Consider the following 72,089-nt stretch of genomic DNA (forward strand, 5'->3'; position numbering starts at 1 on the left):
AAACACTTGGCTACCGAAATTTTGGCAGCATTTCCTCTGTACATACACCATCCTCAACATTCAACATAGCCAAATTCTCAACCAACACAATCCGCGAATTCAAATCCGGCCAAACTATTAACATAATCAACAATCGCACTAGCAATTCACATATTTCATCCAAGATGCATGATTTCAATTTATTACTTTCTTCAAAACCTTCCGACTTCAATGAACACGATAGCAACCTTATAGTATATATTCCAACGACATCATACCAATATCATTACATACTATCCATGCAAGAACATTATTCTTCAATATACATAATCTTCCAATTACCAATACTTTACCAAACTTATCAAGTCTTTACTTGCAATATGCAATCTACAACACAACAACTAAAACACTAAATATAACTTGCTCATTATTCTTCAACAATTCAACACATATACACGACTACATATGCCATATACACGGCTCCAACATGCATACACCACTACAATCTCTCCAAACTCATTCAACTTCCATTTTCCACATATCATTCACAACAATAACAACCAAACATTAATTAAAATAATTGAAGCATGACTCCTACACACACACACACACACACACACACACACACACACACACACACACACACACACACATATATATATATGCACGGCCATATACTATATTCCTCTCCTTCATGAATTTCATTCATTTTAGCATACTACAACACATATAAACCATGTATAACACATAAAACAAGATTGAAATTCACCTTTCTTCTTCAACTCCTCACTTGCCTATCTCTTGGCAACTTGTATGATTTTGAATCTTTCTTGCTCCAACAACAACTCTACCTTGTTAAGCACCCTTTGCTTGGTAGGAAATGATTTTTAAGAGAATTTTTATCAAATTTCCTTGGAATTTCTACTCTTGGCCGAAAGGCCTCCAAGGTTTTCTCCTTCTTTTCTTTCTTTGGTTTTCTTGAAGTTTCTAGACAACTATGTGATAAAGATGACTTAGTCATCTATTTAATTCACACAATACAATTCACTTTGGGCCTAGCCCATAAGCATGGCCGGTTGGGCCTCTCTTTTATTTAAAAAAATTATTTCAAGCCCATTTTGTATTCTTGGCTAGTTCTAATAATTTATGAAACATTTTTCCGACTTCTAAATTTGCCCCTTCGTCTTTCTCCATATTTCCACTTCTAGACTTTTCATAGGCAACTCATGTGCCAAACAAAATAAAATGTGGCCTTGCTTGTCGTCTTCCCGCGATTGTCTTGAATTATTCGATTGCACGAAAATGCGGGATATAACAATACCCCTCCCCCTCACCCCCCCCCCCTCCCCACCCCACACACAACAACCAAGAAGCTTCCCTTTTTTGCTTCCTTGATGACTCGAACCCACAACCTTTGGGTTGATGGTGAAGGCTGTTTAACCTCTGAGCAACCCCCCTCTTGTCAAGCTCTCCATGCTTAGTAAAATTATTGAGAGACAATTTCAGCCATTTTTTTGTTGCATCCTCTTTTAAAAAACCAACACACAATCTATAAAATTTAGCATATTATAGCAGACAACTCAGTATTTTTATCAGGTCATTAAATTAATAATCATCATAAAAATTTACCTATAATTGTCTTGTTAGTGAGTTGATTGTATAAAAATTTACATGTCATTTGCACTTTACCCCTATTTTGTGCTCGTCTTTAATTTTTGCCCCTCAAAATAAATAACGTTTTTGGCACAAGTTCAATTTTGAAGATCAAAGAGCAGCCCATTTGAAGGAAAACCGTGCAATTTCTTCCAAATTGACACCGTCAATCATAGAACCCTGATTAATTGTCCAATAACTAAGTAGCATTGTTTGGTGCACTTCAAGAAAATGATAGATGGGACCTTTTCTTGAGTGCCCAGCTTGACTGAGAGCCACAGCTTTGAGTTAAGACATGAAGTCACTTTTGACATTTAACAAAACCTTTCTATATGGAATATTGTGCTCTCTGATTCCATCTCTTGTGCAGTTTCGTCGCTCTCCGTTGATATTCCCCCAAGGAAGTTTCGGGTAAATACTTATCTGTACGCAACATCAAAATCATATAAATTTATTTTTAAATAAGTGATTTAATGAGGTGAAATGCATGTTAATTAATCATGATTAATTATTAGTAAAAGTTGATGTACAAACACATATTCCCTCTGTCGCAAAAAGACTGTCTTAGTTTGACTGGTACGAACTTTAGGAAATAAAAAATGACTTTTGAAATGTGTAGTTCAAAACAAGCTTTAAATATTTGTGTGGCTGTAGATCATCTCATAAAGTTAAATTGTTTCTAAATATAAAAATATGTTAATTTTTTTTGAGAAAAATTAATAAAAAAAAGATAATTTTTTTAAGACGGAGGGAGTATCATACAGTTATTCGCTTGATGGAAACACCGGAATCCAAGTTTTTACCGGACATACATGCAACTTGACTTCTCTGTTAGTAAAGAATGTACAGTTGGACCAATATCGTTGGTCGAGTTGGTTTTAGGATTAAAAGTATATCAACAATATAGTGAAACTGAATAACAATTATGAGTGTGTTTGGTACGATGGAAAATGTTATCCACATAAAATATATTCTTTGAAAATTTTCACAAAATATATGTTTCAAGAAAATTATTGGTTTTCTTATTTATTTCTAATGCTTGGTAAGTACGTAGAAAATATTATCGCGAAAGCATTTATATATCATCTATTCAGACACTATGGGGATGAGGGCGTAAGGGTGTGGGGGTTGGTTGGGTTAGGACCGTCTCAACAAGATTGGGGCCTGAAGTCAAACTTCAAAAAGAGGCCCTAATTATTATTTTTTTTTAAAAAGAAAGATCGTCATATATATTTTTATTTAAAGTCTACTTTTCTAGCTTTTTTAGATGCGAAGTCATTAATTACTGTTTTATAATCGTCAAGAACAATGCAAAGTTGTTAACAATTTTTCCAAATCAATTTTCTAAAAAATAAAAATAAAAAATCAACTGACAATATAGCTAATCAATCACGTGACTAAAAAAAAATTCTTATCTCTTTTTTTTTTTAATATAAAAATTGTGTACTCTCTCTGTCTCAATTTATGTGACACGATTCGGATTTCGAGAGTCAAAATTCTTTATATTTATTGCCAATTCGAAAATACAATTTTTAAGTTTTTTGAATAATAATTTACATATTTAGAAATTACATAATAGTATTATAAGTCACATATTTTTTGAAACAAATTAACCATAAAATTTAATAAAAAATGGGGCCCCAAAAGTTTGGGGGTCCAAAGCTGTCGCCTTAGTGGCTTTGCCATTGGGCCGGCCCTGGGTTGGGTGGAGGCTATAGAGGATGGGGGTGGAGGTCGGGTGTATGACTGTATGTTGGAGTGGGGTCATTTGCCCGATTGGCCTTCAAAGTTACTGGTCTTTAATTTTTGCCCCTCAAATTGGTGGTCTTTAATTTTTTCCCTTTGCTAAACATTCCTTAGTTTTGGGTTCGAACCCCCGCTCAGTCAATTTTTTTTAAAAAAAATCACAAGGCAGAGTTTTGCATGCGCAACTCTTCCTTGCGAATCCAAACCTCTGCCTTGTGAAATTCCTTCATTTGTTTTTACTGAACTGGGGTTTGAACTCAGAACCTAGGGGTATTAGGCGAAGACAAAAATTAAAGATCACCACATTTGAGGGGCAAAAATTAAAGATCAGTGCCTTTGAAGGGTGATCCGCACAAAAAAAAAAAAATGGTTGGAGAGTGGGGAAGAGACAATTAGCATCCAATGCTACTCACGGAACTTGTTTTCCCTACTTCCATTAGGGGAGTCATTTTTCTCATTTTTTAAAAAACTTATTTTCCTAAAAAAAATGTTTTCCAAATTTTTGACCAATCAAACATGAAAAAATTGAAAACTATTTTCCGGAAACTTTTTTCCTAAATAACAAATTACCAATCACGCCCTAAGCAATTACATAGAATAAAATCATGAAATATATACGGTCACGTCATAAAAGTAGTATATCCAACGCCTACAACCATTCTAGATCCAATCTATAGGCTATAGTTGCAGGGCTTTAGCACATCATGCAACTATAGGTGCGTTTTAGAGTGTATTTAGCAATTTTATTTTATGTGAACATGATATTTTGATAGCGCAGTGATTGCTTGTTGGATTAATTTCGCGCACGGTCATTATAATTGTACTTTACTTGTTGTATCAGTAAAGTCATAACTGTATTTTGCTCTAATTAAAGTCACTGAATTTAAACTTTTGTATCAGTAAAATCTCAAAACTTTTTTTTGTCTTATAAAAATTATTGAACTATTCCTGTGTTAGTTATGTAGAAAGTAAAATCCCGAATAGATATATCCGGACACGGGAATGTTACTAAATTTGACATGAAATTCACATAGTACTATCTTTTCTATAGCAGAGAGATACTGCCTGGATTTACCATAAAAAGTGCTAGTTAGTTCGCTAGTCTATTAGCTTGTCCACCTCTTAAACTCTACCTATAAATACTTCATTAAGCGGTCGTTTGGTGCATGACCAAAATTATCCCGGGGCTATAATTCCGGGACTAATTTATCTCATATCTTGGGACTATTTTATACCATTTAGAAGATGGTATAAAATAGTCTCAGAATAAGTGGTATAAGAAGGTATATCCCAACTTATACCTTCTACCAAACGACCCCTAAGGGTATAGCAAAATATATGAATTTTCCACCATAATCTATGATGGCTAGGATTTACAAAGATAAATTTTGCATCTCCAAGAGGATATATAAGTTGTGGAAACCAAGGAATTCATTCATCTTGTGATAATTCCTGCCGACAGGTGACACATGTCATGGTTGCTGTAGATCCACTTCCGCTAAAGAGAAACCTATAAAGCTCCTAAACTAGTGTTTTCGATTCAATACACTACGATATGCAAATAGGAAAAGAAAACTAACTTTTTGACATTTGTTCAATGATTCATAACTAGGGTCAGTCATGAGAAAATTAGTAAGATCGTCTCATACACTGTTGTTGATAACATCTTTTAATTAGCGCTGTTATTAATGTGGTGCTGTATATTGTGAACTTCGACATATATGATGGAATTGAGATAAAACGGATCATCTTTTCTTGGCATCAGGTATAGCAACTTTTTGCAGCAGTGATTTTTACTGTTGAAAAAAGTTTTTTTGCCATGGTGAAGAAGGCTGTTCAATTAAATAAGTGGAGAAGACTAACGGACCGGGAACGGGGGTTGTATATTTGGGTTTATTTTTAATTTAAATTGGGAGAAGAATATTCCACGTAGGAAAATAAAGGTGAAGACAAGGGGATTTAACGATCGAAGGGTAACGAAGGGCTATAACTTATTTATGAGAGTACAAGGGCAAATCTAAAGCTTTGCCGTTATTTTTACTGAATCCGTAGCTATAGGTGGTTGGACTTGGGATCCAGAACCCCTCAAGTTTCTGTTTTATAGCTACAAGGATTAAATAGCTGGTAATTATCATTGCAACCACCAAGGCAAAATTAGAGAAGTGCCACAGTGGACTCATAAAGATGAGATTGAGACTCGGAGAAATAAACATAGAATCCGTGCCAAAGATTTTGTGGTCACAAAGGAAAACTGCAACTTGAAACTGACAAAGATGCTTCAGTTGAATTGGAATTGAGCACATGGAGAAACAAGCTGAATGGATATTTATCTGATATTGGCACTAGTATTGAATAGATATATTTGAATTAGTGGTACAATTTCAGGGGCAAAATCAGATTCTAGCCCCTAGGAAGCTACTTGGATTCTTACAAAATAAACCAGTTTCTCTTCATGAGTAGGAGTTCAACGTCACGGCAACGAAATATTTCATATTTTACTTCAAATTTAAGTTACACAGAGAGATATTTCAATCTAAGACAGCAAAAACATTTACAGTCTATTACCAATTAATCAGATACTCTTTGTTTTTCAAATTTGAAGACATAATATTACCAATTAATCAGATACATATGGTGGCACCATTAAGATTTCACTTTTGCAAATATAACTATATATACCACTAATAGGTGAACAAGTAGTTCAAAGAAAGAATCATCAAAGAAAAGCAAAATGGATGTTTAGGTAACATGCTACCTCAGAGGAGCACTCTATTGACAAGAACAACACAGCAAAGACACAGATGTGGACACCCCCACTTACCCCTGTTTCATGGACAATACTTGCGAGGCTTTAAATTGCCGACGAAATATTAAAAAGCTTATTTCCTGCGGAAACTTCAAATTAACACGTGATTAATGATGTTTATCGTTAGAACAAACAAGCTAAGGTTGGTAACCTGTCAAACGAAACACTAGCTAGTTAATTACCTCAAGTGGTATGAGACAATACATTACTCTGAACAAAAGGCCCAGAACCAAAGGGCTGGAGATATGAACGGACAAGGTACAGTCTTATAGTTACAAGTTCCTACTACTTCAATGCATATAAAAATAAACAACTAAATAAAGATTGGTAATTTCCTGGGGTGTAATCCCTTCAAAGCTTGGAATATGGCATCCTTGAGAACTATCAAAAGCACAAAATACACGTTGGTCTTTTGCATATTATTTTACCTTTAAAATATCTCATGCCCTTACATCAAATCATCAGCAAGCCAAATGGGGAGGTGGTTGGACTGGTGATGAAGAACCCTTCATGTTTGTTTACTACATGTGGATCGAGGACAGCAGTGAGTAGCTGGGATTCATCAGGATAATTTATTTTTGATAAGATATATTGGATTCATCGGGATAATGTCACGACCCAACCCCGTAGGCCGTGACTAGTGCCCGATCTGGGCACCCGAACCCATCTATCAAATATTATCTCAAATTCTATTAACTCATTCTAGTATATGGCGGAAGCCGACAAGGCTTTATTTCAAATTTAGGTAATTTCCAGAAAAATTTCGGCAGAGTTTCCTTTGTTTTACGGACTATCCAATATACCCTGCACGCAGAAAATACCAACAAAAGCCACACAGGGCTAACCAAGCAATATATAAACATATGCGGACCGGCCGCCTCGGCGTATAGGATCGCCCAAACAACATATGCGGACCGGCCGCCTCGGCGTATGGGATCGCCCAAACGACATGTACATACATCCATACAGAAAGACCCTAACCCGCAAACATGTCCACAGACCTCTAAACAGAGCGACAGAATCATATGACGGGACAGGGTCCCGCCGTACCTATGAACGAATATATACAAATGCACTAATAAATATATATACCAAAAGTATAAGCTTCGAAAAGAGAGGAGCACTCCGAATAGCAGAAAGGGTGTCCTAAACAGGTGGATCACCAGGCTGTGCGTCTGTACCTGCGGGCATGAAACGCAGCCCCCGGAGAAGGGGGTCAGTACGAAATATGTACTGAGTATGCAAAGCAGAAGGTACAGAAATAAATCTGAACAATAATCGAATTAGATATATAGAAAGTAATACATATAAAAAAAATATCAAAATGTTTATTTCCAAAGTATAAATTATGCATAGGGCACAGGAAAATGTGGTCGCCCGCCTGTCGATGGCGCCACAACACAGCATAACACCAGAAAGTTTCAAATCTCCGAATCCCCGTCACACATCACAACACAGCATAACGCCATACACAGCATAACACCAAATATATGTGGAACCCGACCCTCTTTTGCGAGTAGCTCGGTGAACCATAAACACAGCATAACACCGGAGTATATCAAAGTGCGCACGACAACAGAACCGGCCCGGGAACCGGCAAAAGATATAACAGAACGCACGAATAGAGTCGTGAGTAGTCATATGCATAAAATCAATATCATAAATTCAAACATAAGCAAAATGATCATATTTGAAAATCGAAATAATAATCTTAACAAATTCTTTCAAACGCTCCCGAATTTCATAAAGGGAAGCCGCGGGACCCACGGACGGAAATTTACCCAAGTCGGGCCCGCTTATGGAAAACATACTCGTTATACGTAATGCAAACTTTTATTAAAATATATTGGAGCAATCCGAGCACTTATGTGAAAGATATGACATTCGGAAATTTCGAAGTTCTTTAAAGTGAAACCTTTTTGCGCAAAGTTCGGAAAGCGATTATTTCAAATACATAAAGGTTCATATTTCATCAAATCATACATAAGAGTGCCAAGGAACATATACGGATCATAACATGCTCGGATTTCGAATTTAGAATTTCCTTAAGGCTTATAATTTAGCCTATACAAACTAAGGCATGCCAAAAGAAAGAAGGTTGCCTTACATACCTCGTACGCACTCCAAGATGGCCAATCTTAAGTAAATATCCAATCTACGCCTCAGGCTCCCCAAGGTCTACAAATATGCCAACGAATACCAAACATCAGCTAAGGGCACTTAAGCCATTCTTCCCAACTAACCATTAAATTCTACAGAAAATTCGACAGCATTTCCCCTGTAAATGCTACCATCCCCGAGAATTCCACTCGGCTATATCATCAACAATAAATCCGAGAATTTAACTCGGCCAAAACATCAACAACCATACCAACAATATCAACAACCATACCAATAACATCAATAATCAATTCAAAACACATTCTAACATTAGTAACCTTCCTTTCAACATAATTCATCAACACTCATTTCAATTACAAATTTTCAAGTCGATATCGGCACTTGCATATTCACTACCAATTCAAGACCATTCAAGTGCAATTCAAAAGCATTTTGTACCATTCTACAAAATACACAAAAAAAATCCCACCAAAACTATAATTCACCTGAAACCACCAACCTTCGACACAAAATTCACAACACACTTTTCATCTTCCAATTTCATCACTACAACCACAATTTGCATCTTAACAATTCCATTTTCATAATTACATAAAAACCATTTATCCGATTTCCCGCAATTAATTTCGTAGTTCCCATCTAACAATTTAGCTATACCGGGATGAATTTAAATATACTTAGGGGAGAATAAATCTTACCTTATATGCCAAGAAATGATCTTCTTCCGCTTTACTTTCCTTCGAAGAAAGCCCAAATTTAATAACGCGATAAAATAAAAACAACGATATCAAAGCGGTGAACGAAACTCGGATATTGTTCCTGAGAAATAGTAGAATTTGCTTCCTAAAAATAATAATTATGTTGCTACTATCATGAACTGCTCGTTGATGTAGCTAAGAGGAAATGACTGTTTGTTGCAAAAATATGCCTTTAGATAGCATTATACAGTGAGACAAGTAAAATGGCTAATTGCCTTTACACGTGCCAAACATATGGAATCCCCTTAATATTCATCTTGTCTACAACCTTACGTGTCCTTGAGTGTGGACATATTGTTGTCCATTTGTGAACCGAACATGTGGAGTATGTCCACATTAATGATTATTCAATAAACCCAATTAATTGTTTTACTTCCACTACAATTCTAACATTTGGTCAATCACACACATAATTAATTTTTTGATCTCAGTTCACTTAAATAATAATCATTTTTAACACACTTCACATACTCATGTGGTATAATCCTAGTCCATAGCCTCTTTATATCTAAACAAATATTATTCTCAACCACCGTCGTCATACTTGTTAAGGCCTAAATTATATCGGGACTTCTTTCTTTATATACAAGGCCTTTTTGCACAAGATTTTTTTTCAATTCCAATTATATCACTTTTGGTCCTAAATTTTCCTAAGTGTTTAATGTCAACAATTTTCATGCACAACTTATCTCTCAAAATAAAATCAAAGGCCAAAAGTCCCGACTTCAAATCCCGGAATGGTCTTGGCCTTAAATTATCATAGTTAATCCGGGTTGTCCCAATGTATAAAAATACGGGACGTAACAGATAATTATGACCAACAAGACAGTTAAAGTTTGTGCAAATTGAAACAGGAAAAAAGAGAAGTGCCACAAAGGACATGTAAAGATGAGACTAAGTTTTTTGCAAGTGAAACATTTTCAACATGGTATTGTGCCTGAGATTCTGCGCTCTCAAACACGAATTGAAACTTTAAACTGACAAAGATGCTTAAGTAACCTGGAGTAGAGCCTGTGGAAAACTTGAATGAAGTGACGTGAATGTATATTTATCTGATTCTAGTGCTATTTTAAGGGAATTGAGACTCTAGTCACTAGGAAGCTACTAGGATTCATAAGATGAACCAATTCCCTTCATAAGCCTCAACTTCCACTTGGTGGCAGATGTGATCGAGCCTTTCCAAGAAGATATCTCTGGAGAAAAAAACAAAGTTCTACTTGGTCTATCAAGCTGGGATCATCATAACGTTATAACATTAACCATCTCGAAGATTAGTCCCACGGCAAGAATGCTCTGTAATGCAGTCCTAAAGGTCTGTTTTTGGATTTCAACTTTAAAGTATTCAAAGTTCTACATCATGTGGATCGCAAAAGCTATTAATGTTGAAAAAAGCTCTGATCTTGCTAAACCTTGGAAAGATGACATCTAGAGAAGCATGAGTAGGAACTCAACATCATGGAAAAAACTTCAAGCACCCAAGGTCTCAAGTTTGCCAGCAGACGCAAAAATAAATTCCCATCTGCCCAGGCCTTGGTGGACAGAGCCACCCACTATCTGTGTTGGTGGAAGGCTAGGTGCCCCTGAAATTAGTCGAGGTGCGCAAGCTAGCCCGGACACTACAATTATCAACAAAAGAAGAAGCTTCAATATTAAACAAATAGGATCATTGTTGCCTTAGCGGACACCCTTCAATTAAGGTACAAGACAATAGATATCTCGATGCAAGACTCAGCAAAAACATCAACTATCTATTATTAAGTTCTCAAATACTCTTTAATCTTCAAACTTGAATTGTTAATGATCCCATCACTAGGTCAGCAAATACGAATATTATTTTTCCGAGTGTTCAAGCCTATGAATTATCAGGTTCATAGCACATATCACTTTCCTAACAACAGGAAATTCCTGTTTTTTATTGATAACGTGACAGCATAATGACTTCACTTTGAATGAGCATATATCACCAACAGGTAAACAAGTACAACAACAACAAAAAAAAAAAAAAAAAAAAAAAAGGAATCATCATGGTAAAAAGATGAACCGTTACATAGAATGGATGTTGAGGTTCCATATTACCGCAGAGGAGCACTCGATTGACAAGGACAACACAGCAAACACATAGATGTGGACACCCACATTTGCCCCTCTTCATGGAGAACCCGTATGAGTCTTTTAATTGCTGATGAGACACTAAAAGCCCCAACTATACTGGAATCTATTCTGTTCCCGTGGAAACTTCAATATACTGCAAACACATGGTCGACTATGTTTATGGCTCCTCATACTTCCAAAGAACAAGCTGAGGATGGTAAACAAGGAAAAGAACATATGATACTTCGACAATATGGTATAGCCAATATGATACTTCGACAGAAAGCCCAGAAATAAATGCTAGCCTTTAAGATGATTCAGATATGAATGAATAATACGCCACCAAACTTGACAAGAGTGCACAAGGTTCGAAATTGTCACAAGCTTCTAAATATCCTACCGCATCAATTCTTATAAAATAAACTAAATAAAGATTGATGATTGTGTGGTCATATAAACCCTTTGAAGCTTTGACTATGACATGCTTGAGAACCATCAACAGCACAGAGCAGGTCTTCTATTTTCTATATACAAAAGAGAGGTGAAAAACTCAAGTAACACACTACTGCATTGATAAATATCTCTTTATAGACTCACATTCACCCTTCAACATACACCTTTGTTTAACAAAGGTAATATGCTTGCATAGTCATCGAGCACTCCACAAAAGACTTGAATCTGGAACTGATCCAATAGTTCCATCTTCTAATCAACATACTAATGCTTCCGTTATATTATACATCTGTCGTTCCAAAATCTCTCTCTACGTAAAAAGTTCTTCCAAGTATGCAAATCTGTACTAAACTAATACAAGCAACACATAAACTATTAGTTAGACTATATGAGAAAAATCTAAGGCATGTGAACCCTTGTTGGCTTATTCTTGTTCTCCATCACCTACTACATTAACTTAAACCTAACTGCTGTAAATCTATTTCAGCATCCTAACCGCTGTAAATCTATTTCAGCATTTACTCTGAACCTTCCAACTTTATATACTTCCAAAAAAAAAAAAAAAAAAAAAAAAACAACAACAACAACAAAGCTTACTAGAAAAAACTATCAATTAGCTAAAAGTAGGACATGCTGAGTAGCAACACCATAAGCCTATAAGCCATATCAACGATGCACGATTTGTTGGAAACTGTGTTAACAGTCACAAGGTCATTAAGAATTCGACTTAAAAAAAAAATAGCAGTTCTCAATTTCACAAAATTATCAAGTCTATATTGCTTTACATATTATATATATATATATGAGAGAGAGAGAGAGAGAGAAATGAATAAAATCTGATATGAGAAATTTCAGAATGAAATCAAAACTGAAAGATAATGATTCTAACTGAGATGCATGGTCTACTGCAAAGCTAAACTAGTATATATATATATATATGAGAGAGAGAGAGAGAGAGAGAGAGAGAGAGAGAGAGAGAGAGAGAAATGAATAAAATCTGATATGAGAAATTTCAGAATGAAATCAAGAATGAAAGATAATGATTCTAACTGAGATGCATGCTCTACTGCAAAGCTAAACTAGTGTATTTTAAGAAAAATACCCAAAACCAGATTCATACTCCAATATTTATCCACATTAACACATGCAACATGGAAATTTCCATCCACATTGCAGAGATAACGAAACCAAAAACTTGAACCAATTATGTGTGTGTACACGCATCCGCATGTCTTTGCGACTGTTGAATGTATATTAATGCCTCTTTTCTTTTTACCCTTTTTTGCAAATGTTCCCTTGCTCGAGCAATAAAAAGGTATATGAATCTCATGTCAAAAAAGAGTGTAAAGCTATTGCACCTCCTACAACTACGTCCATTTTGATCAAGAAATGCAACCAATTTCATGGCTTTCCAAAGGTGAGTTCGCGTGCCGTGAAAGTGATACTTGTTCTGTCGAAAAGACCCTTTTATCCCTTCTTCAGACAACAAATGCACATAATAGTTACAAGAACTATAAAGAGATATCATTGATAACTATGTTAGTCAGCTACATCAGCACGTTATGAAGTATATGGACAGTACTATACAGAGGGTTAATTGGTCAGACTAGATTTGCTTCCTGCCAAACATTATTTCTCTCCTTTCTAGTCCAAATCACTGTATGATACTTCCTCTTCTGGCAATTCAAACTCATCAATCTCTTTAAAATGCTCTCGCCAGTAGTTGACAAAATCTTGTGGCAAGGACTCTTCAACGGCAGGTTTCTTCTTTGTGCACCTCCTCTGCAAAAGCATTTTATTAATTAGCCACCAAAATGGTAGATTTATGATATGAGAGATCGAACAGCATTCACACCACAAGTAGATATCAGCAATATTATAAAAAAATTACTACTAGATTTAAACATCAACCGCACAGTTTTCGGTATCTTGCTGAGTCATATTATATTACATATTCCCCAAATATTAGGTTTACATGGTTGGCGAAGGAAAATCAGGTCAGGGGGTCACCCGTGCTTACTAATGGGACCTCTTAGAAAGAAATGTTTCAGAATGTTAACTGAACATCATATCATGAATGTCTCTCGCAGTTAACCTACAATATCTTTCACAAGCTAATTGTGCAAAGATATGAATGAAACAAAATTTAGCACATTATCTCCTGTAGCTCTGAAACTGAACCTAAAAACAGAAAGAACACTGTCAATACCCATTAGCAGTGGATGTGCTTGAGATCTCACCAGCAATGAGAATGATGTATAAAAAAGGCCAGTCAAAATACTTTTCATTAGAGATCAGTAGAAAAATGATTGTCGACAAACCTTCTTACGCTTTCCACTAGGATCCGTCATTGATCCTGATGGTTTAATATCACCAGCTCCACTGAATTCAGTCCTACATAGAAGAAACAAAAATCAAGAGAGCATCAGCATTGACTATTTAGGCTGTCACGTTTCACATTTATAAGGTTTTTATTCCATGCTAAACATAAACACCCCAATTTTAGATAAGCCGCAGAAAAGAAAAGGGGGCCAGGGGAAGTTATTGCCAGTGTGCATGCTGCAGAACTATCTTACATATTAAGCACCAGCGGAGCCTTTGAAACGCCCAACTTATTAAAGATTATGCCACGCAGGTAGATAAAGAAATAAATATTAGCTTGAATTCACTGCCAAGACAGAGAAATTTTCAGCCAGACTCAAGCTAGAAGAAGGATAGACAGCCTTGGAGAAGTGCAAGTGACAATTTTTCAGAGTTAAAACTGGAGGTACGACTAATTGACCAATGCATACTCCATGTTAGGAGCATGAAAAGTTCAAATCAACTAGCAAAATATATTTGGTACAAGATATCAGCAAATGACACCATCACAACAAGGTTCATATCTCATTTGACTAGCCTCGGGGAAAAGGAAAAAAGACTGATATTACAAGAAAAAGGAAAAAAAACCACTCCTCAAGATTACATGCATGTAGAGGAAGACATGAATTAGAAAAACAGCGAAAGAGAGAGAGGCACCTCTTAGTTCTCGTCCTTGGCAAAGTGGGGCAACTAAAAACTGAAGCATCTGCCGTCCCTTTTCCCCTTGTTTTCTTTAAAGATGAGCAACTCCGAGTCAAAACACCAAATTTTTCTTCTGCTGCTTTGTCTTTTTTTGACAATGAGTCTTCTGCTGCTTTTTCATCTGAAGGAAAGTGCTCATGAGAAATTGCCTGAGCTTTGTCTTTTACCTTCTGAGGAGATGAAGACATGAAAGGCTCATGAATACCTTTCGTCCTCTTATTTCCTGAAACTGGGGTAGACAGAATAACTACTCCTTTCCCCTTATCTTTCTTGGTCTCAGGAGATAAGCTACTGGAAGGCTCAGCAATTGCTTTCCCTTTATCCTGCATAATCATAGGAGGCAGTGAAAGACAAGGCTCATCAATCTCTTTCTCTTTGTCTTTTTTGTTTTCATTATTGGAAGTGAAGGGCCGAGCAGTAGCTTCTAAGTTAGACTTCTTTGCAGTCTGCCTGCGATTGTTAACTACAGCTTTATTTGCCGAAACGGGGGTAGACAGAATAACTACTCCTTTCCCCTTATCTTCCTTAGTCGCAGGAGGAAAGCTACTGAAGGGCTCCGCAATTGCTTTCCCTTTATCCTTCATAACTGTAGGAGGCAGTGAAAGGAAAGGCGCATCAATCTCCTTCCTTTTGTCTTTTTTATTTTCATGACTGGGAGTGAAGGGCAGAGCAGTAGCTTCTAAATTGGACTTCTTTGCAGCCTGCCTTCGATTGTTAACTACAGCTTCACTACCCCTGCCAGCTTGAGTAACAAACAAGAGAAAAATTAGACAGGTTTAACCTAAGAATGCCAACAAATAGAGACATTAAAAGATCAGCAAAACCACAGCATAGTAGCACAATTCCCTGAATTTAGCATTTCAATACTGGAAAGAGATAATTTTCACGTTACCAAATAAGAAGCCAAGCTTATAGAGCAAACGAGGAACCAAACAAATCAATGTTAACTATTACATAAGTTGTTTCTGTTCAAATGGCAGGAACGTGTTTGCAATTTGCTTCCCAACATAAAACTCAATTTGCTAGGGGTCGGCATCTTCAGATCATGTTTCGTGATATATATAAAGCTTCCTTTTATATATCACACTATGACCACTAAGGCATGCGTTTAATCTAACACAACCTCCTCCTTTATCTAGACTTCGGACGGACTATATGAATCTTTACATGTGCATAGTTAGAACTTTCTTTCTTTCTGAAAATGCGTATAGTTATAAGTTATCATGATTACTTTAAACTAAAGACTTTAAAAGGTTCTTAACAGTTAAATTTTTTAGAAAGATTGATGAAATCTGTGTTTCACAAGTTTGGTTGGATTTAAGACAACTATTGCAACTAAAATTTTAAACAAGAAAAGGTTAATAATCTGGTTCATGACCTTTGGCATTCGGAATCCTCACTGTAGTTTTTCCCAAAGTGGTGGAACTAGTTATCCATTAAGAAAATGCTAACGGAAAGGAGCCAAGAGCCTAAAACCAATTTATTTTCCATAATCAATTTCTTCATTCCGAATATATAATTTAACACTATCCATTATAATCGTCATAAACATAAACCAGGACCCACGAAAACAACGAGTCAAGAAGATCAGATAGCAAGGAGGAACATTCAGTAGTTGCTTGTAAGCAATATATTTATTCCAACATACCCAATGTAATCTCACAAGTGGGGTCTGGGGAGGGTAGAACGTACGCAGACCTTACCCCTACCTCGTGGAGGTAGAGAGACTGTTTCCGAAAGACCCACTGCTCAAGGGCAGCAAATCAAAGTAGTTATGAAAAAGGAAATACGGCATTGGAAAAACATGACAACTAATAAGGAAAGCAGTACCGAGCATTAAGAGAAAAGAAAAGTAACATCAATGAAATAGGGCAATAACCGAAATGGAAGCAATTCCCTACGTCATAATTCACCGCGCCTTAACGTCAAAGAGGGTAAAATAAACTCAAACTATGAAAACAAACTGGAATATGCAAATGCATATAAATAGAGATATAGAGGAGGGGAACACCACCATTTATACACTTTTGTGCAAGGTTGATACATTATGTATAATGCTCCCCCACCCCCTATATTATATAATCTGAAAATATGGCTACGTGGCGTGATATTTTATGTTGGCCAGTATATTTTTGAAAATTACAATCCATCATAATCCTCATAAAACATAAACCAGAACCCACGAAAACAATGAGTCAATAAGATGAGATAGCAAGGAAACTGTTCACTAGCTGCTTGTAAGTAATATATTTATTCCCTACGATGATAATTCATCGCGACTTAATGTCAAAGAGGGTAAAATAAAGGGAAATTTTCAAAAAATATACAGCCCAACATACATTGTTACGCCACATAGCCATATATACAACATTATACCTAGGGGAAAGCATTATACATAACGTATCAACCTTGCTTATAAAAGGCGTTTATACACACACATGGGCTAAACTGGGTACAAATTCAAAACATGGGCTACATGGCGTAAATATTTTCTTTGAGTAGACATAGAGCGTAATTTTCCCATAATTCACCGCAACAAAATGTCAAAGAGGGTAAAAGAAACTCAAAAAGCAATATGCAAATAAGCATACATATATTCAGAGATAATAGAGGAGGGGAATAGAATCATACTAGGGTTTTGAACAGAGTTGAAACTGGAAGAAGCGACACTTGTTTCAGAGTTTACCCTGTTTGGGGAATTGATATTGTAATTGTAATTGGGTTTTGAGGTATTATTAGAAATTGGGGCTTTCCGAATAACATTTCGAGGTTTCGAAGAAGATGCTGAGGAACAAAGTTTACGGAGAGTGGAAGTTGGTATAAGATTGAAATTGGAGAGGTCTGATAATGGTTGTCTCTTCTTTTGAGTAGCCATGGATTTCGAGGCGTTGTTTGGGTTATTATTATTCCTTTGACTAGCCATGGATTCAAATTTTCTGTTTTATAACTGAAAGTTAAAAGAGTGTTGAAGAAGCTTAACAATCACTTGGCTGGCGGGAAGATTTTCGGAAAATAATCAGGACAAAGATGCGTTTGCTAGAGACGTCTTTTGGACCAACGATGGTTGCATTTGGTATGGTCGGCTCACTCGAGCCCCTTCTTAGTTGTTCAACCTTTTGGCCCTTTTGGTTCACAAATAAATTATTAATAATGTCGAGATTAATTATGCAGGGATCGTAAATGAGTTTATTTTTTATGAAATGTTTGATTTGTTGCATTAAAAGGGTCAAATTTATTCCTCTACTCTGCGAACAGGATCCTTTATTATACTTCTTGTATATAAAAATATTGTTGTCGATATTTAAGTAGCTTAAATATACTCCTCCTTTGTTAAGATTATCTAAGGTATCTGACACTGCTAGTTTGATGAGGTGAACATCACGTGACATGACACCTAACACTCAACCTATTTTACCCCTCCCTCCACTTTTTTCATCACTAGTACCTACTATTTTACCTCTATTTTTGTAACGTAAATATCTTGGCAAATTCAAGAAAATGATGTGCAAAATTTTCTCTAAGTTAAAAATCCAACTGTGCCTTGTTTAATCTTTATTATGCCTAGTTTTAGAATACATAAGAAAGTCTATCATTCTATTGGAATGCAAACTATGATATTAGATAATTATACTTTTGTCAATTAAAAGTTGATAGATTAGTGGCTTTAATTGCCTTTGTTAGGCATATAGTTCCCCACCATGTTAGTGCTTTCCGTCGTAAGCCATGATTTCTATGATGCATTTAATATATGTTGAGCTCACGTGTCTTTCTTTCTTTACTGTCATTTTAACAATTATTGTTCGGTGAGTAAATGAATTGCAATTTATATCTACAGATACAAGTCATTTTTAAGCTGTGGCTATTCAATATAATTTTAAAAAAAAAATCTTGAAAATTCAAACTTACAGGATAGTCTTTTAAAAAGTGAGGGCGCGAGATAAGGCATTTTATTTATTACAGGGCGAGGCATAAACCTGAGACGCTAAGCATGTTTACCCCCGATAGTAAGCAACAATTAAATTTGTAAGTGGTGAATATGATATGTGGATGGACTTAATCTTTTGTGATATGAGATTCTATCGAATATATATATATATATATGATGTATATTAGTAAGTAATAGCAAATATTATTAAGTAATAACAATAGAAATTAGAGAGGAAGAGTTAGCGAATGCAGCGAATTGGTCAAGCCCGGAGAAGTTTCTTATAACCGAGCCAAAATACTTGCGGAAATATTTGTGTCACTTTAGAGAGTAATAGAGAGCGAAGAAATAGCAAGCAAGACAGCAAGACCACAAGTACAAACGTTTTCTTACATAGAGGACTGGGCTTCAACATCCATAAGGACGGCTTGCCACAAACCTGGCTTCAACATCCCGAAGGACGACTTGCCAAACTAGTCGAACAGTAAATCGGATCATAGATGTAAGAGTTTTTCCTACAATAGGGCTGGCTTCAACATCTCTAAAGACGGTTTGCCAAGCTACTCAACTCGGAAAAACTTTCACACTACTACAGATTTAGCTGTTATAACTTCGGAAAACTTTTGTACTTGCAGCAAATTAACTTGCTCAATATTTCCTAACCCTATACTAAATTAAGGACCATCCTTTCCATGCATTCCAAAGAGAAGAACAAGAGAAATTTAGAAAGCACTCATATTATTGATATCACAAGATTTACAAGAAGATTATTTGATGGTCTTCCAAGTACTACCTAGCCTCCTTTATACAGGAGTTGGAAGACTACTACAAGCCAAACTTATATTACAAGTGGGTCCCATAAACATGTGGGGAGCCCTAATAAAACAAGAAGAACATAAGCCTAATCATGACGAAGCATGTGCTAGCACTTGAAAGCATGTGAAAAACCTAAATATATACATGGAAAAATCATGTGACGGCATGTGCAAGCGGGGTACACTTTTGTCCTTGTTAGGTAGCATGTGCAAGCTTGTGAATGGCATGTGAAAGTGGGGTTGAGAATATAAAATTATAGGAAAATTTGTTGTGATATGGGTAGTAAACTTTTGTGGGTAATTTATAGAGGTAAGTAAAGGTAAGTGGTGAAAATGTTGCATGTGTCATCAAGCATCATCCGATGGTGCAGTGTTTGATGGTGTTAATGGCGGGGTTGTGTATCCGTCATCTATCCACCATTCGACTCCATGTTTTTTCTTGAATATTTTTTTGTTTTCCAAGCTTCTTTTTAGCAACCTCGTGTAATAACATTTCCTGCTGGATGGCCCCGTTATCTTGCAATCTATTTTTTGTGAATCCTGAGAGGGAAGACTCAATCTTATCATTGTGATGGCTTGAGTGACTTCATCCCTGATTACTTCATATGGTACTTGGTACTCCTTTGCTGCTTGTCAGGCTCTTTCCTAGTGGAGATGATTATCAGTGTAATTCCAACGAGCACTCCTTCAGCCATATCTCCTTTGGGATGCACTTATTTTGCTGGAAAATAATTCTTTGTGCTTCACTGTACTCATCTTCTAAGGACAAAATGGAAACGGGGAATTCCCACCAGAGTAAAATACTTGGCTGAGCATGGATCTTCCCCTCAATAATCTTTATCAGCCGATGTAGCATGAATATTTTCACTGCGTAGGAGTCTTGGAAGCATTGAACCCAATATCTTCGTGGTTTGAACTATTGTAGAAACTTCCTAAGAGTAGGTTCAATCTGGTCAAAATGCCGGAACATGTCGCACTTGAATTCCATAAAGATATGATACTGGTGACACAAATACCAGAAAAACCATAATAGCTCCTGTGGAAAATCGTTGTGTAGTGGTATGAATACATGACAGAATGGGTATTCGGTATTGACTCCAAACGACTTAAGGATGGATCCTCCATATTTTTTGAAGACTTGAAGCTCATAGAAAGTCCTTCTCTCTGTAAGAATGGATTGATCAAACGGGTCCACAAACTGGTTGAAGAATTTCAGTGGATAATCTGCCATCCTGGATGGACCGACTCCTGGTGTACTCGTCAGCATGAAAATTTGGCTAGTTAGCTTCTTCTTGTGCTTGAATCTCTTTGAAAATTCATCTGGCTTGGATAGAAAATCCGCTAGGATATTATCCTTCCCCTTGAGGTGCTTCACTTGGAATTTGTAAGGGGAGAACCATTGTGCCCATTTGAGAATCTGCGGATTTGGAATAATCTTTTGATTTATCTGGATCCTTCATATCCATTTCTATCAGGAATTCCGTGTGAATTAAAAAGAAATTGAACTTTTTAATTCTGTTCTTCACGGCAAGAATTTCCTTGAAGGTGGAATGATAGTGTTGTTCAGCATCTTTGAACTTTCCACTGGCATATCCGCATATCTTCCGCTGGCCATCTTTTTCTTCAAAAAGTACCGCGCTCCAATATTCGTTGCTGGCATCAGTCTGCAATATATTCTTGCCATCGGAGGGGATATGGAGGGCTTTGACTTCTCTGGATATTTCTTTATTTTTTGAACTGCTTCATCTTGTTCCTTCCCCCAAGCTGGAGGATTTTTCTTGAGCATTTTTGTAAGTGGAGAAATATATGTAAAGACATTAGGGATAAAATCTCTAACATAATTAATCACACCTAAAAATTGTTGGAGCCGCTTTGTTGAGAAGTTGGGGTCTAGAAACTTGAGCAACTCTTGACAAATGTGCGGCCTCGGGCTGTATGCACCATGGACAAAGTGCATTCCTAGAAAATCAATCTTCCTTTTGACAAGAACCATCTTTTTTGCTGAGAGTATGATTCCATTTTCCTTCACCAGATCATGAAACTCATGGAGCAAGTTGAGGTGTGCTTCCACAGTATCACTAAATAATAATATGTCATCAATGTAAACTAGTGATGTGTGAAGGATGGGTTGAAATATCTTTGTCATGGCTTTTTGGAACAGAGAGGGTGCAGTTTTTAACTCAAATGGCATTACCTTCCATTGAAAATAGTGATCGGGTATGCAGAAGCCTGTTTTTGCTCTTTCTTTAGGGTGTATTCCCAATTGGCAAAACCAAGATTTAAGGTCAAACTTGGAAAAGTATTTATCTTTGGCTAAGTGTGAGAAAAGGGTTAGTTTATTTGGGATTGAGAATTTATCATCTCGGAGGAAATGGTTAAGAGGTTGATAGTTTATGATTAATCTGAGTTTACCTCTTGTTTGTTCTGCCCGTTTTTTGTCATAGAACGCTTCACACGCCCATTGCGAATCAGATGGCTCAGTCAGTCCAAACTCCAAGAGCTCTTCGTATTCCTTTTTTGCAAGCTGGAGATGTTTCGGATTCATGCCAGGGTGGCTTGCCTTTGTTGGATTAATGCTTTCATTTTTCTTGAAAGGGAGTTTAATGAAAAACTCTTCATTCATCCATAACGGATTTTTTCTTTTCTTCAGAAACTCCTTGTGAGAATCTGCACATGAATGCTCCACTAGTTGTTGTTCGATTTCCTTGATCTGTTCTTCATCTGCTATCTAAAATAACCGTGAAACTTCTGTGTATGGCTTAAATTATTTTTTGAACGTTATTCCATTGGCTTTGATATGGAGCTGATCCCTAAGTTTCTTGTAGATGTCAAATCCAACAATGAGATCTTTCCCTGGGACATCAATCCAATCAGCTTAGTTCTAAACTTCAACCCTGGGAAGAATTCAATTGTGATTGAATGCTTTGTGATGATTGTGGTGGTTAGGACTCCAGTCCTAGCAGTGTTGAAATCTTTGAAATGTGGAATCCATTGATCCTCCGGAAGGACAGCTGGGTTCATCAGTGAACATGCCGCTCTAGTGTCCATAAAAGCAATAACCTGGATTGGTTTATCCCATTTGGATGGATAGACTTTAAGCTGGACCTGCGGGATTACCATGATGCAGTTGATATCTTCTTGAGCCTTTCCCTCTGGTTATGAAATCTAGTAATATTCATCTCTATATTCTTCGTACACATCCATGGAAAAGAGGGTCTTCTCTGTGGGTTCGTCCTCTAACGAGAGAACATATTCAAGAGCGTCATCTTCACCCAGATGGATACCAATGTAGTCTTCTATTTCCGTAAGAAGCTTGATCGACCTTCTGGATTAGGGACATTTTTTTACATAATGCCCAATCTTGTTACAGATGAAACATATGTCATTTTTTCAAAAATTGCCCGGGCTTCTTCTTCTTAAATATTTTGTTCGCCTTCGAAACCTTGATCTTTCACCTGAAGGCTTTGGCCATTTGAACCGCTTGAATCTACTTCGTCGTTGAGGGACATGGCACGAACAACTTGACCCAGTGACTAGATTGGACCTACTACATGCCTTATCAAGAGCTGGATTGTTTTGTATGATTTGCTTCAGAACGTTCCTTTTTGTGCAAATATCATCCAGTCCTAGAAAGATTGCTTGTCTGATATAACCGAGCTGTGGGATCGTTATAGACTGGAACGTTTCTTCAATGATCGTTATGGTTTGGTTTCCTAGCATCTTTGGAAGTGATGAAACAAAGGCTTGTTTTAGGCTAGTTTCTCCGCCTAAATCAAAAAATATTTTCACCATCTTCTGGAAGTGGATATCAATGACATTTCTGTCAAACGATACACATTTCATTTCAAAGAACTGTCTCCTCAATTTTTCTTGTCTTTGGCCAGTGTCTCCACAGAACACTTCATGTAGGATTCTGATGTTGAAGGAAAAATCTTGGGATATAAGGAACATATTTTTTTCTTGTATCCCAAGTGAATTCCACAAGTATCTGAGAATTCCGGAGAACCTTGAGGTGAATTCTGGCAGGATCATATATTTTTCTCATTCTACTAGATTTTTTATCACCATCCAAGTAAAGAAATCTTGGATCCTTTGAGGGCATTTTGAAACTTTGATGTCATCCAGAGTGAAGGTATGGAATCCAGTTCCGATAAATTTTGGTGTTGGTTCTGGTCTCCTTTCTGGAATTGGCTCATCTGTCATTCCGTCAGGATCATTGTCTACTTCAGATTTTTCTAGTTCTCTTGGTTGATTCATGAATATTGGTGGATTGTCTTCTTCAGAAGTGTCTAGCGAGCCCTCACTTGGCTCACTGTACGATTCATCCGTAGAATCACTATGAATCTTCATGTCACACCCCAGTCCTGATAGGGCATGATGGGCACCCGACCTTTTACTTAGAGCCGAGCGAACCCGCTGGTTCTCGTTATATTCATAATCTCACTGGACTCTTAAACCACGAAATGAAATGCATAATGAAAGCTTTTCAAAAACATTCTTTTCGTCTTTCTCAAATCAAGTAAAATCTGTAATCATATGAAATTTGTAACATAATGCATAATGATACATCGGCTTGCAGAGCTGGTTGCACTTTGGCCCAGTTGGTCGTAAAGTAAAATACGGACCGTAAAGTAGTATACGGCCCGTAAACCACCATGTCGTATTCCAACTCACAAAACTTCAACTTTCTGTCAAATGTTCAAATGGTTAAATACGACTTGGAATACGGACAGTAAATTGAAATACGGCCCGTAAACTGCGATCGTAAATCGCCATGATCCTCAGCTTACCTTTCTGGTTTTGATATGCTTAAATACGACCACGATATACGGCCCGTAAACTGGAATACGGACCGTAAATTGGGTTTACGATCACTGTGCATTTCAGTCACTGTTCATTCCGGATTAGATTTTAAGTCATTAAAAGGAGATCTAACCTCATTCCATTCATTTCAACTCCACGATATTTCTCTCAAGAAGCCTCTAGAATACTCTCTACTCTTCATCACAAGAAAACCAAAGGAAATTAGTGATCAACTATATGAAACCCACGAAATCAAGTGTAAGAATCACACTAAAGTTCATTCTTCTCAAGAAAGCCTAAAGGAAGTAAAGTAGGGTTTTGGTGCTAAAGGAGTAATTCCATTCAAGGCTTGTTCAACCATCATCTAAGGTAAGTTTCATGACTAAAACATGTTTTTTAAGGTATTGGAAGTTTAAGGTACTTGAATTGTAAAAAGACATAGGAAATGGGTCATTTGTGGGTGAATAGTGTCATGGTTGGATAGTAGTTGGGTTGGATTATGAATGATGGAGTGGTGTGATTATGAATACGTTATAAATGACATTTAGGCCATGAAATAAGTATTAGATATGAGGAGACGCGATAGTAAGCTCTAACCATAAATGTGGAGAAATTGAAGAAAAATGGTGGATTGTGGTCAATGTATATAAATGATGATTGATGATTGTTGATTGCGATATTGTGAATGTTGTTGTGAGCGTGTGGGAGTTGATATAGAATGTGGGAAAAGTAGTATAACCAAAGGAAGTGTCGCCCAATTTTCCCTAGAAATAGTAGTGTGTTCTTATAGTCGATTAACTAACGTAAATGCGAATTCTCTTGTGAAGGTAGAAACGTGATATCGAAGGAGAACAAGCAAACGATAGCTTAGTTAAACGTCAAAGGTATGTGAGGCTAGTCCCTTCTTTCTAATGGCATGAATCTCATAGCATAATTTTTCTTCCTCTTCATGAGTTCCTATATTCCGGAAAGCTAAAAGCCTATATCTATGAATGGTAATTTAAGATAAGAGATATGATATGATGATCCTAAAATGGCATGATGTTATTTATTGCTCACACTCACCTTATATGTTAGTTCCTCGAAGGTGAGGCAGACTGTCAATAATTGCTCTATAATGAAATCGGGGGATCACGACCTTACGTCACCCCGATAAAGTGAAGTTGTTCATAAGCCTTATGCATGTATTATGATAAGTATGTTACGATAAGCATATTATGATGAGCATGTATGATGATGATACAACACCGCGCCTAGTTGGCCGAGCAGTCACCGCCGAGGCGGGCAGCTACATGATACACCATGGCCAAATGGCATGGGCAGACACCACTAGTGGGCGACATGAGATGATACCCCGGAAGCGGGAGGCCTGGACACAGGCTAATGCTATGATTATCACACCGATCCGATATGGACGGGCAACTTATACATTACTACACCGCACCTATATGGGCGGGCAGCTTATACGTTATGCATACATGATATGATGACGAGTATGAGTAAGACAGCATGACTTAATTCACTTACTCATGACAGTCAGATACATCATAGGCACCTCCAGGACAATGGGGTGATTTCAGTCAGCTAACAGCCTCTAAGAATCTGGAGCAAGATCTCCTCCCTGTCTACCTGTGGGCATGAACATAGCGTCCAAAGAAAACGGACGTCAGTACGAATATTGTACTGAGTATGTAAGGCAGGAATTAAATAAACAAACATAATAGGAAGATCATGAGTCGAGAGGAAAAGGTATAACCTGCACAAGTGTCATAGGGAATCACATTACTTACATATATCACATTTTATATAATCATGGTATACATGTCATCACATCATATAAATCATCTCATCATAGTCCTCATCGTTAACTCGCGTCCGGGTAACCATCATATGCCGCCCACTAGTGGTGATCATGCCTGGCCCTCTAGGCTCGGTGTAACATCGCAGCCCGCCTTAGCGGTGACATGCCCGGCCATCGTGGCGCGGTGGAATTATATCATCACAAAATCAATCATAGCACATCACTCTTACACATCTCATACCATAGCATCATGTTATCATTTCTTGGTATTCCATGCATCCCATAGTCGTATTACAAGTTAGCATTATTTATCATCTTATTGTCATAGCATACATTAGCATTAGGAGCATACATTAGGATTTAAGGCAACCACACTATGTCGGGGTGATGTACGGTCGTGAACCCCCGATTGTGTTATAGACATTTCATGGGTATCATGCCTCGCCTTGAAGGAAATAAGGCATAAATCGAGTGGTAACAATAATAACATCATTAGCATTGTAGGAACATCGTGCCACAATTTCTTGAATCTCTATACTCTAGCTCATTGTCATTATTATCATGCTTATAGGTGATTCGATATATAGAAGGACTCATAAGCTTCATGTTATAGAAGGATTATGGAAAACTTGAAGGATTCATGCCTTTTGAAAGAAGAGTTAAGCCTCACATACCTTTCTCGTTTAAGCAATCTAGCGTTGGCTTATTCTCCTTCAATATCACGTCTCTACCTTCAAAAGAGGATTCATACTAATGTTAGTTAATCAACTATAAGAATGCACTACTATTTCTAGAGACAATTTGGCAGCACTTCCTCTGTTTATACTACTTTTCCCATATTCCATATCAACTCCCAACTCCCAACACCACAACAATAACTACAATATAGCAATCAACAATCATCATTCATATACAATGACCATGATCCACCATTTCTCATCATTTTTACCACCTTTATGGTTTTGGGTTCGCTATCGTATTTTCTCATGTATCACACTTATCTCAAGGTATACATGTCATTTATAACGCATTCATACTTACAACACACTAACATTCATGATTCAATTTAACTACCATTCACTCATGGCACTATCACTCATTTATGACCCATTTGCTATGCTTTACTACAATTCAGGTATCTTAACCTTCCAATGCCTTAAAAAACATGAAATGGTCATGAAACTTACCTTGGATGATGGTGGAACAAGCCTTGAGTGGAGTCTCTACTCTAGCACCAAAACCCTACTTTACCTCTTTTGGTTTTCTTTGAGGAAGATGAACTTGAGCTAGGTATCACACTCTTGTTTTCATGAATTTGGCATTGTTGATCTTGATTTTCCCTTGATTCTCTTGAATTCTTGTGGATGAATTGTTTTGGAGTATTCTAGAGAATTCTTGAATTGTGAAGATGAGAAATGAAATGAAATGAGCTTGGGGTCCCTTATACTTAACTTAAAAATCTGATTTTTGTGAACAGTAGTCGGGATGCACAATGGCCGTAAACCCAGTTTACGGGCCGTATTCTAGTTTACGGTCCGTCCTCCACGACCGTATTTAAGCATATCAGAAACAGAAAGGTTTGTTATAGGCCATGGTGGTTTACGGTCGTAGTTTACGGGCCGTATTTCGATTTACGATCTGTATTCTGAGTCGTATTTAACCATTTCAACATTTGACAGAAATATGAAGTTTTGATAGTTAGAGGACGATGGCACTTTACAGTCCTTAAATCACTTTACGGGCTGTATTGTGTTTTACGACCACTGGGTCGCAATGCAAATCTGCAACCTTCGCGTTTTCAAAACTCATTGGTAGTCATTCCCTTCTTAGTAAAACATTGTACACTCATACTCTTCGTTGGTCTATTCATTATATGCTCACGAAAAATTTTCCGAGTTGTCACAGTTAGGTTGTTGCTTATGCTTCTAGACAGTTAAAGAAGCAAGAGAAGAATTATTCAACCCATGATCTTGAGCTAACGGCAGTGATTCATGCTTTGAAAATATGGAGGCACTACTTATACGGTGCCCGTGTTGATATTTATACTGATCATAAGAGTGTCCAGTACATCTTTAAGCAGAAGGACTTGAACTTACGTCAAAGGCGATGGCTAAAGTTGCTAAAGGATTATGATATGGATATTCTGTACCATCCTAGAAAAACTAATGTAGTAGCCGATGCTCTTAGTTGTAAATCCATGGGTAGCTTGTCATATGTGCCACCAGAGAAAAGAGAAATGGCCTGTGAAGTTCATCAATTAGCTAGCCTCGGAGTTCGATTGATAGATTTAGGTGATGCAGGGGTTACTGTTCAAGACACAGCGGTGTCATCTTTGGTAGTAGAGATGAAGGAGCGTCAGTATGAGGATTCTGTTTTAGTTCATTATCGAGATACAACACCTCAGAAGAAAAAGACACCCTTTGTGAATACGGGAGACGGAGTACTCTGATATAGAGGTAGATAGTGCGTCCCTAATTGTCACGACCCAGCTAGGGGCCGCGACGGGTACCCGGGGCTAGCCACCGAGCACCATTCGCTCTACTACTCATCTTACTCGCTCAAGGCCCCATTTATCAACTTTATACATGAATTATAGGAAAAACACATTTTAGATAGAAATATAAATGCTTTATATACATTTTCCTCTCGGCCATAAAAATAATATACACATATAATAACATCTTGTGAGACCATCTAACCCACATTGCGTATCTACGAGCCTCTACTGACAGACTGTATATATATAGACAGAACAAGACTCCGTCGTGCCCAAAATATTCATATATACCCAAAAGAGGAATCATAAGCACCTCCGAACAATGGAGTGCTCTCAATCAGCTGGCAGCTACTAAGGATCTGGATCAAGCTCACCTCCCTGTCTACCTGTGGGCATGAACACAGCGTCCAAAGAAAACGGACGTCAGTAAGAATATTATACTGAGTATGAGAGGCATAAACAATGAAGAAAGGCAACAATAATATAATGAGAACATAAATATGGAACAGCTGGATCTGAATGACCATCATAAGAGGAGTAATGCATGCTATCTTACTCATACTCATCATCATATCACATATGCATAATATGTAAGCTGCCCGTCCATGTCGGAACGGTGTAATAATCAATAACATTAGCCCGCGTCCAGGCCTCCCGCGTCCGGGGTACCATCTCATGCCGTCCACTAGTGGTGTCTGCCCGTGCCAACTGGCCATGGTGTATCGTATAGCTGCCCGCTTTCGCGGTGACTACCCGGCCAACTAGGCCCGGTGTGATGCAATCATGACATTCTCATCATAAAATACTTATAATAATATGCTTATCAAAATATACTTGTCATCATACATGCATAAAGACTCTAGCACCACTACATTCTATCGAGGTGACGTAAGGTCGTGAACCCTCGATTCCATTATGGACAAATATAAGCATTCTACCTCACCTTGAAAGGATTAGTATATATGGTGAGTGTATACAAGGAACAACATCATTTACTTTATAAGAACGTCATATCATATCTCTTAACTCATATAGCTATTCATGATCTTAGGCTCTTGGCTTTCCGGGATATAGGAGAATCATGGAAAGGGAGAAGAATCGTATTATGGGATTCATGCCATAGAAAGAAAAGGACTAGCCTCACATACCTTTGTCGCTTAGTTGATCTATCGTTCACTTGATCCCGTTCAATATCACGTTGCTACCTTCACGAGAGAATGCACATTACGTTAGTTAACCGACTATAGGAACGCATCGTTATTTCTAGGACAATTTGAGCTGCATTTCCTTTGTTCATACTACTTTTCCCGTGTCCAATCTCAATTCCCAAACTCTCACAACAACACTCACAATATTGTAATCAACAGTCGTCATTTATATACATTGAGCAACATCCACCATTTTTCTCCAAATTTCCACATTCATGGGTTCTAGCTTATTATCTTGTTTTCTCATACCACACACCCATTTCATGGTCTACACATCATTTATAACATCTTTATACTCACAACACATCAACATTCATGATTCAATCCCACTATCATTCAATTATAACACTATTCACATTTTATGACCCATTTATTACACCCTCTCATAATCCAAGTGTTTCATCATATAAATACTTTAGTCATCATGGAAAAGTCATCAAACGTACCTTAGAGGTTGGTGGAACAAGCCTGGAGTGAAGCCTCTCCTCTTTCACCAAAACCCTACTTCACTTCCTTTGGGATCTCTTGGTTTGGATGAACTTCACTTGAGTTTCATAGACTTTGATTCATGACTTTGATGTTGTTGATCTTAGTTTCCCTTGGTCCTTCTTGTAGATGAAGTGTTTGGAGAATTCTCTAGAATGCTCTTGAGTTGTGTAGATGAGAAAATGAAATAAAATGAGGCTTGGGTCCCTTTTAATAACTCAAAGTCTGATTTTTAATGATCAACAGTCGGGGTGTACAGTGGTCGTGAACCACAGTTTACGGGCCGTATACTGGTTTACGGTCCGTCCTTCATGGTCGTATTTAAGCATATCAAAAACAGAAGGGTTGGCTGTCATCAGGGTGATTTACGATCGAGGTTTACGAGCCGTATTTCGATTTACGGTCCGTATTCTAGGTCGTGTTTTACCATTTCAACATTTAGCAGAAAGTTGAATTTCTTGGAGTGTTGGAGGACGATCGCACTTTACGGTCCGTAAATCACTTTACGGGCCGTATTGTGCTTTACGACCACTGGACTGAAATGAATTTCTGCAACTTTCTTATTTCTAAAAATTCATGAATCGTCATTCTCTACTTAGTAAAACACCGCACACTCATACCCTTCATTGATCTATTCATTATAAACTCACGGAAAATTTTCCGAGGTGTAACACTCTTCCCCCCTTTTGGAACATTCGTCCTCGAATGTTAAAACACTCGGGATTCTACAATAATTTTGCCAGAGTTTTCCATGTAATTTGGCGCTACCAACCTGTCACAACAACCTATAATATCATCGCCTCACAGGGCTACATCATAATACCAACATATCTATGGCCACACACGACCAAAAGCATAAAAATAAAGCATACATACCTTATCTCGTCGACGTCTCAGCTTGAATCTCCTCCGGGGGTTGGAATAAATGCGGATATTTGGCTTGCATATTCTCCTCTGCTCCCCAAGTCATTTCTTCCCGACTATTGTTTCGCCATAGAACCTTGCTTGAAGCAACCTATTTGTTCCGAAGTCTTCGCACCTGTCTATCTAAAATAGCAACCGGCACTTCTTCATATGTCAATTTTTCTGTCACTTGAACGTCATCAACCAGAAATATTCTTGTTGGGTGTGCAATGCACTTGCGGAGCATCGATACGTGAAAACTTGGGTGCACTGACTCAAGCTCTGAAGGAAAGTCCAATTCGTAGGCTATACGACCCACCTTACGGATAATTTTATAAGGTCCAATATATCGTGGGCTCAACTTCCCCTTTTTACCGAATCTCATTACCCCTTTCATTGGCGATACTTTCAAGAATACCCAATCATTGACCTGAAATTCCAAGTCTCGTCGGCGGTTGCCCACATAGGACTTTTGATGGCTTTGGGCTGTCAATAATCGATCTCGTATCACCTTGACTTTCTCCACTACTTATTAAATCAATTCGGGGCCTATTAGTTGTACTTCTCCCGTCTCAAACCATCCAATCAGGGATCTGCATTTCCTCCTATATAAATCTTTATACGGAGCCATTTGAATACTGGAATGGTAGCTATTATTATAGGCAAACTCAACCAGGGGTAAGTGATCATCCCAACTACTACCAAAATCTAATATGCAGGCCCTTAACATATCCTCCAAAGTTTGAATAGTGCGTTCGGCTTGTACATCGGTCTGTGGATGAAATGCCGTGCTAAGCTTAACTTGAGTACCTAGACCCTCTTGAAAAGACTTCCAGAACTTAGCTGTAAATTGGGCTCCTCTGTCTGTAATAATGGCTAATGGAATTTCGTGAAGTCGCACAATTTCTTTCAAGTACAACCTAGCATAATCTTCCGCTGAATATGTGGTTCTAACTGGGAGAAAATGAGCTGCTTTTGTGAGTCTGTCCACGATCACTCATATAGAATCATATTTCCCCCGTGAACGGGGTAATCCTACAATAAAATCCATATTAATGATTTTCCACTTCGACGTAGGGATTTCCATTGCTTGCAATAAGCCCCCTGGCTTGTGATGTTCTGCTTTCACTTGCTGGCAATTTAAGCATTGGGCTACAAATTCTGCTATGTCTCGTTTCATGCCATCCCACCAATATAGCAGTCTGAGATCATGATACATCTTGGATGCACCTGGATGAATAGAGTACCGAGAATAGTGTGCTTCCTCTAGAATCCGTTGGCGTAATTCCGCTACATCCGGCACACATAGCCTGCCTCGATATCTAAGGACCCCATCTATGGAAACTTCAAATGATGACTCCTCTTTTTCACGGGAGGCATCCCTGTAATGACACATTTGTGGATCTTCATACTGCCGTTCTTTCACTTCTATATTCAAAGGTGAAACTGTGGGATCATTGATGCTAATTCATGCATCACCCGAATCCATTACATGTACTCCAAGATTAGCTAGTTCGTGGAGATCATGAACAATTTCCTTCTTTTCCGGAGGGATTTCACATAGACTGCCCATTGATCGGCGGCTGAGCGCGTCGGCTACTACGTTTGCTTTTCCGAGATGGTACAAAATATTTACGTCATAGTCTTTCAACAATTCTAACCACCGCCTCTGCCGCAGGTTCAACTCTTTCTGCTTAAAAATATATTGGAGGCTTTTGTGATCCGTATAGATATGAACATCCACACCATACAAATAATGTCTCCATATCTTCAACGCATGAATAACCGCAGCACACTTATTTCACTTGATCCCGACGGGTACCCGGGGCTAGCCACCGAGCACCATTCGCTCTACTACTCATCTTACTCGCTCAAGGCCCCATTTATCAACTTTATACATGAATTATAGGAAAAACACATTTTAGATAGAAATATAAATGCTTTATATACATTTTCCTCTCGACCATAAAAATAATATACACATATAATAACATCTTGTGAGACCATCTAACCCACATTGCGTATCTACGAGCCTCTACTGACAGACTGTATATATATAGACGGAACAAGACTCCGTCGTGCCCAAAATATTCATATATACCCAAAAGAGGAATCATAAGCACCTCCGAACAATGGAGTGCTCTCAATCAGCTGGTCGCTATTAAGGATCTGGATCAAGCTCACCTCCCTGTCTACCTGTGGGCATGAACACAACGTCCAAAGAAAACGGACGTCAGTACGAATATTGTACTGAGTATGAGAGGCATAAAGAATGAATAAAGGCAACAATAATATAATGAGAACATCAATATGGAACATCTGGATCTGAATGACCATCATAAGAGGAGTAATGCATGCTATCTTACTCATACTCATCATCATATCACATATGCATAATATGTAAGCTGCCCGTCCATGTCGGAACGGTGTAATAATCAATAACATTAGCCCGCGTCCAGGCCTCCCGGGTCCGGGGTATCATCTCATGCTGCCCACTATTGGTGTCTGCCCATGCCAACTGGCCATGGTGTATCGTATAGCTGCCCGCTTTCACGGTGACTGCCCGGCCAACTAGGCCCGGTATGATGCAATCATGACATGCTCATCATAAAATATATAATAATATGCTTATCAAAATATACTTGTCATCATACATGCATAAAGACTCTAGCACCACTGCATTCTATCGAGGTGACGTAAGGTCGTGAACCCTCGATTCCATTATGGACATATATAAGCATTCTGCCTCACCTTGAAAGGATTAGTATATAAGGTGAGTGTATACAAGGAACAACATCATTTACTTTATAAGAACGTCATATCATATCTCTTGACTCATATAGCTATTCATGATCTTAGGCTGTTGGCTTTCCCGGATATAGGAGAATCATGGAAAGGGAGATGAATCGTATTATGGGATTCATGCCATAGAATGAAAAGGACTAGCCTCACATACCTTTGTCGCTTATTTGAGCTATCGTTCACTTGATCCCCTTCAATATCACGTTGCTACCTTCACGAGAGAATGCACATTACGTTAGTTAACCGACTATAGGAACGCATCATTATTTCTAGGAAAATTTGAGCAACATTTCCTTTGTTCGTACTACTTTTCCCGTGTCCAATTTCAATTCCCAAACTCTCACAACAACACTCACAATATTGTAATCAACAGTCGTCATTTATATACATTGAGCAAAATCCACCATTTTTCTCCAAATTTCCACATTCATGGGTTCTAGCTTATTATCATGTTTTCTCATACCACACACCCATTTCATGGTCTACACGTCATTTATAACATATTTATACTCACAACACATCAACATTCATGATTCAATCCTACTATCATTCAATTATAACACTATTCACATTTTATGACCCATTTATTACACCCTCTGATAATCCAAGTGTTTCATCATATAAATGCTTTACTCATCATGGAAAAGTCATCAAACTTACCTTAGTGGTTGGTGGAACAAGCCTGGAGTGAAGCCTCTCCTCTTTCACCAAAACCCTACTTCACTTCCTTTGGGATCTCTTGGTTTGGATGAACTTCACTTGAGTTTCATAGACTTTGATTCATGAATTTGATGTTGTTGATCTTACTTTCCCTTGGTCCTTCTTGTAGATGAAGTGTTTGGAGAATTCTCTAGAAAGCTCTTGAGTTGTGTAGATGAGAAAATGAAATAAAATGAGGCTTGGGTCCCTTTTAATAACTCAAAGTCTAATTTTTAATGATCAACAGTTGGGGTGTGCAGTGGTCGTGAACCACAGTTTACGGGCCGTATACTGGCTTACGGTCCTCCTTCATGGCCGTATTTAAGCATATCAAAAACAGAAGGGTTGGCTGTCATCATGGTGATTTACGATTGCGGTTTACGGGACGTATTTCGATTTACGGTCCATATTCTGGGTCGTGTTTTACCATTTCAACATTTAACAGAATGTTGAATTTCTTGGAGTGTTGGGGGACGATCGCACTTTGCGGTCCGTAAAACACTTTACGGGCCGTATTGTGCTTTACGACCACTGGACAGAAATGAATTTCTGCAACTTTCTTATTTCCAAAAATTCATGTATCGTCATTCCCTACTTAGTAAAACACCGCACACTCATACCCTTCGTTGATCTATTCATTGTAGACTCACGGAAAATTTTCCGAGGTGTAACACTCTTCCCCCCTTTTGGAACATTCGTCCTCGAATGTTAAAAACACTCGGGATTCTACAAAAATATCGCCAGAGTTTCCCCTATAATTTGGCACTACCAACCTGTCACAACAACCCATAATATCATCGCCTTACAGGGCTACATCATAATACCAACATATCTATGGTCACACACGACCAAAAGCATTAAAATAAAGCATACATACCTTATCTCGTGGACGTCTCAGCTTGAATCTCCTCCGGGGGTTGGAATAAATGCGGATATTTGGCTTGCATATTCTCCTCTACTCCCCAAGTCATTTCTTCCCGACTATTGTTTCGCCATAGAACCGTGATTGAAGCAACCTCTTTGTTCCGAAGTCTTCGCACCTGTCTATCTAAAATAGCAACAGGCACTTCTTCATATGTCAATTTTTCTGTCACTTGAACGTCATCAACCGGAACTACTCTTGTTGGGTGTCCAATGCACTTGCGGAGCATCGATACGTGAAAAACTGGGTGCACTGACTCAAGCTCTGAAGGAAAGTCCAATTCGTAGGCTACACGACCCACCTTACGGATAATTTTATAAGGTCCAATATATCGTGGGCTCAACATCCCCTTTTTACCGAATCTCATTACCTCTTTCATTGGCGATACTTTTAAGAATACCCAATCATTGACCTGAAATTCCAAGTCTCGTCGGTGGTTGTCCACATAGGACTTTTGACTGCTTTGGGCTGTCAATAATCGATCTCGTATCACCTTGACTTTCTCCACTGCTTATTGAATCAATTCGGGGCCTATTAGTTGTACTTCTCCCGTCTCAAAACATCCAATCGGGGATCTGAATTTCCTCCCATATAAAGATTCATACGGATCCATTTGAATACCGGAATGGTAGCTATTATTATAGGCAAACTCAACCAGGGGTAAGTGATCATCCCAACTACCACCAAAATCTAATATGCAGGCCCTTAACATATCCTTCAGAGTCTGAATAGTGCGTTCGGCTTGTCCATCGGTCTGTGGATGAAATGCCGTGCTAAGCTTAACTTGAGTACCTAGACCCTCTTGAAAAGACTTCCAGAACTTAGCTGTAAATTGGGCTCCTCTGTCTGTAATAATGGCTAATGGAATTTCATGAAGTCGCACAATTTCTTTCAAGTACAACCTAGCATAATCTTCCGCTGAATACGTGGTTTTAACTGGGAGGAAATGAGCTGCTTTTGTGAGTCTGTCCATGATCACCCATATAGAATCATATTTCCCCCGTGAACGGGGTAATCCCACAATAAAATCCATATTAATGATTTCCCACTTCCACGTAGGGATTTCCATTGCTTGCAATAAGCCCCCTGGCTTCTGATGTTCTGCTTTCACTTGTTGGCAATTTAAGCATTGGGCTACAAATTCTGCTATTTCTCGTTTCATGCCATCCCACCAATATAGAAGTTTGAGATCATGATACATCTTGGTTGCACCTGGATGAATAGACTACCGAGAATAGTGTGCTTCCTCTAGAATCCGTTGGTGTTATTCTGCTACATCCGGCACACATAGCCTGCCTCGATATCTAAGGACCCCATCTATGGAAACTTCAAATGATGACTCCTCTTTTTCACGGGAGGCATCCCTGTAATGACACATTTGTGGATCTTCATACTGCCGTTCTTTCACTTCTATATTCAAGGGTGAAACTGTGGGATCATTGATGCTAATTCCTGCATCGCCCGAATCCATTACTCGTACTCCAAGATTAGCTAGTTGGTGGAGCTCATGAACCATTTCTTTCTTTTCCGGAGGGATTTCAGATAGACTGCCCATTGATCAGTGGCTTAGCGCGTCGGCTACTACGTTTGCTTTTTCGGATGGTACAAAATATTCACGTCATATTCTTTCAACAATTCTAACCACCGCCTCTGTCGCAGGTTCAACTCATTCTGCTTAAAAATATGTTGGAGGCTTTTGTGATCCGTATAGATATCAACGTGCACACCATACAAATAATGTCTCCATATCTTCAACGCATGAATAACCGCGGCCAATTCGAGATCATGAGTTGGATAATTCTGTTCATGTTTCCGCAACTGTCTCGAAGCATATGAAATAACCTTCCCATGTTGCATTAATACACATCCTAGTCCCGCACCGGAGGCATCACAATACACGACATAGCCATCCGGCCCTTCGGGAAGTGTTAACACTGGAGCTGAAGTCAATCTGTCTTTCAACTCTTGAAAACTATGCTCACATGCATCATTCCATTGAAATTTAGCGGACTTCTGAGTTAGCTTCGTCAATGGAGCTGAAATAGATGAAAAGCCCTCTACGAATCTTCTATAATAGCTTGCTAAACCCAGAAAACTACGAACTTCCGTGGGCGTCGTAGGCCTTGGCCAAGTCTGCACAGCTTCAATTTTCTGAGTGTCGACTCGGACGCCATCACTTGAAATAACATGGCCTAGAAATGTCACAGAATTCAGCCAAAACTCGCATTTCGAAAATTTTGCATATAGCTCCTGGGCTCGAAGAATACCAAGAACGATCCTCAAATGATCTGCATGTTCCGATTCCGTGAGAGAATATACCAGAATATCATCAATAAATACAATCACAAATAGATCCAAGAGAGGCCTGAATACGTTGTTCATCAAATTCATAAATACAGCCGGAGCATAGTCAACCCGAATGACATCACTCGGAATTCATAGTGGCCATATCTCGTTCTGAAGGCTGTTCTTAGAATATCCGCTTCCCTAACTCTCACTTGATGGTAGCCCGACCTTAAATCTATTTTTGAAAACCACTTGGCACCTTGCAATTGATCGAACAAATCGTCAATTCTGGGGAGGGGATACTTGTTCTTTATTGTTACCTTGTTCAGCTGTCTGTAATCGATGCACATCCGTAGAGATCCGTCCTTCTTTCTCACAAACAGGACCGGTGCTCCCCACGGCGATGAACTGGGCCTTATAAACCCCTTTTCAAGCAAGTCCCTCAATTGTGCCTTCAGCTCTTTCAATTCTTCTGAAGTCATTCGATAAGGAGGACTAGAAATAGGCTCCGTGTCTGGCAATACATCAATAGTGAATTCAATTTCTCTCTCAGGAGGAAGACCTGGTAGTTCATTTGGAAATACATCTGGAAATTCATTCACTACTGGAACAGACTGGAAAGTCGGCAGCTCTTCCTCTGTGTCATGAACCCGAACTAGATGATAAATATAACCTTTAGCTATCATCTTTCTTGCCTTAAGGTAGGAAATAAACCTGCCCTTTGGAGACGCCGTATTACCCTTCCACTCAAGTACGGGCTCTCCCGGGAATTGAAATCGAACCATCTTCGTCCGGCAATCGACATTAGCATAGCATGAGGCCAACCAATCCATACCCATAATTCCGTCAAAATCAAGCATTTCCAGCTCAACCAAATCAGCTTTTGTTCGGCGATCACATATGACAACTACTCAATTTTTGGACACTTTCCTCACTATTACCGGATCACCAACCGGAGTGGATACCTCAAAAGGTTAATTGGCTCGGGTTTCACCTCGATACAGTCCGCAACATAGGGAGCAACATAAGATAAGGTAGAACCCAGATCGATCAAAGCATATGCAGCACGGGAAAATATAGTTAATGTACCTGTGACGACATCTGGGGAAGACTGAAGATCCTGTCGCCCGGCTAAAGCATATACGCGGGGCTGAACGGCACCTGAAGTAGATGCTCCCCCTCTGCCTCTACCTCTACCTGCTGAAGTGTGAGGAATCTGTGCTGTCGGGCGTACCGACGAAGAACCCACTGCTGAACCTGTGGGCTGAGTCCCAACTCTATCTCTTATCGAGGGACAATCTCTCATCATATGTCCAACTTGACCGCAGGCATAGCAGGCGTCCGAACCTCGACGACACTGTCCGGAATGTAGTCTACCGCACTGGCTGTACCGCGATACTGGGGGTCCCTTCTGACTAAAATCCCCTCAGGATTGAAAATCCGAGGCCCTCGAACTCTGGCCCTGTCCTGACCGGAAGGAATGGTCAAACCTCCTATTTGGAAATCCAGAAGGCGCACTAGTCGCTGACTGGCCTGAATGCCTAGAATACGTTTATCTCGGTCCCCCTCTATACTCACTGCTGGCTCCCATAGATCTAGCCCTCTTGCCTTGTCTCCTGTCAGTATCACGATCACTCCTTTGTGGTGGCTGTCGTCCCTCTAAATTCTGAGCATGGGCTTGTATACGAGAAATGTCCATCCCATCCTGCAATGAGGCTGTCAAGCAATCTTTGAATAAATGTGGTCCCAGACCACTCAAAAAGCTGTGCACTCGATCCCCCATGTCGGCCACCATAGCCGGGGCATACCTGGCCAAAGAATTAAATTTGCAAGCTATATTCCCGAGCACTCATGCTTTCTTGCTTTAGATTCAAGAACCTGTCCGCTCTAGCTCAGCGGACCTCAGGTGGCAAATAATGACGAATAAAAGCATCCACAAATTCTTGCCAAACTGGAGGAGGCGCGTTCTCTCCCCTTGATGCTACCCAGTTGTTGTACCATAATACCGCCACATTGCGGAGTCTATAAGAAGCCAACTCCACGGATTCGGTCTCGGAGGCTTGAATAATCCTTAAGGTCCTCAACATTTCATCAATGAAGTTTTGTGGATCTTCATCCGGTTTCGATCCAAAGAACTACGGAGGATTTAAAGTCATAAAATCACGAGCTCTCGTACCAGCTGAATGATCACTCGGGCTCGCATTCTGTCGTTGTGCCTGGGCGGCAACCAATTGGGTCAATAAATGTATGGCCTCAGTCACTTGTTGACCCGAAGCACCCGCTGGAGGAATCGGAGCCGAGGCTCCTCCTTGCTATTCTACATTGGGCGGGGCCTCATTTTGTGATTCGCCCTCTTCTACATTCATCAGGAGCTCTCTTTCCGCCCATCTTTTTGTCGTAGCTTTGCCCTTCTAGGCAGCTGTAGCTCTTCCCTTTGGCGGCATTCTGAGACCACAACACATTATTAGGAAGGATAAAATCTTACGTATGGCTCTATCGCACGATCTAATAAGAAGAAGGATGGTCATTTTCCTACATGCCCTGTAGCCTCTTATTTATTAGCGTGGCGCGCAACACACCATAAACAAAACTCTACTAGACACGGCTCGTAGACACTTCCTAGGACGAACTGCTCTGATACCACTTCTGTCAAGACCCAGCTAGGGGCCGCGACGGGTACCCGGGGCTAGCCACCGAGCACCATTCGCTCTACTACTCATCTTACTCGATCAAGGCCCCATTTATCAACTTTATACATGAATTATAGGAAAAACACATTTTAGATAGAAATATAAATGCTTTATATACATTTGCCTGTCGGCCATCAAAATAATATACACATATAATAACATCTTGTGAGACCATCTAACCCACACCGCGTATCTACGAGCCTCTACTGATAGACTGTATATATATAGACGGAACAAGACTCCGTCGTGCCCAAAATATGCATATATACCCAAAATAGGAATCATAAGCACCTCCGAACAATGGAGTGCTCTCAATCAGCTGGCAGCTACTAAGGATCTGGATCATGCTCACCTCCATGTCTACCTGTGGGCATGAACACAGCGTCCAAAGAAAACAGATGTCAGTACGAATATTGTACTGAGTATGAGAGGCATAAACAATGAATAAAGGCAATAATAATATAATGAGAACATCAATATGGAACATCTGGATCTGAATGACCATCGTAAGAGGAGTAATGCATGCTAGCTTACTCATACTCATCATCATATCACATATGCATAATATATAAGCTGCCCGTCTATGTCGGAACGGTGTAATAATCAATAACATTAGCCCGCGTCCAGGCCTCCCGCGTCCGGGGTACCATCTCATGCCGCCCACTAGTGGTGTCTGCCCATGCCAACTGGCCATGGTGTATCGTATAGCTGCCCGCTTTCGCGGTGACTGCCCGGCCAACTAGGCCTAGTGTGATGCAATCATGACATGCTCATCATAAAATACTTATAATAATATGCTTATCAAAATATAATTGTCATCATACATGCATAAAGACTCTAGCACCACTGCATTCTATCGAGGTGACGTAAGGTCGTGAACCCTCGATTCCATTATGGACATATATAAGCATTCTGCCTCACCTTGAAAGGATTAGTATATAAGGTGAGTGTATACAAGGAACAACATCATTTACTTTATAAGAACGTCATATCATATCTCTTGACTCATATAACTATTCATGATCTTAGGCTCTTGGCTTTCCCGGATATAGGAGAATCATGGAAAGGGAGATGAATCGTATTATGGGATTCGTGCCATAGAAAGAAAAAGACTAGCCTCACATACCTTTGTCGCTTATTTGAGCTATCGTTCACTTGATCCCCTTCAATATCACGTTGCTACCTTCACGAGATAATGCACATTACGTTAGTTAACCGACTATAGGAACGCATCATTATTTCTAGGAAAATTTGAGCAGCATTTCCTTTGTTCGTACTACTTTTCCCGTGTCCAATTTCAATTCCCAAAATCTCACAACAACACTCACAATATTGTAATCAACAGTCGTCATTTATATACATTGAGCAAAATCCACCATTTTTCTCCAAATTTCCACATTCATGGGTTCTAGCTTATTATCATGTTTTCTCATACCACACACCCATTTCATGGTCTACACGTCATTTATAACATCTTTATACTCACAACACATCAACATTCATGATTCAATCCCACTATCATTCAATTATAACACTATTCACATTTTATGACCCATTTATTACACCCTCTCATAATCCAAGTGTTTCATCATATAAATACTTTAGTCATCATGGAAAAGTCATCAAACTTACCTTAGAGATTGGTGGAACAAGCCTGGAGTGAAGCCTCTCCTCTATCACCAAAACCCTACTTCACTTCCTTTGGGATCTCTTGGTTTGGATGAACTTCACTTGAGTTTCATAGACTTTGATTCATGACTTTGATGTTGTTGATCTTAGTTTCCCTTGGTCCTTCTTGTAGATGAAGTGTTTGGAGAATTCTCTAGAATGCTCTTGAGTTGTGTAGATGAGAAAATGAAATAAAATGAGGCTTGGGTCCCTTTTAATAACTCAAAGTCTGATTTTTAATGATCAACTGTCGGGGTGTACAGTGGTCGTGAACCACAGTTTATGGGCCGTATACTGGTTTACAGTCCGTCCTTCGTGGCCGTATTTAAGCATATAAAAAACAGAAGGGTTGGCTGTCATCATGGTGATTTACGATCGAGGTTTACGGGCCGTATTTTGATTTACGGTCCGTATTCTGGGTCGTGTATACCATTTCAACATTTAACAGAAAGTTGAATTTCTTGGAGTGTTGGAGGACGATCGCACTTTACGGGCCGTATTGTGCTTTACGACCACTGGACTGAAATGAATTTCTGCAACTTTCTTATTTCCAAAAATTCATGAATCGTCATTCCCTTCTTAGTAAAACACCGCACACTCATACCCTTCGTTGATCTATTCATTGTAGACTCACGGAAAATTTTCCGAGGTGTAACACTAAGGTTGCAGGGTTTGTCAACAGATTATGGGGGAAGCACATCACTCTCGCTATTCTATTCACCCTGGCTCAACAAAGATATACCATGATCTCAAGGAAGTTTATTGGTGGGATGGTATGAAAAGAGATACAACAGAATTTGCTGCTCAGTGTTCAAATTGTCAGCAGGTCAAAATAGAGCACTAGAAGCCCAGAGGTCTGTTGCAGGCTATGGAGATTCCGACATATAAGTGGGATGTAATTAATATGGACTTTATTACAGGGTTGCCCCGTACTCAGCGGAAGTGTGATTCGATATGGGTCATAGTTGATAGGCTTACAAAGTCAGCCTATTTTCTGCCTTTCAGAACTACTTATGCAGTTGAGGATTACGTGAAGCTTTATCTTAAGGAGATTGTACGACTTCATGGTGTTCCTACAACCATTATTTCAGATAGGGGAGCACAGTTCACAGCTAAATTCTAGAAGTCTTTTCAGCAGGGATTGCGGACTCAGGTGAGTCTTAGTACTGCGTTTCCACAGACAGATGGACAAGCGGAGCGTACTATATAGACACTTGAGGATATTTTTAGAGCTTATGTGATTGACTTCAAAGGTAGTTGGGATGATCATTTGCCTCTTATCGAGTTTACCTATAACAACAATTACCATTCCAGTATTCCGATGGCTCCTTATGAGGCCTTATATGGGCGGAGATGTAGATTGCCCATAGGATGGTTTGATGTCGGAGAGAATTAGTTAGTAGGCCCAGACTTAATTCAACAAGCAGTTGATAAGGTGGAAATGATTCGAAAAATATTGCTAACAGCTCAGAGTCGACAGAAATCCTATGCGGATAATCGGTGACGTAAGCTAAAATTTCAGATAGGTGATTGGGTGTTCCTGAAAGTCTCGCCTATGAAGGGAGTGATGAGGTTTGGCAAGAAGGGTAAGTTGAGCCCTCGATATATTGGGCCATATAAGATCATTCGTACTGTGGGCACAGTGGCATACGATTTAGAATTGCCTTCTGAGTTGGAGTCGGTACATCTGGTATTTCATATGTCTATGCTTCGTAAATGCATCGGAGATCCTTCAAGAGTTGTACTAGTGGATGATATCCAGGTGACCGAGCAGTTATCATACGAAGAGGTTCCAGTGGCTATATTGGACAGACAGGTTCGTCGGTTACAAACCAAGAATGTAGCTTCAGTTAAAGTTTTGTGGAGGAATAAGAATGTTGAAGAAGTGACTTGGGAAGCAGAAGAGGCGATGAATATTAAGTACCCGCATTTGTTTCCAGCAGTACAGGTATTATTCCATTTTTAGTTATCGTGTTTGGTCTTTTGAGGCCATGGTATTTAATGTTGTAATATGTGGCCCTGTGTGGCATCGTTTGGGTTGGTGTGTGCAGGTTAGATGGGTATATGTCTAGGGAAAACTCTGCCAAAATTTTTATAGCCCATGATTTTTTGAACATTCGGGGATGAATGTTCCTAAGGGGGAGGATGTTACGCCTCTCATTCTCGTCGTAGTAGAACCTATGATTTCATAGTCGGGTATGCCTTTGGAATTGAGACTCGTGTCTGAGTTTTGGAGATAGAAAGTTCCTTACCGCGTGTACAAAGGTACCAGCAGGTATTCCGGGCAATTTACAGAGTTAAAAGTTGAACGAATCGAATCGACGCGATCTGAGCTGAACCTAAGAAAATCTGCAGACACAGTCATCGTCGACGGGCCGTTAACATGGTCGATGGGCCGTCATTGTGCGTCGTAAAAAAGGTTCCGCAGCCTAAAATATGCAAGCACTTGTCGATGGGCAAGTCAATGGACCGTCGACACATCGACGGGTCGTCGACCCATCCGTCGAACCGCACCGCTGTAATCTTTTAACTCCGACTATAAATATGTATTCACGATCTTATTTCTTATTTTCCTCAAATCCAAATTAGAGAAACCATAATATTTTCTCTCCCAATATTTCCTATCATATTAGTGAAGATTTGGCAAGATCTGAACCTTGTAAAATCCGAGCTTGTGAAGAAGAAGGTTGCTTCTAGGGTTTCTTCAAGTTGTGAATCTTAGGGAGTTAGAGATAAAGTTGGACTTTGGAATCTTAGACCCCTCAAGGTATGTGAATGATTTCTACCCTTATTTTTAAGTTGATTATCAAGAGTTTTAGTGATTTTAAGTAAAGAGAGGGTATTTGTGGAATTGATTAGTTGATGAAGGTTAAAGTAGTGACGTGAGGCTATTTTAAGAGATGTTTGGGGATGAATTTGAGTATATATTTATATATATAAGTGTTGTTATTGTTGTTGTGGTTGATGTTGGATTGAATAGGAAGTCGAAGGGATGTTAAACATATAAGGGAAATGTTGCCCCTAATTTGTCTAGCTCTATTCATATTTAAAATGGTTAGTTAGTGAAATAAATAGTCAAATTGAGGCCTACATTATCCTGATTGTAGAATTACAAGTTCGAGAGGTAGAAGTCGGATGATTGGGTATACTTCAAGGTATGTTAAGGCTATCCTTTCTTTCTTTTGGCATGACCTTATGACATGAACCGAACGAGTAAGCGAGCTTCCATATTACTCTACTCTTAGAAGTATTAGGAGTTCTTCAGCCTTTGACGTTCGTATACCCCGTTTATAATGGTTTCTTCTGTTCATGGGTCCAGTCTTACGTATACAGTTATTCATGCATTACATTCATTCATATATATGTATATTGACCCGTGACCAGAAGGCGTTATATACGCACTATTATATATTACATATGGATCGGGCCGTATGTTCCTCGGCACTACTGTTCTATATTATATATGGATCGGGCCGTACGTTCCTCAGCACTATTATATATTATATATGGATCAGGTCATACGTTCCTCGGCACTATTATATGATATATGGATCGCGTTGTACGTTCCACAGCACTATCAGTTAAACTATGACCTATATATATATATATATACATGAGCATGATTATCATTGAGAGCATGCATATTATGCAGATACGCACAGATACTAGTTCATACAAATACATGCAGATAGCCATTTCAGTTTATGAGTTTAGATTTTATTCATGATTCTCACATATGTACATGTTGTTCTTATCCGTTTGATACTCAGTACATTATCCATATTAACTCCTCGTTACTCGGGGGGCTGTGTTCATGCCCGCAGGTTCAGGTAGACCGGCAGGTGGTCCAACTTAGTAGGACTTCCATTCAGCAGTAGTGAGTGCGCTCCATTGATCTGGAGTTGCAGTCTATTTTGGTAGGCTAGCCCCTTTTGAGATGTATATTCATATGGGTATGACGCCCTTTCTACAACTTTCATTCCAGTAGAGGTCTGTAGACGGTTGTATGTACTAGTTAGATGATGTAGCCTTGTTGGCTTCTATTCTTTTGTGTACAGTATATATAGCAGCCTAGCTGGCTTGCACTGTTCTTTCAGTATGTATGTGTATATACAGATTGTACCGAGTTTTTGATGTTTTCCCTTTCATGAGATCATTTTATGCCATTTATGGGCCCTTGATGTATAGTATGGTTCAGATATGTGTTTAGGGGTGTTTGGTTGCTAGAGGTCAGACACTCGTCACGACTCATCTGTTTGGGTCGTCACACACCTCATGCCACCCACTAGTGGTGTCTGTCTAGCCAACTTGGCTTGGTGTAATCATAAGCCGCCCACTACGCCCACCATAGTGGTGTCTGCCCGGCCAACTAGGCTCGGTGTAATCATACATAAAAATAAGCATGCATGAGAGCCCAATTAAAAGCTACAACTCTATCGGAGTGACGTAAGGTTAGTAACCTCCAATTATATTATGGAATAATTATCATCGCTATATCTCACCTTGAAGGAATAATTATCATACGGTGAGATCAACAATAATGAATAAAATCAAGGAAATCATGAAATAAGCTCAATAATCTCGTAATAGCATTAAAATCATAAGCTTTGGAATTTCTAGAATAAAAATTATCATCATCATGCTCATCATAGAAAACATCTCATCTTTAGTATCATAAGAAGCTTTTAAGAATCATGAACTTCTAACTTTTGGAAGTAAGAAGGATATGGAAACATATATGGAATCATAACATAGGAATCATGCCTTATGAAAGAAACGGACTAGCCTTAAGATACCTTTTTGGTCGCCTTAACCTTAACTATTTAATGCATATCCTCCCAAGCTCGTAAATCTGCATTCAAGAGAATTCATATTATTGTTAGGCTTATCGTCATATGCTTGTCTTAAGCCCTCAAATTAATTCCTTTTAAAATCTATCGAAATTCGGGCAGCATCTCCCCTGTTTATATCCCTAGCCCAAAATCACAATACCAACAAAACAATAACAATAGCAATACTAATATCAACCACATCATCATCAATACCAAAATATTCCATAAAACATCCCACACGATGTTTTTCAACATACAACAACAATATACACTTCCTTTCTTCCTAATCAAGGAGCACAATCTCATCAACACACTAACAATATTAGATACCATCCATATACATGTAAATCAACCTAACCACATGGCCACAACATGCTCAAAATAGTCCATAAACACAACAACTACAACACAATACTTTATGACCTTTTCTCCATAACTATTTTCACTTTTAAGACTTGCTAAACCTTTAAATCAACTCAACATAAGAGATAGGATGAATAACATACCTTATACTTAAAGAAATTTAGGCACACCAACTTGCTTCGAGACCAAACTCACCACAACATCAAGTAGAAGCAAGAACAATCACCTTTCATGGACTAGTTTAGTGTAATCTTGTTAAATTCTTGATTTAATGGGCTATAGATGTTTGGGGGATGTGTTAGGAAGTTTCTAGGACTCATGAGTGTTTAGAATGATGAAAAAATAGGGTTAATGGGGGGGGGGGGGGTGTTTTATACCCTTTATAAGTCGGTTCCACCAGCTTTCCCAAGTGGGACCCGCGAAAGCTATTTGGCAGCTTGGATGGGTTATCTTAAAATGGCCATATCTCCTTACTCCGGTGACGTTTTGACGAGAGGTTTGTTGCGTTCGAAACTAGACCCGATGAACTTAATTTTAGGATTTTGAAACACCTTAAAACTCTTAATATACCTGGAGATATACCCCTCCAACTTTGACCCAAAATTCTGTCCAAAATTCTGCCAACTTTTTAAATTTTTTTTGACAAACTCATTTTCTTCGATTTGCTTGGTCCCAGAATCTTACGAAACTATCCATACATGATTTTTATCATTAATAATATTTGATAATGGTCATGTCCTTTGGTTCCATGGTCTTCCTTCCCGGTTACGACTTACGAGATCGTAATTCATCTTTTACTTAATTGTTACATACTTCCCATGGCTTGTACCTTCCAAAATTCACGGGACGTCACCAATAATCCATTAATATGGTGAAATACGTGGCATGCTCATGCTCTAAAAGTATGAGTTGTAACATGCTGCCTGTTTGGGCGAAAAGGAACTTGATCCATTCATTCTATAACTATAAGGGACCCAAGCAGGTTTGGGTTCCCAAATCCAAACATTGACATCATGTGCAGGTCGAGGAGAGAGAAAAGAAAGGTAGATATGACAGAAGAAGGGGTATGCACACATGGGAGGTGCAGGACAACATATGAACAAAGTATAGAACTGCTGCTCAGCACTGTCAAAACTATCCACAGACTCGGTCTCTCTATGGCTCTGGTTAGTAGTTCTTTCAGTACCTTTATATGTTCTGAACTATTTAAGTGCCAAGTTAGTCAATCGTCTTCTAATTCAAATTTCATACCTTAAGTCTTCCAATCGACGCTTCACTTCTGACCCAATCTGTCTCGTCTCTCACACCTGTCCTAAAATGTCATCTAGGACAGCTTAAATGCATCTCTCATGTCTTTCTCTCTCTTCATTTACCAAAATATTCAGACCATCGAGCTTCTCCTTCTCGCTGTCTAAACCAACTCCTATCGCATTACTCTTACCAAGTACAAATATCTCAAAACCCTCCTTCAAGCAAAATCAAAATGAACTCCCAACCGGCATCCTTAGAGCACTCAATCTCCTCTAACCAAAGTATATCTACATCTTTATCTGGTTTCTTTGAACTAAGAGGACCCTTGAATCTTTAGGAAAGTGATGAAAATATATACCTGATACTGTCAGACTCTTCTTTAAAAGAATTAGACGAAACAAATGGAGAGGTTGAAATGGGAAGAGATGACATCGAAAACTCTAAAGGACAACAGGTCGGAAATCTTAACATGAAATAAATGGCTGCAGATGTCGTACCCGTCTCTCACCCTGAGAAGAAAACTTGGTGTCCCATCTGTACTGAAGCACCTGGCGCGTCAAAAAAAAACTCAGGAGAAAATGTTGACTCTGATAGTGATATCGTACTTTGTTCAGTACACAATCAGATCTCTTGGGGTATGAAGGGAAAGAAGAAAAGGAAATTAAAGGGAATGATAGGAGGAGAGGAGGAGATAGGAGGAGAATAAAGTGCTACTCAATCTGCTTCGCTAAATAAACGGAGGACAAGTGCCATTGAGAGACATGAAATTGAACTGAGAAAGGAACATCTCTAAACACAAAAGATTCTCTTTAGGATGATAATTGATGTAAACCTGGAAGAGGAGACTGGGATAAAAGAACTGTGGAAGATGGTGGAATTTCAAAAGTGGACTCATCTTCTTACTCTACCGGCTCCTTGTGTGTGTGAAGCTGAAGTAATGGAACTGTATACAAATCTACTTCATTTTGATGACAGTGCTCTGTCCCTAATACTGAATGTGACAGACTTTGTGCTGACTGAAGCAGTACTAGCCGAAATCTTAGGAGTACCAACCGAAGGGCTAAGGGATATGACTGGAAGGGTTTCCACCTCCTTAAAAAATGTGATTGTTAAGGAAGGCAGGTCAGTCCGTCCAGGAAAGCTCCTCAAAAAGGATCTCGAGCCCACTTGTCAACTTGTTTTTGAGTTTGTGGACAAGGTGTTCATACCAAGAAGTGGAAGGATTGTAGTGTCACTTCAGAACATATGGATCTTATGGGAGCTTTGTCAACTCTTGAACCGAGCAATCTACCAACAGTCATGATCAATCACATGATCAATGCAGTGAGCACTAGTGAAAATGATCCTGGTCTTCCTTATGGCTTTTTCATGACAAAAGTCCTTGGGCATTTTAATGTGAGAACTGGCAAAGCCACCTTAGGAACTGAAGAGAATATGATCTCCATGGCTACTCTGGAAGATTGTGAGTGTGCGCCTAAAGGAGTAGGCTCCACCATCTATGTTCTCGCCAAAGCCCTATAGGCAGCACATGCAAAAAATTAAGCAGCAGAAAGGTGAGAGAATACGCTTCTGAGGGATCAGTTGAAGATCAAAGTGGAAGATCTCAGGTACCAAATGCTCCAAGATCCGGGCGCATATATTGAGAAAATTGACAATCTTCTTCAAGCCTTGGATCATCGCCAGTTGTCATGACCCAACCGGAGGGCCGCGACGGGTACCCGAGGCTAACCACCGAGCACCACTCATTCTATTGCTTATCATACTCACTAAGCATACATTCATTAATATGATGCTCAAATCATAGGAAAACCATTTTTTTCATTTGAATATAATTACTTTTATATACATAAGGCTTTCGGCTATCAAAATAATAATATAGATACAATAGTAACATCGTGAGACCATACTGCCCACACATATGTATCTACGAGCCTCTACTAGAATGCTAGACATTGGGACGGGACAGGACCCCGTCGTGCCCAAATACATATATATATACGCAAAGGAATAAGTCAATGGAACCTCCGGAACAATGGAGTGCCCTCAAGTCAGCTAATAGCTCCTACGAGTCTGGATCACCTCCCTGTCTACCTATGGGCATGAACACAGCGTCTAAAGAAAACGGACGTCAGTACGAATATTGTACTGAGTATGCAAGGCATGAATGAAATGAACATAATCGAGAAATCATAAGACATAAGATGAAGACATAAGCTGCGTAACTTTTAAAGGTGGATTCCTTTCATGCCAATATCATATATAATCATAGTACATGTATTGTCATAGCGCATATATCATCGTATCATATATATATCGTAGTACCGTATCTGCTAATACACATAAAGCATTATCCGTATTCGGCCACGTAGTGGCTCGACAATATCACAAACATGTCTTCCGTACCCGGCCATAACAAGGCTCGTTATATCTCATCATCATCATTGCCATCAAATACATCTCATAAGATTATCATAAATTTTCATAGAGCATATATTTGAATTTAAAGACAATCTATGAAAATCATATCATATTCGTAGCATGAACTTCGTATAAATATCGTACGATAGACTTTATAATCTCTAGACTTAGGCTCATCATTACCATATAGGTACGGTGTGATAATCATTAGCCTGTGTCCGGGGTATCATCTCATGCCGCCCACTAGTGGTGTCTGCCTATGTCATCTAGACATGGTGTATACGCTGCCCGCCTTAGCGGTGTCTGCCCGGCCATATAGGCACGGTGTAATATCATCAACATGTACTCATCATAATAACTCAAAGATAGCTATACTTTATCGAGGTGACATAAGGTCGTGAACCCCCGATTCCATTATCGACATTTATAAGTATTCTGCCTCACCTTGTAGGAAATAGTATTTAAGGTGAGTGTATACAATAAACAACATCATATCATAAACTTAAAAATCTTTAGACTCAAGCTCATCATCATCATTATGGGGCTCATAATATATCTCTTATCTCATATAACTATTCATCAACATAGACTTTTGGTTTTCCCGGAATGTAGAAAATTCTCGAGGAGGAAGGAAAAGTCATGCTATAGGATTCATGCCATTATAAAAAAGGGACTAGCCTCACATACCTTTTACGTTTAACTAATCTATCACTTGCTTGTTCTCCTTCAATGCCCACGTTTCCACCTTCAAGAGAATTCGCATTAACATTAATTAATCGACTATAAGAACGTGTTACTATTTCTAGGGAAAATTGGGCAGCATTCCTTTGTTTATACTACTTTCTCTATATCATATTTCAGCTCCCAAACAACCATAACAACATTTACAATATCATAGTCAATAATCATCATTCATCTACATTATCCGCATTTCGCCATTTCACTCCAATTTCTCCATAATCATGTCATAATTCATTATTGCGTTTTCTTGCATATAATACATATTCCATGCTCTAATGTCATTCATAATATATTCACAATCACAACATATCAAAAATCATGACTCAATCAAAACCTTTACCCAACAATGTCACTATTCACACATTCATGACCCATTTCCTATATCTTTCTACAATCCAAGTGCTTTTAACTTTCAACACCTTAAACAACCAAGAATGATCATAAAACTCACCTTAGATAATGGATGAAAAACCCTTGATTGGGACTTATCTTCTTGCACCAAAACCCTAACTCACTTCACTTGAATTTTCTTGGTGTAGATGAACTTTGCTACGTTTTCTACACTTGATTTTGTGGGTTTGATGTATTTGATCATAGATTTCTCTTGGTTTCTTATGGATGAATAATGGAGAGGGTTCTAGAGAATTCTTGAAGAGTGGAGAGTGGAAATGAAATGAAATAAAATGAGAGAGGGTCCTTATATTAAATCTTGAAATCTGTCCCGACCAAGATATACGGACCAATATACGGTCCGTACATGTTATACGGGCCGTATGTATGGCCGTATGTTTGGTACAGTGAATGATTCCCCTCTTGGCTAAATATACGGCCTAACATACGGCTAGTATAATTTATACGGCCAGTATGTTGGGCCGTATAATGCCCAACTGTTGCGATTTTGTTCTCGTCGACTCGTTTGATCTCCAATCCTTATGGAACCTTCTTGACACTTGTTTAACACCTCAATAGCAATCTAAGGGACGTTATCACTCCTCTATGAAACATCTTTAAGCCATCGTTAACTTGTCGCTCATAATTCTTACCCGACACGTAACATATCCTTTACTTTCTTTGACACCCTTCTTCCCTTACGTCAAATGTCCTTGGATTTCGATTAGGATCCTCAAATGCTATTTCTTACTTATTGAAACATCGTATATGTCATGCTCTTCTCTAGCCTATTCGTGGTACATTAACGGAAAATTTTCCAAGGTGTAACATTCTCCCCCCCCCCCTCCCCTTTTGGAACATTAGTCCTCGAATGTTAAACACTCGGGAATTCTACAAAAATTTCGCCAGAGTTTCCCCTGTAATATGGCTCTACCATCCTGTCACAACAACCCATAATAATATTTCCTCACGGGGCCACAACACAATAGAACTTATAAATTGGCCACGCATGACCAAAAGTATGAAAATAAAACGTATATACCTCATATTGTTAGTGCTTCATCTTGAATCTCTCCTGGGGGTCGGAATAACTGCGGATATGTGGATTTTATTTTCTCTTCAGCTTCCCACGTCATTTTTTCTCGGTTGTTGTTTCGTCACAAAACTTTGACTAAAACTACTTCCTTATTTCGAAGTCTTCGTACTTGCCTGTCTAAAATGGCAATGGGCACTTCTTCATATGCTAGCTTTTCTGTCACTTGGACATCATCTATTGGAACAATTTTCGTGGGATCTCCAACACATTTGCGGAGCATCGAAACATGGAAGACTGGATGAATTGATTCAGGATCTGAAGGTAAGTCCAACTCGTAGGCTACATGACCCACCTTACGGGTAATTTTATAAGGTCCAATGTATCGAGGACTTAACTTCCCTTTCTTGCCAAATCTCATCACCCCTTTCATTGGTGACACCTTTAAAAATACCCAATCATTAACCTGAAATTCCAAGTCTCGCCGGCGGTTGTCCTCATAATATTTTTGGCGGCTTTATGTTGTCAACAATCGATCTCGGATCACTTTTACTTTTTCTACCGCCTGCTGAGCCAATTCAGGGCCTATTAGCTGTACTTCTCCTATTTCAAACCATCCAATTGGGGATCTACACGTCCTTCCATATAAATCTTCGTACGAAGCCATTTGGATACTGGAACGATAGTTATTGTTATATGCGAACTCAATCAGAGCTAAGTGATCATCCCAACTACCACCGAAATCTAGCACACATGCCCGTAGCATATCTTTCAAGGTCTGAATAGTACGTTCGGCTTGCCCATCAGTTTGTGGATGAAAAGCTGTGCTAAGCTTCACTTGAGTACCTAGACCTTCTTGAAAAGACTTCCAGAACTTGGATGTAAATTGCGCTCCTCTATCTGTGATAATAGATATCAGAATACCATAGAGTCGCACAATTTCTTTAAGATATAACCTTGCATAGTCCTCTGCTGAGTGCGTGGTTCTGACTGTGAGAAAATGAGTTACTTTTGTTAATCTGTCCACAATCACCCATATGGAATCATATTTTCCTCGAGAACGAGGTAACCCCACAATGAAATCCATGTTAATCACTTCCCATTTCCAAGTAGGGATTTCTATTGCTTGCAATAATCCTCCTAGCTTTTGATGTTCGATTTTCACTTGCTGGAAATTTGGACACTGAGCTACAAATTCTGCTATATCTCTCTTCATGCCATCCCACCAATATATCAATTTGAGATCGTGATACATCTTTGTTGCACCTGGGTGAATAGAATACCGAGAATAATGGGCTTCTTCTAGAATTCTACGACTTAGTTCTACAACATTCGGAACACATAGCCTGCCTCGGTATCTAAGAATCCCATCCATGGAAACATCAAATGGGGACGTCGCTTTTCTATGAGATGTGTCTCTATAACGGCACAAGTGAGGATCTTCATACTGACGCTCTTTCTCTTCTATATTCAGGGATGAAACTGTGGGATCATTAATACCAATTCCTGCACTTCCCGAATCAATTACACGTACTCCAAGATTAGCTAATTGGTGGAGCTCATGAACCATCTCTTTCTTTTCCGGAGGAACTTCACATAGGCTGCCCATTGATCGGCGGCTAAGCGCATTAGCCACTACATTTGATTTTCCGGGGTAGTATAAAATGCTCATATCATAATCTTTCAATAACTCTAACCACCGCCTCTGCCGCAGATTCAAATCCTTCTGTTTGAAAATATACTGAAGACTCTTGTGATCTGTATAGATATCAACATGCACACCATACAAGTAATGTCTCCACATTTTTAATGCATGAATGACTGCAGCCGATTCGAGATCATGAGTTGGGTAGTTCTTTTAATATTTCCGCAGCTGCCTCGAAGCATAAGCAATGACTCTACCGTGCTGCATTAACACTCATCCTAACCCAATGCTGGAAGCATCACAGTACACCACATAACCATCTGACCCTTCTGGAAGTGTTAAGACCGGAGCTGAGGTTAATTTGTCCTTCAACTCTTGGAAGATGTGTTCATAAGCATCATTCCACTGAAAGTTAACTGACTTCTGGGTTAGCTTCGTTAAAGGGGATGAAATAGAGGAAAATCCTTCTACGAACCTTCTATAGTAACCTGCCAATCCCAGAAAACTACGGACTTCTGTAGGCGTCGTAGGCCTTGGCCAAGTTTTCACAGCTTCAATTTTCTGAGTGTCGACTCGAATACCATCATCTGAAATAATATGGCCCAAAAATGTCACAGAATTCAACCATAACTCGCACTTTGAAAATTTTGCATATAATTCTCGGGTTCGAAGAATCCCAAGAACAATACGTAAATGATTTGCATGTTCTGATTCTGTGCGAGAGTATACCAGAATATCATCAATGAATACTATCACGAATAAATCCAAGAGTGGCCTGAATACATTATTCATCAAATTCATGAATACCGCCGGAGCATTAGTCAACCCAAACGACATCACTCGGAACTCATAGTGGCTATATCTCGTTCTAAAAGCTGTTTTACGAATATCCGCTTCTCTGACTCTCACTTGGTGATACTCCGACCTCAAGTCTATTTTAGAAAACCACTTGGCACCTTGTAGTTGATCAAATAAATCATCAATCCTTGGGAGAGGATATTTGTTCTTTATCGTCACCTTGTTCAACTGCCTATAATCGATGCACATTCGTAGGGAACCGTCTTTCTTTCTCACGAATAAGACTGGTGCTCCCCACGTTGATGAACTAGGTCTGATAAACCCCTTCTTAAGCAAATCTTTCAACTGTGCCTTTAGCTCTTTCAATTATGCCGGAGCCATTCGATAAGGAGGAATAGAAATAGGCTTAGTGTCCGTCAACACATCAATGGCGAAATCAATCTCTCTTTCTAGAGGAAGGCCTGGAAGTTCATTTGGAAGTACATCCGGGAATTCATTCACTACCGGAAAGTTGGGGACTCTGCTTCGGTGTCATGTACTCGGGCTAAATGATAAATATAGCCCTTAGCTAACATCTTCCTTGCCTTAAGGTAGGAAATAAACCTACCTTTTGGAGATGCTGTATTACCCTTCCATTCAAGCACGGGCTCTCCCAGAAATTGAAATCAAACCACTTTCATTCGGCAATCAACATTAGTATAACATGAAGCCAACCAATCTATACCCATAATCATATCGAAATCTAACATTTCTAGCTCAATTAAATCAGCTTTGGTCTGGCGATTGCATATCACAAGTACACAATTTTTATACACTTGTCTAGCTATCACAAGATCACCAACTGGAGTAGATACCTCAAAAGGTTTAATTGGCTTAGGTTTCACCCTAATACAACCCGCAACATACGGAGTAAGATAAGACAAGGTAGATCCCGGATCTATCAATGCATGCACATCATGGGAAAATATGGATAATGTACCTGTAACCACATCCGGGGAGGACTCAAGATCCTGTCGTCTGGCTAAAGCATACACACGGGGCTGAGTGCCACCTGAAGTAGATGCTCCCCCTCAGCCTCTACCTCGACCAGCTAACATCTGGGGAGGCTGCCTTACCGGGTGCACTGAAGAGGAACCAGCTGCTGATCTTGTGGGCTGAACCCTACCTCTACCACTCATCAACGGGCAATCTCGCATCATGTGCCCAACCTGGCCACAGGCATAGCAAACATCTGAACCTTGGCGACACTGTCCGGAATACAATCTACCACACTGGCTGCATCGCGGTACTGGTGGTCTCCTCTGACTATAATCTCCCTCAAACTGAGAATCTGAGGCCCTCGAACTCTGACCCTGTCCTGAATGAAAGGAGCGATCAAATCTCCTACCTTTAAATCGAGGAGGTGCACTAGTCACCGACTGGCCTGAGTGTCTAAAATGTGTCTGCCTTGACCCCCCTCTATAATCACTGCCTGCCCCCATAGATCTAGCTCTCTTGCTTTGCCTTCTATCAATATCACGATCACCCCTTTGTGGTTGCTGTCGTCTTTCTAAATTCTGGGTGTTGGCTTGTATTCGAGAAATATCCATCCCATCTTGCAACGAAGCCGTCAAACAATCCTTGAACAAATGTGGCCCCAAGCCACTCACAAACCTATGTACCCTATCTCCCATATCGGTCACCATAGTCGGGGCATATCTACACAATGAATTAAATTGAAGACTATATTCCCGGGCACTCATATTTCCATGCTTTAGATTTAAGAACTTATCCGCTCTAGCTCGGCGGACCTCGGGTGGCAAATAGTGGTGGATAAAAGCATCTACAAATTCTTTCCACATGGAAGGAGGCACATTTTCTTTTCTTGATGCTAACCAATTATTGTACCACAATACCGCCACATCTCGGAGTCTATAAGATGCCAACTCCACAGATTCAGTCTCGGAGGCATGGATAATCCTCAGTGTCCTCAGTATCTCATCAATAAAGTCTTGCGGGTCTTCATCCGGCTTTGACCTGAAAAACTCTGGAGGATTCAAACTCATAAAATCACGGCCTCTAGTACTAGCTACCCGATCACTTGAACTCACATTTTGCCGCTGTGCTTGGGCGGCAACCAACTGTGTCAATAAATGAATAGCCTCAGTCACTTGTTGACCCGAAGCAACCGGTGGAGGAATTTGAGCTGAAGCTCCTCCTTGTTCTTCCACATTGGGCGGGGTGGAAGAAGTATTAGATAGAGCCTCATTATGTGAATCTCCCTCTTCTACATTCATGGGCGGCTCTCTTTCTACCCGCCTTTTCATCGTAGTCTTGCCCTTTTGGGCGGCTGTAGCTTTTCCCTTTGGTGGTATTTCTAAAATCATAGCACACTATTAGGGAGGAGAAAATCTTATAACACAGCTCTATCACACGATCTCTTATGATAAAAGATGGTCATTTTTCCTAAATGCCGTGTAGCCTCTTGTTTATTAGTGTGGCGCGCAACACACCATTAACAAAACTCTATTAGACACGGCTCGTAGACACTTCCTAGGACTCAACTGCTCTTATATGACTTTTGTCAAGACTCGATTAGGAGCCGCGACGGGTACCCGGGGCTACCCACCGAGCACCGCTCGTTCTACTACTCATCATACTCAAATCATAAGAAAATAATTTTTTATTTGAAAACATAAATACTTTTATATACAGAAGCCTCTCGGCTATCAAAATGATAATATATATATATATATATTTAATAGAAATTTTGTGAGACCATATAACCCACAACTGTGTATCTACGAGCCTCTACTAGAGTGCTAGACATAGGGACGGGACAGGACCCTGTTGTGCCCAAAATATACATGTGTACACAAAAGAATAATCAAGGCACCTCCGGAACAATGGAGTGCTCTCAAATCAGCTACTAGCTCCTACGAGTCTGGATCAAGATCACCTCCCTGTCTACTTGTGGGCATGAGCACAGCGTCCAAAGAAAACGGACGTCAGTACGAACATTGTACTGAGTATGAGAGGCATAAGTAATAAAATACGTCAATGAGACAAAGAAAGCATCAATAAAGAGCAACTGTATATAACTGTCACTTATAAAAGAAATAACACATGCTGGCTTATTCATAATCATCATCATATCATGTATGCATAAATGTACAAGTTGCCCGACCACATAGGTACGGTGTATTAATCATTAGCCTGCGTCTAGGCCTCCCGCGTCTAGGGTATCATCTCATGCCGCCCACTATTGGTGTCTGCCCATGTCATCTAGACATGGTGTATGCGCTGCCCGCCTTAGCAGTGTCTGCCCGGCCATATAGGCACGGTGTAATATCATCAACATGTACTCATCATAATGCATGCATAATAACTCAAAGATAGCTATACTTTATCGAGGTGACATAAGGTCGTGAACCCCTGATTCCATTATCGAGATTTATAAGTATTCTGCCTCACCTTGAAGGAAATAGTATTTAAGGTGAGTGTATACAATAAACAACATCATTAACTTTATAGGAACATCATATCATGAACTTAAAAATATTTAGACTCAAGCTCATCATCATCATTATGGGGCTCGTAATATATCTCTTATCTCATATTGCTATTCATCAACATAGACTTTTGGTTTTCCCGGAATGTAGAAAATTCTTGAAGAGGAAGGAAAATTCATGCTATAGGATTCATGCCATTAGAAAGAAGGGAATAGCCTCACATAGCTTTTACGTTTAACTAATCTATCGCTTGCTTGTTCTCCTTCAATGCCCACGTTTCTACCTTCAAGAGAATTCGCATTAACAATAGTTAATCGACTATAAGAACGTGTTACTATTTCTAGGGAAAATTGGGCAGCATTTCCTTTGTTTCTACTAGTTTCTCCATATCATATTTCAGCTCCCAAATAACCATAACAACATTTACAATATCATAGGCAATAATCATCATCATCTACATTATCCGCATTTCGCCATTTCACTCCAATTTCTCCATAATCATGATCATAATTAATTATTGCATTTTCTCACATATAATACTTATTACATTATCTAAATGTCATTCATAATATATTCACAATCACAACATATCAAAAATCATGACTCAATCCAAACCATTACCCAACAATGTCACTATTCACACATTCATGACTCATTTCCTATATCTTTCTACAATCCAAGTGATTTTAACTTTCAACACCTTGAAAAACCAAGAATGATCATAAAACTCACCTTATATGATGTATGAACAACCCTTGAGTGGAACTTCTCTTCATGCACAAAAACCCTAACTCACTTCCCTTGAGTCTTGGTGTAGATGAACTTTGCTACGTTTTCTACACTTGATTTTGTGGGTTTGATGTATTTGATCATATATTTCTCTTGGTTTCTTATGGATGAATAATGGAGAGGGTTCTAGAGAATTCTTGAAGAGTGGAGAGTGGAAATGAAATGAAATAAAATGAGAGAGGGTCCTTATATTAAATCTTGAAATCTGTCCCGACCAAGATATACAGACCAATATACGGTCCGTACATGTTATACGGGCCGTATGTATGGCCGTATGTTTGGTCCAGTGAATGATGCCCCTCTTGGCTAAATATACGGCCTAACATACGGCCAGTATAATTTATACGACCAGTATGTTGGGCCGTATAATGCCCAGCTGTTCCGATTTCGTCCTCTTCGACTCGTTTGATCTCCAATCCTTATGGAACCTTCTTGACACATGTTTAACACCTCAATACCAATCTAAGGTACATTATCACTCGTCTCTGAAACATCTTTAAGCCATCGTTAACTTGTCGCTCATAATTCTTACCCGACACGTAACATATCCTTTACTTTATTTGACAACCTTCTTCCCTTACGTCAATTGTCCTTGGATCTCGATTAGGATCCTCAAATGCTATTTCTTACTTATCGAAACATCTTATACATCATGCTCTTCACTATATTATTCACGGTACGTTAATGGAAAATTTTCCAAGGTGTAACATTATCAATGTTGACTCATAGTTCCCGGAATGTAAGAAAGTCATAGAGAGGTGGGGAAATAATATCATAGGAATCATATAAGGATCATCATCTCCGTAGGAATGTCATTCATGTGCTTTAGGACTTCTAGACTTAGATTCATCATCAATATTGTAATGCTCGTAATGTGTCTCTTTTCTTTATCTTGTATGAAGCTCTTTATAATCGTAGAATCATAATTTCCGATATGTAGGAAAATCATGGAAAGATGGAAGGATTCATGCTATAGGAGTCATACCTTAGAAAGAAAGGACTAGCCTTACGTACCTATTTCATTTAAAAATTCCATCGCTTGATTGTTCTCCTTCGACGCTCACATTTCTACCTTCAAGAGAATTCGGATTAGCATTAGCTAATCGATTATATGAATGTGCTTACTAAAGCTAGGGAAAATTGGGCAGCGTTTCCTTTATTTATTCAACTTTTCTCATAGTACATATCAACTCCCAAACGTCAATAACAATATCCATAATATCGTACTCAATAATCTTCATCAACCATACATTATTCAATTCTCCTACTTCCATTTCAAGGGCATCCATAACCATGGTCATAATACAACATTACCTTCATCCTCATATAATTTTTCTCCTATGTTCTTAATATCATTTATAACATATCTACACTCGTAATATACGAAGAATCATGGTTCATATTAAGTTACTATTAAAAAATGTTACCATTCTCATATTTGTAACCCATTTTCTATTTCCTTCTATAATCCAAGTCTTTCAACCCCTCAATACTCTAAATAATATGAATTGATCATAAAACTTACCTTTGATGGTGTAGGAATGGGTTTTGGATAGCAATACTCCACTTGAATAAAAACCCTAGCTTCAATCCAAGAGATTTCTTGACTTCAAGCAACCCTCAATAGCTTTCTTACACTTGATTCCCTTGGATTTATGATATTGATCTTTGATTTCCCTAGAATTCTTGTGGATGAAGGGTGTAGAATGTTCTAGAGACTTGGAGAGAAGTGGAGAAGTGAGAAAAATGAAAATAATAACGCGGGGTCTTGTATTTATAATTGGAAAAATCTGACCCGTCGTGCATTCTACGGACACTTATACGGTCTGTATAAACTTATACGGTCCGTATAAGTGACCGTGAAATCGTCCCAACAACATATCGTTTCTGTACCATTATACGGGCCGTATAATTTTATACGGTCCGTATAAGTGACCGTAAAATCACCTCTTTAACATCTTACCTCTACGACCGTTATACGGCACATTATACGGGCCGTATAACTTTATACGGTCCATATAAGTGACCGTATAATCTCACCAATGATGGACTTCACTGTGACGATTCTGCGGACCATTATACGGACCGAATAATTGGTCGTTTAATCCATCTCATCTCCGATTTTGTTCTCGTCACTTCGTTTGATATCCAATCCTTATACAACCCTCTTAACACTTATTTAATACTTCATTAACAATATAAGGGACATTATAACTCTTCTTCAAACATCATTAATCCATCATTAATTCGATACTCGTAAATCCTGCCCGAAACACAACATATACCTTGCTTTCCTTAACACCTTTCGTCTCCTACCTCAAATGTCATTGAAATCTTATTTAAAATCTTCAAACGTTATTTCTTACTTATTAAAACATCGTATACGTCGTGCCCTTCGTTAGTCTATTCACTGTCCGTTTACGAAAAGAAATTCGAGGTGTAACATTCTTCCCCCCTTTTGGAACATTCGTCCTCGAATGTTAAGTACTCGGGATTTCTACTAAAATTTCGCCAGAGTTTCCCTTGTAATATGACACTACTGACCTATCACAACAGCCCACAATAACAATGCCTCACAGGGCCACAACACAATAACAACTTAAGTTGGCCACACACGACCCATATGCATAAAAGAAAACACACCTACCTTTATCAAGCTTACATTTCTAGTTCTTAATTCACAACCTGGGGCTATTTGGGAGGGCAGTAGGAATTTATCATATGATAACTGTCTTGTAATATCATTACTCAGCACAACTATGGGAAATTATCAATGCACTTGCAATGCATAAACATATGAGAGTCTGAATTTACCAATTTCAATTCTGGAGATAAGTTAACTGAATTATCTAAATCACCTTGCGTATATTCTCAGGAAATCTCTTAATAGTTATCTTGGCCCTTCAAAAGGAATTTATTTATTTTTCTTTTTCATCTCAACAATGTGATACCGAGGGTCACTGTCGTCAAACTTTCGTATGCTTTCAAATAGTTTATCCTCATTTCAATTAACTTGTGGCAGCTATTCCACTTATCCTCCCCTCTTAGTTCATTATTTCCTTCAAGTATCTCCCTATTCAATCCTTCTTTACTACTTCCTTGTTGGCCTTATCACTACCCCCTTCCTGTCATTCGTATTCCCATTCATCACCATAGCGGTATTTAGTACCCAACTCTATTTTCTAAAACAAATTTGTCTGGTTATTAATATCCTCCCTCTTCTCCATTACCTGAACACTCTTTCTTTAGGTAGGTCTTTCTTAAAATACAAGTTTATCTCGTCAATTGTGGATGCATTTTTATATCTGCCTATACCTTTCCCATTCCCTTTTCCATCATACAGTTAATTATTCTAGGACATGTCTCGTGTCCTTCATAGATTATGCAGCCTCGTACTACTAGCTCAATAATCCTGTAACGGTAAACTTCTAAAGTACTGTAACTCATGTCTCATATATTTTCTTTACATTCACATATTCATAAAACACATTGACAATATAGTCTGCACGATAAGGAAGCTTTCATTAATGTCTAACTTACTCGGTAGCGTACGTCACTCTCTTACCTTTTCTAACTGACCCTATCTTTTCTCTATCATTCAGCCACTACTATCTTTGAAGTTCTACTCTTCATACCTTACTTCCTTAAAACATAAATCTCATCGGTACCACTTTTAAAAGTTATTTCATGAAGATTACAGGTGGTGGATCAATACTGTCCTCAAGTATGTATAAACATTGTTACTACCACATATCATACTTTACCAATTACCGTCGCTACATAGCATAAAACCCCTCAATTCATACGTTCTTAACAATACAAATATTTATTCCTCCTTTAACACATTATCAAAGGTGCAGATATACCTGTGACGGCATCGGGGAGTGACTCTAGATCCTGTCGCTCAGCTAAAGCATACATACGGGGTGAGTGGCACCTGGAGTAGATGCTCCCCTCTACCTCTACCTCGACCTTGTCACGACCCGACTAGGGGCCGCGACGGGTACCTGGGGCTAACCACCGAGCACCGCTCGTTCTATTACTCATCATACTCATTTAATGCTCTTTTATCAAATTTATACTCAATTATAAGAAAATCATCTTTCATTTTGAAAACATAATTACTTTCATATACATATGCCTCTCGGCTATCAAAATAGTATATATATACATGATAGCATCCTCGTGAAACCACATCACCAACACTGCGTATCTACGAGCCTCTACTAGAGTGCTAGACATAGAGATGGGACAGGACCCCGTCATGCCCAACATATACAAATGTACACAAAAGAATAATCACGCACCTCCGGAACAAAGGAGCGCTTTCAATCAGCTATCAGCTCCTACGAGTCTGGATCGAGCTCGCCTCCCTGTCTACCTGTGGGCATGAACACAGCGTCAAAAGAAAACAGACGTCAGTATGAACATTGTACGGAGTATGTAAGACAGGAATGAAATAATTATAATAGAAGGATCATGAGTCATAAGAGAAGGATATAACCTGCATAAGTTTCATAGGCAAATACATTTCGTACATATATCATATTTTATGTAATCATGGTACATATGTCATCACATCACATATATCATCACATCATAATCCTCATCGTTAACCCGCGTCTGGGTAACCATCATATGCCGTCCACTAGTGGTGATCATGCCCGGCCCTCTAGGCTCGGTGTAAACATAGCGGCCCGCATTAGCGGTGACATGCCCAGCCATCTAGGCACGGTGGAATCATACGCAGCCCGCCTTAGATGTGACATGCCCGTCCATTCAGGCACGGTGGAATCATATCGTCATGTAATCAATCATAACCCATCATTAATACACATATCATAATCTTATCATAGCTTGGCAGTTTTATACATAACGTAGGCATATTATAATCTAGCGTTATTGACCATCTTATAGACATATCATGACTTAATATCATTTCACATTATCATTAGGAGCATACATTAGATTTTGAAGGCAACCATGGCTATGTCGGGGTGACGTAAGGTCATGAACCCCCGATTATATTATGAACATTTATGAGTATCCTGCCTCACCTCGAAGGAAATAGTGTATGAGGTGAGTTTTAACAATAATGGTATCATTAACTTTATCGGGTCATCATACTATGAACTCTCGAATCTCTATACTTGAACTCATCATCATCATTATCATGCTCGAATGTAATTTGGTATATTTACGAACTCATAAGCTACATCATATAGGAGGATCATGGAAAAACTTGGAAGAGTCATGCCTTTGAAGGAAGAGATTAGTCTTACATACCTTTGTCGTTTAACTAATCTATTGCTTGCTTGCTCTCCTTTAATGCACACGATCTACCTTCAAGAGAATTCGTATCGACATTAGCTAACAATTATAAGAACGGACTTACTAATGCTAGAGAAAATTGGGCAGCATTTCCTTTGTTTATACTAATTTTCTCATGTTCTATATCAACTCCCAAACGTTCATATCAACATTCACAATATCACACACGACAATCATCATTTATCTACATTTACCACAATTCACCATTTCCTTTCAATTTCTCCACAATTATGGTTATGACTCTCTATCACGTTTTCTCATATATAATACCTATTCCATGGTCTAAATGTCATTTATAACGTATTCACAATCACAGCGTACCAACATTCATGATTCACCCGAACCACTATTCAACAATGACACTATTCACTCATTTATGACCCATTTTCTATGTCTTTCAACAATTCAAGTATCTTAGCCTTCCAATACCTTAAACAACATGGTATGGTCATGAAACTTACCTTAGATAGTGTAGAAACAAGCCTTGAATGGAATACTCTTCTAGCACCAAAACCCTATTTCTCTCACCTTGAGTTTTCTTGGTGTAGATGAACTTTGGCTAGGTTTCATACACTTGTTTTCATAGATTTGGTGTTGTTAATCATGGATTTCCTTTGATTTTTCTTGTGGATGAATATTATGGAGTGTTCTAGAGTTTTCTTGAAGTGTAGAGAGTGGGAATGAAATGAAATGAAATAAAAAGGGGTCCCTTATATTAAATCCCAATCTGTCCCGACCAACTTATACGGACCAACATACGGTTCATATATTTTTCACTGACCGTATGTTGGACCGTATGCTTGGTCCAGTGAAGTATGCCATTCTGGGCTGAATCTACGGTTGGACATACCGTCCGTGGATTTTATACGGCCAGTATGTCTGGCAGTATAATGTCCAGCTGTCCGGGACTTGTTCTCGTCGACTCGTTTGATCTCCGATCCTTATGGAACCTTCTTGACACTTATTTAACACCTCAATACCAATCTAAGGGACATTATCACCCTTCTTTAAGACATCATTATGCCATCATTACTCGTCGTCCATAATTCTTACCCGACACATAACATATCTTTTACTTTCTTTACCAAACTTCTTCCTTTTGGTCAAATGTCTTTGAATCTCGATTAAGATCATCAAATTATACTTCTTGCTTATCCAATCATCGTATACGTCGTATTCTTCACTAGCCTATTCACTGTACGCTAACGGGGAATTTTCAAAGGTGTAACAGACCTGCTGGAACCTGGGGAGTCTGCCCTCCCGGGCGCACTGAAGAAGAACCAGCCGCTGATCCTGTGGGATGAACCGCACGCCTACTGCCTCGAAATGGGCACTCTCTCATAATATGACCTGACTGGCCACAAACATAGCAAACATCCAAACCCAATCGGCACGGTCCCTAATGTAGCTTCCCGCACTAGGTACATTGTGGTATAGATGACCTCATCTGGCCTGAATAACTCCTATACCGAGAGCCCGACACTCTGAAACTCTGATCCGGTCCAGAATGAATAGAGCAATCGGACCTCTGGCCTGAAACTCGTGGAGGTACACTAGTCGCTGACTGGCCTGAGTGTCTAGAATATGACTGCCTCGATCCCCCTCTATAGTCGCTATCGGCACCTATGGATCTGGCCCTCTTACTTTGCCCCTTATCAATATCACGCTCGCCCTTTTGTGGATGTCGTTGCTCTTCTAAATTCTGGGCATGGGCTTGAATGGGGAACATATCTATCCCATCTTGCAATGAAGCCATTAAATAATCCTTAAATAAATGTGGCCCTAAGTGTTACACCTCGGAAATTTTTCCGTGAACGTATAACGAGTAGAGCAACGAAGTGTATGAGTGTGCGATGTTTTACTAAGTAGGGAATGACTATTTATGAATTTTGGAAATGAGAAAGTTACAGATTTGAACTTCGACCCAGTTGGTCATAAAATAGAATACGGACCGTAAACTGCCAACCTCTTTCAAACTTCCAAAAACATCAATTTTCTTCAAAATGTCAAAATGGTTACATACGACTCAGAATACGGACCGTAAATCGAAATACGGCCCGTAAACTGTGACCGTAAATCACCATGACTCCAACAAACCTTTCTGTTTCTGATATGCTTAAATACGGTCGTGAAGGACGGACCGTAAACCATAATACGGCCCGTAAACTGGGTTTACGGCCACTGTGCACCCGACTTCTGTTCATAAAAATCAGATTTTTTGATTAATATAAGGGACCTTCTTCATTCATTTTCATTTCATTTCTCATCTACACAACTCAAGAGAACTCTAGAACATTCCAAACATTTCATCCACAAGAATTTAAGGGAAATTAGTGATCAACTACATGAAATCCATGGAACCAAGGGTGTGAAGCTCATCAAAGTTCATCTACACCAAGAAATTGCAAAGGAAGGGAAATAGGGTTTTTGGCATAAAAGAGTGTTGTTGCTCAAGGCTTGTTCCAACACTACCCATGGTAAGTTTTATGACTTTTTCATGATGATTGAAGTAATTATACGTTGAAACACTTGGATTATGGGAGAGTGTAGTAAATGGGTCACAAAATGTGAATAGTGCCATAGTTGGATGATAGTTGGATTGAATCATAAATGTTGATGTGTTGTGAGTATAAATATGTTATAAATGACGTTTAGACCGTGAAATAAGTATTATGTATGAGAAGATGTGATGATGAGCCAAAACCAATAAATATGGAAAGATTGGAGAAAGATGGTGGAATGTGGTAGATGTACATAAATGACGATTGTTGATACGATATTGTGAGTGTTGTTATGAACGCTTGGTAGTTGAAATGAAAAATGGGAAAAGTAGTAGGAACAAAGGAAACGCTGCCCAAATTTCCCTAGAAATAGTAGCACGTTCTTATCGTCGATTGACTAACGATGGTATGAATTCTCTCTTGAAGGTAGAGACGTGATATTGAAGAAGAACAAGCAAACACAAGACCAATTAAACGACAAAGGTATGTGAGGCTTATCTTTTCTTTCAAAAGGCATGAATCCTTCAAGTCTTGTATCATCCTTCTACAAAACGAAGCCAATGAGTCCTCCAATATATCGAATTACATATGAATATGATGGTGATGATAATGAGCTAGAGTATAGAGATTCAAGAAATTGTGGCATGATGTTATCTTTGTTAACACTCGCCTTATGCTCTATTTCCTTTAAGGCAAGGCACGGTACTCATAAATGTTCATAATAAAATCGGGGGTTCACGACCTTACGTCACCCCGACATAGTGTGGTTGCCCTTAAAGCTTAATGTATGCTCTTAATGCTAATATATGATATGTCTAAAAGATGATTAATAATGCTAGTTGTAATACGATGATGGTACGTATAAGACGCCGAGAAATGGTAAAATAACGCTATGCTATGATATGTGTGATAGTTATGTGTTATTATTGATTTTGTGACGATGAGATTCCACCGCCCCTATTCGGCCGGGCATATCGCCGCTAATGCGGGCTGCATAACATTCCACTGCACCTATTCGGTCGGGCATGTCACCGCTAAGGCGGGGTGCTATGTTTACACCGAGCCTAGAGGGCCGGGCATGATCACCACTAGTGGGCGGCATATGATGGTTACCCGGACGCGGGTTAACGATGAGGATTGTGATGTGACGCGATATTTGATGTGATGACATATGTGCTATGATTATATGAAATATGATATATGTACGAAATGTAAATGCTTGTGACACTCTTGCAGGTTATATCTCTCTCTCTCTTACGACTCATGATCCTCCTACTATATTTCTTTCATTCTTGCCTTACATACTCAGTACAATTTTCGTGCTGACGTCCGTTTTCTTTGGACGCTGTGTTCATGTCCACAGGTAGACAGGGAGGAGAGCTTGAGCCAGAGTTATATGAGCTGTTAGCCGATTGAATTTACTCCTTTGTTCCGGAGGTGCTTGATTATTCTTTTGTGTATATTTGTCTATGTTGGGCTTGACGGGGTCGTGTCCCGTCTATGCGTTTTGTACTCCCTTAGAGGCTTGTAGGTACTCAATGTGGGTTATGTGGTCGGATGAAGTCACTATGGTATATTTGTATATATTATTTTGATAGCCCAAAGGGCTTATGCATATGAAACTATGTATGTTTACAAATGAAATATGACTTTCCTATAATGTGAGTATAAAATCGATAAAAGAAGTAGCTAATGAGCATGATGAGTAGTAGGATGAGCGGTGCTCGGTGGTCAGCCCCGGGTACCCGTCGCGGCCCCTAGCTGGGTCGTGACAGAAGTGGTATCAGAGCAGTTCGTCCTAGGAAGTGTCTACGCGTCGTGTCTAGTAGAGTCTTGTTTATGGTGTGTTGCGCGCCACATCAAGAAAAAAGAGGCTACAAGGCATTTAGGAAACGTGACCATCTTTCTTTTCATGAAATCGTGCGATAGAGCAGTGTATAAGATTTTATCCTCGCTAATAGTGTGTTATGATTTCAGAATGCCGCCAAAGGGAAAGGCTACAGTCGCCCAGAAGGGCAAGACTACGACAAAGAGGCGGGTAGAAAGGGAGCCTCCGATAAATGTAGAAGAAGGCGAATCACATAATGAGGCCTTGTCTAACACTTCATCTACCCCGCCTAATGTGGAAGAGCAAGGGGGAGCCCCAGCTCCAATTCTTCCACCGGTTGCTTCGGGTCAACAAATGACCGAGGCCATCCAGTTATTGACACAATTGGTTGCCGCTCTGGCACAACGACAAAATGTGGGTTCAAGCGATCGGGCAGCGAGTACCAAGGCCCGTGATTTTATGAGTCTAAATCCTCTGGAATTCTTCGGGTCAAAGCCGGATGAAGATCCCCAAAGTTTCATAGATGAGATGTTGAGGACGTTAAAGATTGTCCATGCCTCCGAAACTGATTCCGTGGAGTTGGCATCTTATAGACTCCGGGATGTGGCAGTTTTATGGTACAACAACTGGGTATTGTCAAGAGGAGAGAATGCACCTCCTCCGGTTTGGCAAGAATTCGTGGGTGCATTTATTCGTCACTATTTTCCACCCGAGGTCCGCCGAGCTAGAGCGGACAGGATTTGAATCTAAATGAAGGAAGCATGAGTGCTTGGGAATATAGCTTGCAATTCAATTCCTTGGCGAGATATGCCCCGACTATGGTGGCCGACATGGTAGATCGCGTACACCGATTTGTGAGTGGCTTGGGACCACATTTGTTTAAGGACTGCTTGACGACCTCTTTGCAAGAAGGGATGGATATTTTCGAATCCAAGCCCATGCCCAGAACTTAGAGGGACGACAACAACCACAAAGGGGTGATCGTGACAGTGATAGAAGACAAAGAAAAAGGGCTAGATCTATGGGAACAGGCAGTGATTATAGAGGGGGACCAAGGCAGACCTATTCCCGACATTCGGGCCAATCAACAACCAACGCACCTCCCAGATTTCCAGATAGAAGATTTGACCGCTCCTTTCGCTCGGGACAGGGTCAGAGTTCGAGGGTTTCAGGTTCCCAGTTGGAGGGTGATTATAGTCAGGGGAGACCCCCAGTTCCACGGTGTAGTCGGTGCCACAAATTACACTTAGGGCCTGGTCGTCAGGACACAGATGCTTGTTATGTTTGTGGACAGACTGGGCACTTGATGCGAGATTATCCTTCACGGTATGGTAGAGGTGGGGTTCAGCCCACAAGCTCAGCAGCTGGTTCTTCATCAGTGCGCCCGGTAGGGCAGACTCCCCAGATGGCAGCAGGCCGAGGCAGAGGTAGAGGGGCTGCATCTACTTCAGGTGCAACTTAGTCCCGTGTTTATGCTTTAGCGGGACGACAGGATATCGAGTCTTCTCCGAATGTGGCTACAGGTATATTGTCTATATTCTCCCGTGACGTGTATGCATTGATAGATCCGGGTTTTATATTCTCTTATATTACACCATATGTTGCTGGTTGTATTGGGGGTGAGACCTGAGCCAATCAAACCTTTTGAGGTGTCTATGCCGGTTGGTGATCCCATGATAGTAAAGCAAGTGTACAAAAATTGTGTAGTTGTGATATATGATCGCCAGACCACGGGAATGGATTGAGTTGAAAATGTTAGATTTCGATGTAATTATGGGAATGGATTGGTTGGCATCGTGTTATGCTAATGTTGATTGCCGATTGAAAGTGGTTCGATTCCAATTTTCGGGAGAGCCCGTGCTTGAATGGAAGGGTAATGCAGCATCCCCGAAGGGTAGGTTTATTTCCTACCTTAAGGCAAGAAAGATGATAGCCAAGGGCTATATTTATCATCTGGTTCGGGTCCATGACACCCAGGCAAAGTTGCCAACCTTGGGATCTGTTCCGATAGTGAATGAATTCCCAGATGTATTTCCCGACGAGCTCCCAGGACTTCCTCCATAAAGGGAGATTGACTTCGCCATTGATGTGTTGCCAGACACCAAGCCTATTTCTATTCCTCCGTATCGAATGGATCCGGCAGAGTTGAAAGAGTTAAAAGCACAGTTGAAAGATTTGCTTGAAAAGGGGTTTATTAGACCCAGTTCATCACCGTGGGAAGCACCAGTCTCGTTCTTGAGGAAGAAAGACGGTTCTCTGCGAATGTGCATCGACTATAGGCAATTGAACAAGGGGACGATAAAGAACAAATATCCTCTTCCAAGAATTGATGATTTATTCGATCAATTGCATGGTGCCAAGTGGTTTTCTAAAATAATTTGAGATCGGGTTACCACCAAGTGAGAGTTAGAGAAGCGGATATTCCCAAAACAGCCTTCAGAACGAGATATGGCCACTATGAATTCCGGGTGATGTCGTTTGGGTTTGACTAATGCTCCGGCAG

At 39.4% G+C, this 72,089-nt stretch overlaps 1 protein-coding gene and 1 long non-coding RNA gene across 3 annotated transcripts; both read right to left on the minus strand.

Annotated features, from left to right (window-relative positions):
* Window positions 1-4,910: 4,910 nt before the first annotated feature.
* Window positions 4,911-9,832, minus strand: LOC132611397 (uncharacterized). Its single transcript, XR_009571618.1, has 3 exons — window positions 9,004-9,832; window positions 8,296-8,362; window positions 4,911-7,365 (listed from the first exon to the last, which is right to left on the minus strand). It is a non-coding gene; the product is annotated as an uncharacterized LOC132611397 (long non-coding RNA).
* A 3,274-nt stretch (window positions 9,833-13,106) lies between these two features.
* Window positions 13,107-17,831, minus strand: LOC132611398 (uncharacterized). 2 transcript variants are annotated; one of them, XM_060325835.1, is made up of 4 exons: window positions 17,302-17,806; window positions 14,626-15,412; window positions 13,929-14,001; window positions 13,107-13,389 (listed from the first exon to the last, which is right to left on the minus strand). In XM_060325835.1, exons 1-4 carry the CDS (start codon window positions 17,591-17,593, stop codon window positions 13,252-13,254), a joined length of 1,290 nt encoding a protein of 429 aa, XP_060181818.1. In that variant the 5' UTR covers window positions 17,594-17,806; the 3' UTR covers window positions 13,107-13,251. The 2 variants fall into 2 exon arrangements, with proteins under 2 accessions (XP_060181818.1, XP_060181819.1); XM_060325836.1 differs by lacking the exon at window positions 13,107-13,389 and adding an exon at window positions 13,416-13,788 and having other exon boundaries at window positions 17,302-17,831.
* Between the last annotated feature and the right edge of the window lie 54,258 nt (window positions 17,832-72,089).

The sequence above is a fragment of the Lycium barbarum genome, chromosome 9 (assembly GCF_019175385.1).
Source record: "Lycium barbarum isolate Lr01 chromosome 9, ASM1917538v2, whole genome shotgun sequence".
NCBI classification, from domain to species: Eukaryota; Viridiplantae; Streptophyta; class Magnoliopsida; order Solanales; family Solanaceae; genus Lycium; species Lycium barbarum.

Coding starts and splice junctions, on each gene's coding strand:
- LOC132611398 (XM_060325835.1), bottom strand. CDS start 17,593: ATGGCTAGTCAAAGGAATAATAATAACCCAAACAACGCCTCGAAATCC. Junction 15,413..17,301: donor CAACTCTGTTCAAAACCCTA/GTATGATTCTAT, acceptor TTGTTACTCAAG/CTGGCAGGGGTAGTGAAGCT. Junction 13,390..13,928: donor CTAGTGGAAAGCGTAAGAAG/GTTTGTCGACAA, acceptor ATGCTTTTGCAG/AGGAGGTGCACAAAGAAGAA.